General features: G+C 38.5%; 3 protein-coding genes across 3 annotated transcripts; 2 read left to right on the top strand and 1 right to left on the bottom strand.

The window, feature by feature from the left end:
* Nucleotides 1-34,432: 34,432 nt before the first annotated feature.
* Nucleotides 34,433-38,177, top strand: LOC145042612 (putative serine/threonine-protein kinase At1g54610). Its single transcript, XM_078991064.1, has 7 exons — nucleotides 34,433-35,059; nucleotides 35,202-35,486; nucleotides 35,589-35,906; nucleotides 36,035-36,262; nucleotides 36,352-36,452; nucleotides 36,557-36,680; nucleotides 37,725-38,177. Exons 1-7 carry the CDS (start codon nucleotides 34,718-34,720, stop codon nucleotides 38,061-38,063), a joined length of 1,737 nt encoding a protein of 578 aa, XP_078847190.1. The 5' UTR covers nucleotides 34,433-34,717; the 3' UTR covers nucleotides 38,064-38,177.
* Nucleotides 38,178-42,558: 4,381 nt separating this feature from the next.
* TIM8 (translocase inner membrane subunit 8) lies at nucleotides 42,559-43,383 on the top strand. Its single transcript, XM_078987011.1, has 2 exons — nucleotides 42,559-42,714; nucleotides 43,018-43,383. Exons 1-2 carry the CDS (start codon nucleotides 42,667-42,669, stop codon nucleotides 43,204-43,206), a joined length of 237 nt encoding a protein of 78 aa, XP_078843137.1. The 5' UTR covers nucleotides 42,559-42,666; the 3' UTR covers nucleotides 43,207-43,383.
* Nucleotides 43,384-46,145: 2,762 nt separating this feature from the next.
* Nucleotides 46,146-48,359, bottom strand: LOC145042611 (putative protein S-acyltransferase 7). The gene is made up of 5 exons (XM_078991063.1): nucleotides 48,021-48,359; nucleotides 47,473-47,655; nucleotides 47,087-47,383; nucleotides 46,782-47,015; nucleotides 46,146-46,687 (listed from the first exon to the last, which is right to left on the bottom strand). The coding sequence occupies exons 1-5, from the start codon at nucleotides 48,114-48,116 to the stop codon at nucleotides 46,298-46,300; spliced, it is 1,200 nt and encodes a 399-aa protein (XP_078847189.1). The 5' UTR covers nucleotides 48,117-48,359; the 3' UTR covers nucleotides 46,146-46,297.
* Between the last annotated feature and the right edge of the window lie 23,730 nt (nucleotides 48,360-72,089).

Below are 72,089 nucleotides of genomic sequence, written 5' to 3'. Positions count from 1 at the left end.
ATTTGGAGCTGGAGTGCTTGGTTTTGCTGGAGCTTTGTAGAAACAGGTAGTATGCCCCTTTCTGTTGCAGTTGGAGCAATGCATTTCCCGACAAGGTCCAGTGTGGTGGAAGTTGCATTTGTTTCCCTTCGTAATGTTACCCACATAATGTTTTGTTGGGTAGGAGTTAGTAGGAACAACAGTAGGTACAACAACAACATTCACAGTAACTAGCTGTTGTTTCTTTGACGATTCTTGTGAAGACCCCCTTTTCCTTTTGTTCCAGACTTTCCCCCTATTGGTGTTGCTTCCTTTTTCTTGATCAGGTGAGGCAGTTGTTGTGTTCTGGTAGTTCCCGTGGTTGATGATAGATTGTGCTAGTTCTTTGGCACTGTCAAAAGTCGCAGGCCTTGAAGCTAGCACATTTGCTTGTATCTGAGGCGACAGGCCCCAAATAAATCGCTCTATCTTCTTGCCCTCAAGAGCAACCATATTTGGGCAAAGAATTTCCAAAGCATAGAATCTATTAGCATAGGCTGATACATCAGAATCAACCATTTTAAGACCCCAGAGTTCCTGCTCGAGCTTTGAACTTCCCCTCGAGGACAATACTCTCTCATCAGCATGGCTTTCAGGTTCTCCCAGCTTATTGAGTTTGCCATCACCAGGGTTAGTGACTTAACATGGCCATTCCACCAAGTTAAGGCCCTGTCAGAAAAGGTGCAAGTAGCAAACTTGACTTTATTGTTCTCTGGCCAGGCGCAAATTTCAAAGACTGCTTCGTTTTTTTCTATCCACTGCCTCAAAACCATCACCCTGCCTGTTCCATTGAAATTTCGGGGTTTGGAATTTGAAAAATCCTTGTAGTTGCACTCTCTGAGCTGCCCATGACTCTCTCCATGGTTAGAAAGGGGTGTTCCAATTCCTGATCCACTAGGGACAGGAGTATTGATATGTGCCATGGCAGCCGCTACTACCGCAGTGACAGCCACTTGGAACATAGCAGCTTCAAACTAAGAAAGTGGAGGTGGTGGTGGTGGTATTAGTGCTTCCTCACCATTGTTACTCCTGGGATTTCTACGAGGCAGCATGTTTCAACTATAAGTTGAAAAGATAAAAACAATGTTAAGAATTCAATAGTATAGAAAATGAATGTGTCTCATGAACTAAATCGTCATTGTTCAACAACAGGTGCTAGTATGAGTTTTCTGAATAAACTAGATAACATGCCAAAATTACTGGTATTAATGATGTAAATAAGTTTGGGAAAATGACCTAACTGAAGGTCTTACATCATACCATAAGGGAATATATTGGCAGTTTAGTAGTCTAATAAAGTACTTAAAAGACAGGAATATTTTATAGACAAATGCTTCATAGAGCACGGAAAAGAAAGGCTATTCCTTAATCAAAAGAAATGATGTGTTAGACATCTTCTAACGGCAATGGGAATTCCTCAGGCGAACCCTAAGGTCTTCCATCTGACGAACCACTTCTTGGAGGTGTCGTTCATGAGCCCTCTGGCAAACTCGAAGTTCTATGACTTCAGCTCGGGAGGCAGCTAGTTGTTGCTGCAGAGTCTCATTAGTCCTCCTGGTTCTTTCCATTGCTTCTTTGAGATGGCCAATGCGGACCGTGTTGACACCAAAGTTGGCATCAAGCTCCGCTAATCGGCCGATGGCTGCTCGACCTTGTTCAACATTCCGAGCAATCCTGCGGATCATGATTGGTAGGGCTCGGTCAGCCGAGCCACCCTCACTTATGTTGTAAAAGCTTCAGTCCATAGGGAAAGGGTTGATCTTGTTCATCGCTCCAGCGATTCAAGTTTGTTGCCCACAAGGGTGTGGGACCTTGAAACGTGGGTCGGGGGTTGTTATTCGGGACTTGACCTACTTGAGGTAGGTTGTTGACTTCAGGCTCGGAGTCAGATCCATCCGAGAAGCCTTCTTGTAACATACCGGAATAGAAAGAGTAGAGTTGAAGGACTAAAAGTGTAAATTTTGAAGGGCAACTCGGTGAGTCCATTAATGGACTCGGCGAGTAGGGTCGCGACTTTGGTCGAAAGTCAAGTGGCCTACTCGGCGAGTCCAAAGATGGATTCAGCGAGTCGGTGCTGAGTGGAGAAAACCCTAAATCCAGGGAATGAGCCCTATTTAAAGAACATTATATCCTCTCCCCAGCCTTTTTGATCCCCCTGGAAGTCCAGAAACCCTAGAAAGCGTGATTGTGGAAGTTTGGAGTGCATTTGGAGCTTAGGGAGGTGTTTGTTGAAGAAATCTTGAAGGAGAAGAGGCTTGGATCAAATGGCTTTGCTTGGATTCGAGTTTCATTGCAGTTGGGGCATTCTTTTGAGGTAATATCTCGTTCTTGGGCTATTACTCATATGGATTCATCATTTTGGGGTTTATGGGGAGCTTATCTTTGTATGTTTTAGAGTTTGGAGGTTAGATCTAAGGTTGCTACCTCGGATCTGGGATGGGGAAGGCCTAGAGAGCATTAAAGTCCCTGTGTTTGAGTGCTTAGTGAAGCCATCATGTCCCAAACCCTAGCTCTAAAGTGAATAAGGCCTAGATCTCTTTGGATTCATGTAAAGTTTGCCACTTTACGTGATGGATGGATTGTAGGAGGCTAGATCTATGTTTTGGATCAATTGCATGGCCTGGAATGCTTCGATTCAGACCGGTGATACTCGGCGAGTCACATGGGTGGACTCGACGAGTTGCTTGAAGATGAGCTGGAACTCGACGAGTTGGATGAAAAACTCGGCGAGTAGGTTGAAGATGGCCTTAGACTCGGCGAGTCTGTTCTTAGACTCGGCGAGTCTTGTCGAAGAGTCCCAATATTTTCTGGTTAAGTCGAGAATCGGTGAGTCAAGGGATGACTCGGTGAGTTGGGTGCGAGTGGACTCAGAGTTGTTTGACTCGGCGAGTCTCGGGGTGACTCGGCGAGTTAGGTCGCGGATTGAGGGAAGTTTTGAGCATAGGGACTCGGCGAGTCATCAGGTTGACTCGGCGAGTAGAGTCAGTCAGGGGTTGACTTTGACTTTGTCCAAGGTTAAGCAGTTGTCTTCCAGGGGTATTTTGGTAATTAAGGGTATATATTGAGTTGAGTGTTTTGGTGTTCAGTGGAGGAGTTCGTGTCGGAGTTCGGAGCAGCGGGATCTTATCCTTTCAGCTGGCAGTTTCGAGGTGAGTTATCCTCACTATATCAACAGGGTCTAAGGCACCAAGGCCAGCCCTTTTATCGGATTGAGATCCGGGTATCTGTTGTTATGTTATTGCTTTGATATATTTGCATCCTAGTAGTTAGGATGGTATTCGTTAGAGACATGGTTAAGGTCGGTATCCTGGTATGTAGGGTGAGGCTATGCTAGTGACTGGTTAGGTCGGTATCCTGTTAGAGTATGTTGTGATATGTGATCTGCTAGATCGGTTGCCTGAATATGAATTGTTATGTGATTGTTTGTTTATGTGCACATGGTTGTTTGGACTGGAGTTGGGTTGAGGCGGGTCCTGCTTCGTGCTGTAGGCCAAGATACCCAAGGCGGACCGGTTATTCCGAAGGCCCAGCGAGCGGTACGGATAGGCTGTAGGCCCTACGAGGGCGGACCAGACGTGCCGAGGCTCGGAGAGTAGACCAGGCCGAATGAAGGCCCGATGCGGGCGGACCAGTCATACTGTAGACTCAGAGAGTGGACCAGGTGAGTTGAAGGCCCAATGCGGGCGGACCAACCACACTGCAGACTCGAGGAACATGATTGGACACGGAGGGTGGACCAGGTGGATTGAAGGCCCGACAAGGCGGACCAGTCCCACAGTAGACCCGATATGCATGGTTGTTCTGTGATACGTTATGAGATAGCATGTTATGTGTATGGTATATGTGGTTGGTATTTTGGGGGTATCTCACTAAGCTTTCGGGCATACAGTTGTGGTTTAATGTTTTTCAGGTTCCTCAGGAGACTGTGGCAAGGCGAAGGCGTGATCGTACCGCTCCTCATGATTTTGTAGTAATGTGATTCTGGGAATACTCTAAATCATTTGTATTGAAAATCTTTTTGTAATAATTTAATGAAATCGGGTCGTTTTTGAAAAATTTTAATTGGTTGGATTTTTCGGTTGTTACACTTCTGCAAGGTGGTCATCCAAGGGGATTGGATGCTAATCTACGGGCTCTTCATCAATCCATCCAGCATTGCCATGAGGTGGAAAGTACGGATCGCCATGATGATGGAATCCAGCCATGTTATCTACGCGAGAAGTAGGGGTAAGAGAATTAGTTAAAGAGACGAACTAGCAAAGATATTTATGGTAACATGAAATACTCCTATAGTATTTTAAGTTATGATTTATTCTAAGGTTCTCATTGTAGTAGTGTTGGTAAGTTTTTAGACTTGTTGTCACATCACAACCATTCTTGGGTATATGCTAATCACTCCTCAAACCAGCATAGTTGATCAGGCTATGCCACTCCCAGTACTGACCATACATCCCCGAGCTTACTTGTGATATTCAACAATCGTAATACTTTGTATTTGTCATTATGACACTGATTTTAGTATGAATGCAGGTATATATACTTAGTTAAATATTTTATTATTTAAAAGTATAAACTCTTTGTCAGTGTCATAATGACAAATACAAAGCTCTGATACCAATCTGTCACACTCCTATTGTGTTTATAGTTAGTATATCTTTTATGGGTTGATATACTCAATTCACTATAAACAATGCTCTGATACCAATCTGTCACACCCCAAAACCAAGAACGGTGGAAACGTTCTAGGGCGGAGGACGTCATGTATAGTATCACAACACAGTAATAGTAAATGAGCAAACAAACATCATCCATTGCATTGAATATATAATTTTAATACATGTGTGTTCTGTATAAAGTAATAGACACCAAAAATGAATGATAAAAGATGAGTCTTATATGTGCTCCGTCTTCACAAAAACCTGTCATCGGTACCTGTCTACTGATGACCTGAGAATACAAGTTATTTTGAAAGCATAGATCAGCATTTAAGCTGGTGAATTCATAAGTATTTTAATGTCTTTGATTTGTAAAACCGTAAGAAAAGACTTGTAAATGATTGATGATACAATTCGTATTAGTGTGAAAACCCTAGAAACTCCCATATTTCCTACTAGTATAAAAAGTAGTCTTCTACCAAGACCTGACTGTTTTGCATGTATGTTTCTTGTAAAAGTATGTAATTTTCCCATGTGTAACTATTATTATCAAAATATAGTCTACTTCATCATTGATGTGAATGTGTCACAAAGTAAAAGTAAATGGGAAACATTATATAAACATGTAAGTATCATCCTTTGGTACTAGAATAAACACGGCAAAGTAACTTGCCGAATAGTAGTAACTGTAGACATCCGTCGATGTGCATTTTCCCTCTGTAGCTAACAGCTGGCTGTAGAATGGTTAGTCCGGTACTTATATAACAGTATCTACTCATATAATATGTAATAGTAACCCATCATATAGTATGTAATCGTATCTCTTCCTATAGTAAGTAATAGCTTCTCTTCATATAGTATATAATACAATTGTATGGACTCATGAATGAACTGACTCTTGTATGTTCCATTTGTACTAGGAATAGTAAGTAGTATTTCACCAAACTATACCTATTATAGTTTGCTAGTAATGTAGTTTGAAGTGTCCATGTAAGTTTATACACCTTTGCTATACAAGGTGTTGGAGCTGAAAACACAACCATCCTATTCAATTGCATATATATATATATATATATATATATATATATATATATATATATATATATATATATATATATACTTACCACATACCACATAAGTGTATGGATATGGTTTCTTTGAATATATAAGTGAAAAAGAGGTTTTGTAATTCATTTAAAGGGTTTGAAACGAGAAAACAATCATCACTTGATGTTAGTTTGTAAAGCTATTCAAAAGCAGTTTGTTTAATAAAACAATTTGAAAGTATAGTAAATCCATATGTTTTGTAGTAATTAATCACATGTGATTGATATAATAACTATGATAATCAACTTGTATCCCCCCCCCCAATAAAAGTAAGAGCATTTAAAAGGTTGTTTAAGAGGTATGAACTCACCTGAAATGAGTAGTTTGTTCGGGAGTGTCGGAAGTGTTGGACAAGGTGCTAGGTGTCAAGTAAGGACTTGAACACACACAGTGATCCTAGTTAACATATAATAAACATATATGTATCTAATTAGTCAGATAACAACTAATTAACAAAGTTAAGACATCCTAGGACATGTAAAACACCTTTTATAAGTGCTACAAGTCACAAGGGTTGCATCTAAGTGTTGTAGGGCATTGCGATTGGATTTGGGGTTCAAGGAAAGCCCCATAATGGAGTTTACGGTTTTGTGACCATCACCCAATGAGTTGATGGTCATAACCCCATTCCTCTTTGACCATAAAATGTTTTGAGGTTCTACAAGTCCTTAGAAGCATTTCTACTTGATGGTTAGGCCTTTGGAAGAGATTAGGGCACCATTTCCCTCCTTTGAGGAGTTTACGGGCCTAAGACTATTTCCTTTTGGGTTTACTACCATAAACCCATATGGATTATGGTATTTTGTTGTTTTCAAGTCCTAAACATATAAAGGAATGAGTCTAGACTAGTTTCCAAAGCTTTTGAACGACTAGGGCACACTTTGGCACCCTTATTTAGGGTTTACGGTCCATGAACTTCCTGGACCGTAAACACCTTGTTCATGGTGATTCTTGGACGTTTTCTTGGTGTATGGAAGTGTAACAAGCTCTATAACACTCTAGGAAAGAATTACTTAGTAGTTAGAAGCTTGAAAAGGTGCTAAAGGCCCAAGAACACTAGTGTGTGTTCTTGGAGTTTTGAACATCTAAGCAAAATACGAAATTGCATGGATGAAATAATGTATAAACACTAGGTTTTATGTTATAACAACAAATCAAGTCAAGAAACACTTACATTTTCGGGAGATCGGGTGAAAGACAGGATGATAGTTGAGAGAGAATGGAGGGTGTTCTTGAGAATGGAAGTTGGAAATGAAGAGTTTGGGGAGTAAACTCACGCTTAAGGCATGAGTTCGTGGCCTAGGGAGAGTTTACGGCCCAAACCCCAAATGTTTGGCCGTGAACTCTTGGTTAGGGTAGAAAGGGTGGTTTTGCTATTTCACGACCCGAGTCGATACTTCCTTTCTTTCGTTCGTTTAAAGAATAAACACTAAAAACGCTCAAACAGACTTTTGAATTGGCTAACAATTATTTGAAATGTTATTGACCTTTAATTGAAGTGATTGACTTTAGAGTTTGTCCGAATGAAAATTTCAGGTTGTCACAGTCCATGTTTCAAGGATTAAGCTTATTGGACCCAAAACTCAATAAAAATGACAATTAGAAGGTCTATGGAACTACAAGTCAAGTGTTGAGCTTGATTACCAGAAAATGAAGAGAAACTGATGTTGGTCTTGGATATACTCCTTCTCCCTTGATCCTTCTTTCTTCCAACTCTTTCACTAGCTATAAGATGCACCAAAAACTCTCAAAATCACCAAGAAAGCTCAAGCTCACTTATGGGGAATTAGGGTTTCGCGATTAATGCTCTAGAGGTGATGGAGTCTGGACTTGAAGCCCATAATGTTGCTTAAATAGGGTGAAAAACCCCAAATGTTAGGGTCCCCCCCCCCCCAGAGTGGCCAACTCGATGAGTCGAGCGCGGACTCGGCGAGTAGATCACTTAAAACCCGCTTCCAATCCTCTCATTTACCCGACGAGTTAAGGCTGCAACTCGTCGAATTATTCTTATAAAAATGATATAAAATAGATTTAATACGTACCGGGAACGGGGCGTTACAAACTTGGTTAAGATTGTTTATTCTAAATAATCTTCTATAAAAAAAAGTTATTTTTGACGCTTATTGTCTCTAAATTGACTAACCTGAATCTGCGGGTGTTACACATAACGTGAGCCACTCTTTGATCAGCTGCGAGAACTAGAAGCTATCTTTAGTAGGGATGTTCTAGATTTTTAGCATACATGTCGATCACTCATATTTAGAGGAAGACGACCGTTGTTGATTTTCCCATTGTTTGGGAATATCCCGATCTATTTCCTGAGGATTTGGTAGAGTACCTCACGAGAGGCAGGTGGAGTTTCAGATTAACCGGATTTTGGGTGCGGCTCTAATAGCCAAGGCAACCTATCGTTTAGCACCACCAGAGATGCATGAGTTGTCCACACAACTGCAAGAACTGTTAGACAAGTGATTTATTCGGCCGAGTAGTTCGCCATGGGGAGTACTGATCCTATTCATGAAAAAAAAAAGATCTTTCATATAGGATGTGCATTGACTATCGAAAATTGAAAAAGCTAATAGTAAAGAACCATTACCCACTCCCGACGATTAATGATTTGTTCAATCGACTAATCAGTGCATCTTGGTTATCCAAGATAGATTTGCATTCAGGTACCATTATATGTGGGTTTTGGATGAGGACATGAAGAAGACAACCTTTAGGACTCTTTATGGACATTAAGAATTCATGGTGATGTATTTTGGGCTCACCAACGCTCTGATAGTGTTCATGGATCTTATGAATCGCATGTGTAGGCTGATGTTGGATTGATTTATGATTGTATTTACTGAATATATCTTGGTTTATTCTAAGACCAAGTAGCAGTATGAGGAGCACTTTCGAGAGGCTCTAGAGACTCTAAGGAGGGAGAGGCTTTATGCCAAGTTCTCCAAGTGCGATCTCTGGTTGCATGAGGTGCCGTTTCTGGGGCACCTTGTCAACCAGAGGGGAACATTATTCAATTTGGCCAAGATCGAGGTCGTGATGTAGTGGGAGGTTTTAAGGTCTCCATATGAGATTTGGATTTTCCTTGGTTTGGCAGGTTATTATCAGAGGTTTAATGAGAATTTCTCCAGGATCGTAGTCCTATTGACCAGGTTAACGAAGAAGACTATCACCTTGTGTTGGGGGCCTAAGAAACAGGTGACATTTGAAACCTTGAGGCATAAGTTATGCGAGCCTCCGAATTTGATTCTACCCAAGGGTGTGGATGATTATATGGTTTATTATGATGCTTCGATGACGGGTTTGGGTGCAGTGCTTATGCAAAGGGGTCATGTGATTGCTTATGCTTCGAGGAAGTTGAAGCCTCATGAGTAGAATTATCCTACGCATGATCTGGACTTAGGGGTTGTGGTTTTTGTTGGATTTAGTGTCTAAGCCCATAACTATAATTGGTATGTACTTGACCCGAGAGTAGCATAGTCCATTTGGGCTGAATGGCACTAGAACAATTTGTAAGGATGAACTTTTGAGAAGAGGATATTCATGATTTATTAATATATTATAAGTTCTAATATATTAATATGAAATCATATTATTTAATTAGTATTGATCAAGAATTAATTTGGAATTAATTTTGTGATCAAAATAGACTAATTAAATATAAGGGGTTGATTTGGTAAATCATTCATTCTTATGGTGTGGGTCAATGATCCATGATTCCTTATGTTGGGCTAAACCCATGTGACAATCCATGGAGGTTTAAACCCATGGAGCATTAGGAATGTGGAAGGTCATGGACATTAAGGTTTACATGCTGTAACCCTAGTTTTGTCACACTATATATGGAGCCCCTAGGCTATCAAAATTCACACCCTAGTGTTCTTGGAGAGCTATTGCCGAATTTGGTGCAAGACAATCCTTCTCAAGTCCCTCCATTCTTGGTGGTGTTGTGTGAAGCATTTAGGCATCACATTTGGGGTGCTAGGCTCTTAAAGGTCCAAGGAATCAAGCTACAAGCAAAGGCATGTGTTTCAACTAGTTTTTGTTATTCAAGTACCCAAGCTTGTATGCTAGTTAGGGAAATGCTTTGGAAAATCATTTTACATGTATAATTAGAGAAAACATAGATCCAAAGCATTTAGGGTTGTATGTGCACCTTAACGTTGTTAGGATGCTCAAAACCCTTCAGTGGTATCAGAGCCTAGGGTTATTTTCTATTATACTTGATGTTATATTGATTTTCAAAGTGTAAAAAATTGAATTCCTGCCTTCTGCCCAGTGAACTCGCCGACTCCACTAGGTGATTCGCCAAGTCCGTTTGTTAAATGACACAGTCGACGAGTCCAGTTCATGTACTCGCCGAGTTGCTGCTCCAGTGAGCAGATTTTCGACTTTTGGCCAGAAATTGGATTAGGATCATTACCCCAAACTGTTTTTTTGAACCATGAAACCTGTTTTTTCATAAGGTAATGATCATGCTTGTCCAATTAATATATAATTGTCAAAGTTTCAAGATTTCTATTAGTTTACATGATTTCTTGAAAATTGTTGATGTGAATTATCTATGCTTATGAGTTTAACTAGATCATAGATATTAATTGACATTTCTTGTCAGTTTTGTTGCATGATCTAAATGGTTTTAATAGGCTCCATAACTTGTCCTCAAGTTACGAAAAACCAAAAGTCTTTTTCATAAAAGTCATTAAACTTATACGTTAAGAATATGAAAAGTTTTGAATAGTGTCAAAACTTGTCCTCAAGTTTTGGAATTTGTAAAGTCACACTTATGAAACTTTAATTCCAAACCCTAGAATTTTAAAAGTTTAAAATTCAACCCTTATACTTTATAGTATTATAAGTTTTAATTATATATATATACATATATATATATATATATATATATATATGTGTGTGTGTGTGTATAAGAACAAGTCAGTCTTACCGTTATTAGGCCTCATTCACGAAGCCGGTCTATAAGGGGGTATAAGGTTACTGCCTATAAAATGGCAGTTTAATGGGTGTCCACTCTCACCCACCGGTTCCTTAAATGGTGGGGGTCGTTAACCGAATGGGTAGGATAGGATATTAATTCTCATTAAGTATAATGATAATTATAAAGTAACTAAACCTTTTATAAATTCCCAATCTTAGTTACTTTAGGAAAATGTGAAATTGATACTAATCCATGAAAATTGCACTTTGCGCCTTGCCAAGTCGTTAATGGAGCGTGTGTGGTTAACCGACACATTAACTTGGAATAGTAAGGGTGGCAAAGGGTGGCTCAATGTTTATCATAAGATCAATGGAGCGTTTATGGTTAACTGGAACATTGATTGGGTGATAAATGACATCGGGAGTATCAAGCACATTTTGCATGGTTATTCACACTTTGTTTGTGGTCCTCGGTATCCCAGTCACAAACCTAAAGGGCATAATCGAGATTTAAACATGGTATTGAATTGTTCAATGAATCTCAAAGGATCTAGGATTTTTAATCCAATTAAAACTTAATAATCAATTTCGTTTTTCATTGTGGAAATTGGTAAATCGTCATTTACCTACCTTCAAATATTTTTCAAGTTGGATTACGGCATCCCTCTTCTAATTTGTAAAATCTTGTGTTGGGTCCTAGCCTTAATATTTCATTTTGGGTGTTATATTAAGGACCCTTTATCTAATATAAAATTTGTCTTTCTTCCTTTTTAGATGTCTTCCAACACTGCTTCTGGCTCAAACCCTACTGGCTCCTTCTCTCTCATGAACCTTTGTGGGAGAGTCATCATTGATGGGTCCAACTTCAATGATTGGATTAGGAACATTAGAATGGTCACTCGCTATGAGGACAAGGAATATGTCCTTGATAAGGAGCTTAAGTAAATCAATGAGTCTTCTACTACTCCTGAGGAGATTGTTGAGTTTAGGGCACATGAGAAGGATGCCACCAAGGTGTATTCTATCATGTTGACCACCATGACAACTAAACTCTAAAAGTCCTATGAGGACTACTACCCTTTTGAGATGCACCAGGACTTGATAGAAAGATACCATTGGAGTGCTCGTCAAGAGAGGTATGAAATCATCTGCTACATGATTGCAACAAAACTGCAGGATGGTGAACCCATCACGGCCCACTTGCAGAAAATGAAAAGGTTTTGGACCGTTTGCTAAAACTGAATGTGAACCTTCCTGAGGAGTTGACCATAGATATCATTCTACACTCCTTACCTCCATGTTATAATCAGTTCTACATGACCTATCATATGAACAAGGAGCAGGTCACACTTAGCAAACTTCAAGGGCTTTTGAGGACTGCTGAAAGTGGTCTCAAAGGTAAAAATGTTGTTTCTACTCCTACCGCAACTGCTCCTATTCTGGAAATTGAACAAGGGAAAGGGAAGAAGAAGAAGGATCCCTCAAAGAGCGGCAAGGGAAAGTTTCTTGATGGATCCTGTTCAAGTAGGACCAAGGCTGGTTCTACTACTCCCTCTTCCGTTCCTAAGGAAGCAGAGTGTTTCTACTGTCACGAAAAAGGGCACTGGGAGCGAAGCTCCCCCAAATACTTGCAGGATGTCAAGGATGGGAAGGTTAAACCTACCCATGCAGGTATTTGTACTATTCTGTCTAAAAACTCATCACATTCTAACTCTTGGGTTCTTAACACAGGTTGTGTATTTCACATTTGTTCTGATGTGCAGGGCCTAAAAAGAAGTAACGATGTGGAGCACGACAAGATAAACTTGATCATGGGGAATAGGAAGGTTTCACTTGTCACCAAAATTGGAGTTTACTCTTTATTGCTTAGTAGTGGGTTAGAAATAGATTTTAATAATTGTTGCTACTCGTCTGATATGGCAAGAAATATTATTTCCTTTCATGGTTTGTACAAACAAGGCTTTAGTTTTTCATTTGATAATGAAATTGGTGCTATAAATGCTTATTATAATAGTGTTTTTTATTTTAAAGCATTACATTGTAATGGTGTATATCAAATTGTGAATGTTGTATACAACTTAGGAAATAATGTGTTGCATATTGATTCTTCCAATGAATTGGATAAGGCATGCTTGTGGCATTGTCGTCTTGGACATGTCAGCAAGAAGCGCATAGGCCAAATCCAAAAGGCTGGAGTTTTGGAGTCATTCGACTTAAAGTTGGAAGACACTTGCGAATCTTGTTTTCTTGGAAAGATGACTAAATCACCCTTCACTGGTACTTGTGAAACGGGTGAAGGTTTGTTGGATCTCATACACACCGATATGTGTGGGCCCTTCAGAATCGCCACAAAGGATGCTAATCGCTTTTATGTGACTTTTACTGATGATTACAATAGATATGGCTATGTCTACTTAATCAAGTATAAGTCAGAAACCTTTGAGAAATTCAAAGAGTTTAAACAAGAAGTGGAGAATCAGTTGGGCAGGAAGATAAAGATGCTCTAATCCGATCGGGGAGGTAAGTATCTTAGTATCAATTTCTTAGACTATCTTAAGGAGTGTGGAATTGTTTCACAGTTGACGCCACCTAGGAAACCACAGCTTAATGGTGTGGCTAAGAGGCGCAATTAACCCTTGTTGAACATGGTTCGTTCCATGATGAGTCGAGCTTCGTTACCTATCTCATTCTGGGGGTATGCCTTAGAGACTGCCACTCATATCCTTAATCAAGTCCCTACCAAGAAGGTTTCCAAAAAACCTCACGATATGTGGATTGGGAAGGTTCCTACATTAGACCACATCAAGGTTTGGGGTTGCAAGGCTTTCGTGAGACGCGAGACTCACGACAAGCTAGAACCTTGTAGCAAGCCGTGTATTTTCATCGGCTACCCACATAAATCCTTTGGTTATCTCTTCTATAGATTGAGCGATAATGTTGTCTTCATTGCGAGGAGAGGGGTCTTTTGTGAAAAAGAGCTCATAAGCCAAGGAGACAGTAGGAGGCAAACTGACCTTGAAGAACTTCAAGAGTCAAGCAGTGAAGGAACCTTAAACACTAGAGATCAACCTGAGGAGGAAAATCCTGTTGAGCCGATTGATGAGTTTGTACCTCTGATGCGTTCCAATAGAGTTAGAGTTCCACTTGAGTTTTATGGTTTCCATATTACTGCAGAAGGTGATAGATTTATCAGTGATAACACACTGGTAAATTTAGATAAACCTAACAATTATAAGGAAGCCATGGCAGACCCCAAGTCTACTAAATAAAAAAGGCTATTGACAATGAGATTCAGTCCATGTATGACAATCAAGTTTGGAACTTGCTTAACAACGTACCAGGTCGTAAGACAATCGAGTACAAATGGATCTTCAAGAAGAAGAACGACATGGATGGGAAAGTACACACTTATAAGGGCTTTAATCAAAGTCAAGGAGTTGACTATGATGATACCTTCTCACCAATAGCGAAGATTAACTCTATTAGGGTTATGCTAGCCATAGCTTCATTTCATGATTATGAAATGTGTCAAATGGATGTTAAAACCGCTTTCCTTAATGAAAAGTTGGCTGAGGATGTTTACATGAGTTAGCCAAAGGGTTTTGTCAATGCAAAGTACCCTAATAGAGTGTGTAAGCTTAAGAAATACATTTATGGATTGAAGCAAGCATCTCGAAGATGGAATCTTTGTTTCGATGAGAAAGTCAAATAGTTTGGCTTTTTGAGAAATGAGGATGAGTCCTGTGTATATGTTAAGGCTAGTAGGAGCATAGTTAGCTTTCTAGTATTTTATGTGGATGACTACTACTCATAGGATATGACATCCCAACCTTGTAGGAGGTTAAGTCCTGGCTTGGGAAGTGTTTCGCTATGAAGGACCTCGGAGAAGTTGCCTATATTTTTAGGATAAGGATATTGAGAGACAGGAGTAAAAGACTAATTGGACTTAGTCAAAGTACATACTTGGAAAAGGTGTTGAAAATATTTAGCATGCAGGATTCCAAGAAAGGTGACTTACGATCCAAAGCAATGCCAAACTGAGTAAAACTCAGAGTCCGAGTACCGAGGCTGAGATAAATGAGATGAGTCGAATACAATATGCTTCTGCGGTTGGCTCGATCATGTATGCTATGACTTGTACTCGCCCTAATGTGGCCTTTTCTTTGAGCATGGTCAACGAATATCAAGGGAATCCGGGCAAGGCTCACTGGACTGCGGTAAAGAACATTCTCAAGTACTTATGGAGGACTAAGGACTGGGTCCTTACCCTCGGTGGGAGTGATTACTTGAGGGTGGTGGGGTATAGTGACGTCAAATTTCATACCGAAAAAGATAATTTTCACTCTCATTCGGGCTGAGTATTTACCCTAAATGGAGGAGCAATAACTTGGAAAAGTTCCAAGCAGGAGACATTAGCTGATTCAACGTGCAAATCATAGTACATACCAGCAAGCGAGGCGGCGAAGGAGGTGATATGGTTGAAGATCTTCATCGGAGACCTTGGAGTTGTGCCAGCTATAAAGGAGCCTACGGAGATTTTCTGTGACAGCGAGAGTGTGGTTGCCTTAGCCAAGGAACCAAGGGATCATGGAAGATCCAGACACATCGATAGAGAATATTACTTCATAAGACATCGAATAGAAGAAGGAATCCTCCTGGAAAAGTGGGTATCATCGGATGAGAACCCAACAGATTCCTTCACGAAGGGATTGAGTAGGGTTAAGCACTTACAACATGCGAGGCGCATCGGGCTGAAGGATGATATTAGTTTTAATGATTAGATAACTTTCTAAACTTGTAATAATTGAAATGTAATTGACATTTGATACTTAAATAAAAGGTGTTTTTTATTTACTAGTATGGTACTGTCTTGTGTCAATCATTTACTATTTACTAGTAAGGTGTTTTTTAATACGTTGGAAGTAGGTATTGAAGCAAGATTGTCATGAATTTGGTTTGTAGATTTGTCATAATTATATTAGACATAGCAAAGTTTGCTGCAACATTCATGAGTGCTCATAAGGTTTGAGTATTGGGTTAAACCCATGCTCACTTGTATCACTTTATGGAATTTATATCGAGTGATCGTCAGATGATAATATCATATAAGTCTTCAAACCAAGAGATATGAGTTTTTGACTATGAGTTGGTTGTGCATTGATAGTACGAAACCACTTCAGTAACTTAATGCTATAAAACTTGTTGTTTTGTACAATTTGATGAGTAGTTAATACAAGCATATGAGTCAAAATTTATCTGTTCCTTTTAGTCATTGGAGGATTAAAAGCGATATCTTGGGCCCCTCAATCATTTTGTTTTGAACTATGTGTCGGGCCCGATCAGAACTAAATTGATGTGTTCGATTAAGTTCTATGTCAAACAAATCAGAAATCGGGAAACAAACTATTGGACAATAAGTATGACGTTGTTCCATGTATTTGTCTGGCTGATATATTGAGAACAAAGGATTATATGATCACTTATCTAAAATTGAGCGTCTCAGTTCGACAGAGGCTTTTAAGAGCTACGATTGCTAGTTGGTGTTTTAAGTCGTACTTGCAGTTATAGTTAGACTTATCCAAGTGGGAGACTGTTGGATTTAGTGTCTAATACCATAACTATCATTGGTATGTACTTGAACCGAGAGTAGCATGGTCCATTTGGGTTGCATGGCACCAGAACAATTTGTAAGGATGGACTTTTGAGAAGAAGATATTCATGATTTATTAATATATTATAAGTTCTAATATATTAATATGAAATCATATTATTTAATTAGTATTGATCAATAATTAATTTGGAATTAATTTTGTGATCAAAAGAGACTAATTAAATATAAGGGGATGATTTGGTAAATTATTCATTCTTGTGGTGTGGGCCAATGATCTATGATTCCTTATGTTGGGCTAAACCCATGTGACAATCCATGGAGGTTTAAACCCATGGAGCATGAGGAATGTAGAAGGTCATTGCCATTAAGGTTTACATAGTGTAACCTTAGTTTTGCCACACTATATAAGGAGCCCATAGGCTACCAAAATCGGCACCCCAGTGTTCTTGGAGAGCTACAGCCGAATTTGGTGCAAGACAATCCCTCTCAAGTCCCTCCATTGTTGGTGGTATTGTGTGAAGCATTTAAGGCATCACATTTGGGGTGCTAGGCTCTTAAAGGTCTAAGGAATCAAGCTACAATAAAAGGTATGTGTTCCAACTAGTTTTTTTTATTCAAGTACCCAAGTTTGTATGCTAGTTAGGGAAATGCTTTGGAAAATCATTTATATGTATAATTAGAAAAAGCATATATCCAAAGTATTTAGGGTTGTATGTGCACCTTAAGGTTGTTAGGATGCTCAAAACCCTTCAGTTTTCACCCTCAAGATTTTGCAACATTACCTTTATGGGGTTCGTTGTACAATCTACATGGATAAAAAGAGTTTGAAGAATTTAATGGATCAGCCGAATCTGAAGATGGGGTAGGGTAGGTGGCTTGACGTGGTGAAGAACTATGATTGCGAGATTTCGTATCACCCTGGGGAAGGTCAATGTGGTGGCCGATTTTCCGAGTCACAAGGCGACTGGTATATTTTTTTGAGATCTCTTTTTTATGGATGAATGTTGTTACCCTACTGTTGGATCATATTCACGAGGCATTGATTGAGGCTTATAAAGAGGAGCATCAGAAGCGTTAGCAGATTATCGGTCAAACCTCATCTTCTGATTATGAAAGTCGTGGGTTGGTGACCTTCCATAGGAGGATTTGGTTTCCTTATTTGGGAGGTTCACGGCGGGTTTTGATGTAGGAGGCTCACAAAGCAAAGTTGACCCACAATTTGCTAACTCCTCCATCAAAGCAAAGTATTGATGGGGGAGCCTCCTCCATCAATACTCGTCGTGAACCTCCCAAATAAGGAAGCCAAATCCTCCTATGAAAGGTCACCAACCAACGACTTTCATAATTAAAAAATGAGATTTGACCCATAATCCTCTAACTCTTTCGATGCTCCTTTTTCATAGCCTCAACCAATGCCTCGCGAATCAGATTTAACAGTGGGGTAATAATAGTCATCCTAAAAAAGAGATCTCGAATAGGTGTACCAGTCACCTTGTGACTTAGCAAATCGGCCACCACATTGACCTTCCTGGGGTGATACAAAATCTTGTAATCATAGTTCTTCACCACATCAAGCCACCTACCCTGCCTCATCTTCAGATTTGGCTGATCCATCAAATACTTCAAACTCTTTTTATCCATGTGGATGGTAAAATGAACCCCATAAAGCTAATGTTGGCAAATATTAAGGGTGAAAACCATAACCACTAAGTCCAGATCATACGTAGGATAATTCGCCTCACAAGGCTTCAACTTCCACGAAGCATAAACAATCACATGACCCCTTTGCATAAGCACTGCACCCAAACCCATCATCAAAGCATCACAATAAACCATAAAATCATCCACACCCTTGGGTAGAGTCAAATTCGGAGGCTCACATAACTTATGCCTCAAGGTTTCAAATTTCACCTGCTGCCTAGGCCCCCAACACAAGGTGATGGTCTTCTTTGTCATCCTGGTTAATGGGACTACGATCCTGGAGAAATTCTCAATAAACCTCTGATAATTACCTGCCAAACCAAGGAAAATCCAAATCTCAGATGTAGACCTTAAAACCTCCCATTACATCACGGACTCGATCTTGATCGAATTGAATTATATTCCCCTTAGGTTGACAAGGTGCCCCAGAAACTGCACCTCGTGCAACCAGAGCTCGCACTTGGAGAACTTGGCATAAAGCCTCTCCCTCATCAGAGTCTCCGGAGCCTCTCGAAAGCGCTCCTCATACTGCTACTTGGTCTTAGAATAAACCAAGATATCTTAGGTAAATACAATCATAAACCGATCCAACATCGGCCTACACATGTGATTCATAAGATCCATAAACACTGTTAGAGCATTGGTGAGCCCAAAATAGATCACCATGAACTCGTAATGTCCATAAAGATTCCTAAAGGTTGTCTTCTTCATGTCCTCATCCTGAACCCACATATGATGGTACCTGAATACAAATCTATCTTGGACAACCAAGATGCACTGTGCAGCCGATCAAACAAATCATCAATCGTCGGGAGTGGGTAATTTTTCTTTACTGTTAGCTTGTTCAATTCTCGATAGTCAATGCACATCCTATGTGAAACATTATTCTTTTCATGAATAGGATCAGTGCTCCCCTTGGCAAACTACTCGGCCAAATAAATCACTTGTCTAATAGCTCTGGCAGTTGTATGGACAACTCCTACATCTCTAGTAGTGCTAAATGATAGGTTGCCCTGGCTATCGGAGCCGCACCCAAAATCAGGTCAATCCGAAACTCCACCTGCCTCTCGGGTGACACTCGTGGAAAATCCTCAGGAAATACATCGGTATATTCCCAAATAATGGGCGCATCAACAACAGTCATCTTCTTCTCAATCCGAGTGTCCGACACGTAAGCCAAAAATCTAGAACATTCCTGCTAAAGATAGCTTGTAGCTCTCACTGCTGAACATAGCGTTACCCACGTTATTCACCTTTGTTGTGAATAACTAGTTCTCCCCTACTTGGAGTTCAAACTCTCACCAACTGGTGCTCACAATATATTACAACCCCATGAGGACTCAACTAGTACATACCCACAATCATCTTTGTCTCGCATAACGGAATAGGAATGAAGTCGATCGAGTATCTCTCACTGAAAATCTCCAAAATACAACCTCAATGAACCCTCGAAACTCTTATTGAAAGATGATCGACAATCTCAATGTCTAATGGGTAATCTAGCTCATCAGGAGCATCGTTAAACTTCTTGATGAGCGCAAGAGACATAAAAGATCGGGTAGCACCCGAATCGAAAAGAACCAAAGTAGGCAACTCATTCACTAAGAACGTCCCTGTGATCACATCAGGAGTTGCATGTGCCTCCTTGGCTGTTAGTTGAAAAGCCATGATCTTCTCCACAGGGGTCGCCGCCTTTCCCTCACAGCCATCTGTGATCCTCATTGTAGTTGGAGCGGGTGTCACCATCACTCCTCTCATCAACCTTGGACAATTAGCCTTCTTCTGGCCCATTTGATTGCAATGGAAGGAAATCAAATCCACTCCCTAGGGATAATCTTTGATAAAATGACTAGTCTTTCCGCACTTGAAATAACCATCACTCTTCTTCGACAAGTCCCCTCATGAACTCTTCCACATATACCACATTGGCTAAGGCTCGACTGGCCTCGAGATCATGAATCATAAGTCTTAGGTATCTATGTAGGACCCCCTGGTTATATGCACTTGCTCTGCCTTCCTCTTTAGAGGTGCTCCAAGTCAATCTCCTGCTCCTAAGCTATGGCAATCATATCCTATAATGCATGACAATATAAAAAGCTAATAAACTCCCTGATATCAACCCTCAACATGTCGTGATATCAGGTCTTCTTCACTTCCTCCCCCCCGCGACATTCTACAAAACTAATAAATCTTTCTTCCTAAACTTGGCGGTGATCTCCGTCATAGTATCAATTGTCTGGCCTAGGTCCTGGAACACCCTCGTCAACTGTTGCACCTCAATAACCGGTGCAAAATCTAATTGGAATTTGGTCACAAAATCAGGCCAGGTCATAGTCTCAATAGTCGATGCTCCCATAGCATGGCCAACCTCCTCCCACAAGTCAAGAGCTCGATCCTTAAACATCCTTCAATGAACCTCACATTCGACCCCTTAGGGTAGAAGCTCGTTATCTAAGCACACTTAATAGAACTATCCATCGCCTGACGATAATGGGTTCCTTCACATGAAGAACTTTGGTGCACCACATACTCAGAAATCCTTGTACATGAGTGTAGAGGCTCCGTACTGACCGATGAACATCTCCGCTAGAAAGGTCTAAAAGCGCTCCTCCATTATCTCAACAATCCCTTCATTGATCGTCCTAAACATCACAGGGGCTGCATTAAGGATGCCACATATAATCTCCAATGCGATAAACTCACATAGTCCCTCATCAATTGGTTCAACACTAGAGCCTGAACTGGAACCAGATCCTGAACCTCCTTTTTCACTACGTCTCACCACCATATTGAAATACAAAACACAAATAATCAGAATACAAAACACAAATAATCACCACCATATTGAACTACCTTCCATACCTATCCGTACGTTCCTCAAGAATCATCATGAATCCTCTAAATCACTTCTTTAAAAACTCTCGAAAATCCCGCTAAACAACACACTCAAAAAGTTATTATATCTTTCTTAGGCTCTCCTAGGATTCCCTCCCTCGTCTCCGCTATCAACTACACAGGAAACCTCCATCAACGCCTCCTAGATACCTCACAGATACAATCACATACGAAAAATATTAAAAATCCTTTGACTACAAGGTCTTACACTACAATGGGTGGAATCAAACAAGAGTTGTGCAATAGAGCTTAACCTAACATCCTAAGATTGTTTAACCTTGTAGTATGCAATCTGATGTATTAAATTAATGGATAATAAACATCAGTAAAGGTATCCCATGGCACAAAGCAAGCAACATTCAAGCATTGAAATCAACAATCAAGCACCACCTAATCAGGTAGTTCTATCTCAGAAACTCCTGAAGATCTCTAATCACTAGCATGCATTACTACCGGCTCATATAACAGGCATAAAGGAATATCTCCTAAACAAGCATTCTATTATGCAATCCTAAGAAAATCCTTAGCCCTAATATATCATGTAATCCACATATAACACACCAAACACAATACATATAAATAGTATTTTGGGGAATTATTTACTTGAGCTCGGTTGATCGCATGCGTCACACCCCTTTCAATTTATAAAAACCTTTTAGAGAAATTATTTTTCTTTAAACAATTTTTACCAATTCCTCGGTTTGAGTCCAAAAATACTCGAGAGTGTGTCTAAATCCCTCAAACCAAGGTTCTGATAGCAGCTTATAACGTCTCAAAAATTCAAGGTAAAAATTTCATTTTTAAAATAACCAAAAACCAACATCCATTCATTTCAAATAAAAGATGATTATAGTATGATAAGTTATCCTCAAACATCAATGGTAAATCAAAAGATAGTGCATAATAAAACTTTGCGGTGTGCAATGCGATCATGCAAAACTCTTCCCTTTCGAGCCGGAAGTACCTGAAACACACAAAACCGTAAGTACAAAACTTAGTGAGTTTCCCCCCAAAATTGTAACAGCCCGGATTTCCAGGTATCTTTTATTCATATATTTTTGGTGTTTTGTGAGGGGACTCGGCGAGTTGGAGCTCAAACTCGCTGAGTAGGATCGCGGTTCTGGACGCGGGTTTGCGCCTGGACTCGGCGAGTCCAAGGAATGGACTCGGCGAGTCCGTGCTGTTTAATGAAACCCTAATTTCCCGGTCCTAAGCCCTATTTAAAGGACCTTATGGCCCTTCATTGCGGCTACCTTGATCCTTGAGAGCACCAAAGCAGCTAAGGGTTCCTGTGAGTGAGATAAGAGGCCATTGTTCACCAAATTTGTGTGTATTTGCAAGAAAGGAAGGGGAAAGTCAAGCTAGAAGAGTTGGGGAGCTTGGATCTACTTCCATTTCTCCAGGGGAAGCTTCTTGAGGTATCATTCAGAGCTTATTTCCGTATTTTTGTTGATATGGTCAAATCTAGGGTTTCTTCTTGCCTTGTTTGCTTTGTAATTGAAGTGTGAGAGGTCCCATGGGGATATGGTACCTAGATTTGGACCTTAGTAGGTCCAGAAAGTCCCTAATGCTATGCTTTATATCCTTCCTTTTGAGTTGGAGACTAGGGTTGCCATCTTTGAGGTCATTTCTCCAAAAAGAGCCTTGTGGGTGTTGCATGGTAGCCAAGACTGTGACTTTACATGATGAATGAGCTTAGGAGGGCCAGATCTATGAGTGGATGGAGCGGATCTGACCTCAGAAGCAAGATTGAGTTGATGCATGGCATGGACTCACCGAGTCTGAAGAACAGACTCGGCGAGTAGCATGAAGATTGTCCGTAACCACTCAGTGAGTGGTCTTGCCGAGTTATGGTTGACTCAGTGAGTCATGGGGAGTTAGAGAGGGTTGACAGGTGGACTGAGTCGAGCTGGAACTCACCGAGTTGTCCTTGCGACTCGGCGAGTTAAGTCGTGGTGGCCCCGCGATTCATGCCAGGTGGAACTCGTCGAGTCAGAGGAGTACTCGACGTGTCAAAAGAGAATCCTAGAGAGTTGGTGAAAACGTTTAGACTCGCCGAGTCGCTCTAGTGCACTCGCTGAGTTCGTTCAAAGTTGACTGTTGACCAGAGTTGACTAGTGTTGACTTGATAGGTGTAGTCAACCTTAGTGGTAAAGGTAGTAATTAGAGATATATGATGTTATAGGAGGATTATAGATCGGGGGATCGAGCACGAGTGATTTCCAGGATTCACGAGTTATCGAGATATACGAGGTGAGTCTTCTCACTATACTGTACCGGAAGGGTTTGACTGTGTGACCGGAAGGTCGAATATGATATGAGATATATGCATTATGTGTGATAAGTTAATAATTATATGTGCCATGTATGATATGCTTGATATGGGCCGGAAGGCATTATGTTATGGGCCGGAAGGCGAATATGTTATGGGCCGGAAGGCGTTGTTATATGGATCGTAAGGTTGACGTGGGTAGGACCGGAAGGTTTAACCAGTCGGGACGGAAGTCCCCTAAGACACATGGACCGGAAGGTCAGGGCCTGGAAAGGCGTATGTGCGTAGGTTGTATTTTGGGGAACTCACTAAGCAATTATGCTTACAGTTGTTATGTTATGTGTTTCAGGTACTAGCGAGGACCGTGGGAAGGCGCCGGCGTGATCGTACACATTATCGGGGAAAACTATTTTGATGATCTTTGTGATGTATTCGGTTGTGACAATATTGTTTACGTTTGAATTTGAAATATTAATCGATGTTTTGATGTTTGCAAAAATGAAAAATTTGATTTTAAAATTTACGTCGTTACAAGTTGGTATCAGAGCCTTGGTTTGAGAGATTCGGGTACACCTTCGGGCGTAACTGAACTCAAACCGGGGATTTGAGAAATTTTTAATTAATAAATCAATAAAATTTGATAAGTGGTTTTTGAAACAAACAAAGAAGAAGAAGTGTGTACGATCAGCCAGCGCCCGAATGGTAAAATCCCCAAAATACTCTTACAAAATGAGTTATGAGATATGATATGATATGATACGCATGCTAGTAGACTAGGTATTCATATTAGGACTAGAGTTGCCTGATTTGTGATGCCTTAGTCTAGGGAAACATGCTTCTATGAGGTGCTTTGAGAGAGAGTGGGTAGCTAGTGCATGGCAAGAATAGAGTACTCATCATCCGGGGTTTGGGGAGGAGGACTTGGGGTGAATGCTGATGCGGTGTAGTTGGTAGTATTGGGCCCGTACTGCTGAAGACACCGGGTCAGTGGGCAACCCAAGTAAGAATCCCTGGGTATCGGAGACGTAGGGTTGCGTTATCGAGAGCGATTTATGCTCGATAGAGTCTCTGATATTTTTATGTTGTATTTCAGAGACATCATGGTTGGACCACGCCACAGACCTGGTACGACTAGTGTGACTGACGAGGAGCTTCGTCAGATGATTCATGAGGAGGTGGCTGCAGCGATCCGGGCTGAGATTCCGGAGATGTTTTGGTCTATTAAGACCACACTGATGGAGACATTTGATGAGCGGTACGCCGCGTTGACTGAGGCCGCAGCCGCTGCAGCTACCGCAGTTGTGGCCGCTGCCAGACCACAGGGAGGTGACTCGTTGCTGTTCCGGGAGTTCAGCAACACGAAGCCACCTGAGTTTGAAGGGACACATGATCTGATTGCTGCGATGAGATGGATTGCTGATATCGAGGGATGCTTCTACACTTGCTCATGTCCGGAGCATCTGAGGGTACGGTTCGCCTTGAACCAGATCCGCCTGGGAGCAAAGGATTGGTGGAAGTTCGTGATGGCGAACTTCACTCTAGCAGAGGTTTCAGCTGTGACCTGGGAGAGGTTTACTACTATGTTCAGAGACGAGTACGTTCCCCTGGTGGAGAGGGAACGGTTGGTTCAGGAGTTCTTGACCCTCAAGCAGGGTAATGATTTTGTCACGGTGATTAGGCGGAAGTTTCATGAGAGGGCGATGTTCTGCCCCGAGCAGGTGTCCACGGAGCAGGCTCGGATGAGTCGGTATTTAGGTGTGCTGAGGAGGGATATCCGGGAGTTTGTATCGAACTCGTCGTATCAGACTTTTGCTAAGCTTCAGGAGAATGCCAATAAGCGTGAGATCGAGTTGGAGACCCAGGCCAGGGAGGAGGCCGAGTCTCAACGGGTGGATCGGCGGCCGGCTCAGTCTCAGCCGGCAGCCAAGCGGACCAAGTCCGCCGATTCGAGACCGGGAGGTCAGAAGGGCCGCACTTGCGGAAAGTGCGGCAAGGGTCACGAGGGGGCATGTCGATCGGGTGCTTACTACAAGTGTGGCAAGGAGGGGCACATTGCTAGGGATTGCCCCAAGGGATTCATGGTTTGCTTTCATTGCAACCAGACCGGCCATCGGAAGGCCGAGTGCCCCCAATTTCGCCAGGGATCTACGCCTGCTGCCAGGGTTACCGAGACTCGGCCAGTGAAGGCCGAGGCTCCGAAGGCTCGTGGAAGAGCTTTCCATTTGACTGCGGAGGAGGTCTGCGCAGCGCCTGATGTCGTAGCCGGTATGTATTCTTTCATGTATTTACTTTTATGCGAAGATATTTTGCTTATATTATGATATGCGTAGGTACTTTTCTTGTGAATTCTGTACCTGCTTTGGTATTATTTGACTCGAGTGCGAGTCGGTCTTTTGTATCATTGGCTTTTAGCCAGCACATCGGTATTGATCGGGAGGTGATGAGTCGACCCCTGCGAGTTTCTATAGCAGATGAGAAAGCGGTATACGCCACAGATGTGATTCGAGGATGTGTGCTCAAGATTTTTGGGGTCGAGTTCCCTATAGATTTGGTTCCTATAGCTATGGGGGATGTCTGCATCATCGTGGGCATGGACTGGTTGAGTAAGTTTGGGGCAGTCATTGACTGCGAGAGATAGCTGGTGACGATTCGAGACCCTAGTGGGGGAGTGCTTACGGTTTATGGAGAGGGAACCCGGTGCGGGTCGGCGTTTTGTTCGGCTGCCAGGGCAAGGCAAAGTCTGCAGCAGGGCTGCAATGGATTCATAGCCTATGTGATGGATACTCGAGTGGCCGCGGGGAGGCCCAATTCGGTTGATGACGTTCCTGTTGTATTCGAGTTTTCGGATGTGTTCCCTGAAGAGTTACCAGGTGTGCCTCCGGAAAGGCAAGTGGAGTTCCGTATCGATTTGGTTCCGGGAGCGGCGCCCATCGCCAAAGCGCCTTATCGTCTCGCTCCACCGGAAATGCAGGAGTTATCCTCGCAACTTCAGGAGCTGTTGGGAAAGGGGTTTATTCGACCGAGTAGCTCACCTTGGGAGCGCCGATTTTGTTCGTCAAGAAAAAGGATGGTTCACACCGGATGTGTATCGATTACCGGGAGTTGAAAAAGTTGACGGTTAAGAACTGGTACCCGTTACCTAGGATCAACGATCTGTTCGATCAGTTGCAGAGGGCATCTTGGTTCTCCAAGATAGACTTGAGGGCGGGTTATCATCAGATGAGGGTTCGGGATGAAGATATCCAGAAGACTGCTTTCAGAACTCGTTATGGACATTATGAGTTTGTGGTGATGCCTTTTGGGTTCACCAATGCCCCGGCTGCGTTCATGGATCTTATGAACCGGGTGTGCCGGCCGATGCTGGATCGGTCGGTGATCGTATTCATTGATGATATTTTGGTGTATTCGAGGTCCAGGGAGCAGCATGAGGAACATTTGAGGGAAATTCTTGGGGTATTGAGATCGGAGAGGCTGTATGCCAAATTCTCCAAGTGTGATTTCTGGTTACGAGAGGTCCAGTTCCACGGGCATCTTGTTAACCAGAAAGGGATATTGGTCGACCCGACCAAGATTGAGGCGGTGTTGAGGTGGGAGTTGCCGAGATCGCCCACTGAGATCAGGAGTTTTTTGGGTTTGGCTGGATATTATCGCAGGTTTATCAAGGATTTCTCCAAGATTGTCGTGCCACTTACTAGGACGACCCGGAAGGGTGCTGCGTTTTCATGGGGACCGGAGCAGCAGTCATCATTCGAGACGCTTTGTCAGAAATTGTGCGAGGCTCCGGTGCTTGCACTCCCGGAAGGGATGGAGGATTTTATGGTGTACTGTGATGCATCTATATCGGGTTTGGGGGCGGTGCTTATGCAGAGGGGGCATGTGATAGCGTATGCTTCGAGGCAGGTGAAGCCTCATGAGTCGAGATATCCCACCCACAACCTGGAATTGGGGGCTGTGGTGTTTGCCCTCAAGATCTGGCGGCATTATCTTTATGGGGTTTGGTGTACCATCTACACGGACCACAAGAACCTGAAGTACTTGATGGATCAGCCAAATCTGAATATGCGACAGAGGAGATGGTTGGATGTGGTGAAGGATTATGATTGTGAGATCCTGTACCACCCGGGCAAGGCTAATGTGGTAGCCGATGAATTGAGCCGTAGGGCGGAAAGCGCCCCGATCCGAGATATTTGTATGAGGTTGACGATAATGACCCTGATTTTGGATACTATTCGAGGAGCTCAGGCTGAGGCTGCGAAACCAGAAAACCAGAAGAGGGAGCGGGTTGTAGGTCAGGTATCAGGATTCGTCACGGATGGTCGAGGGCTTATGACTTTTCAGGGTCGGATTTAGGTACCGTTTTTGGGCGGTGCGCGTGCTATTTTGATGGAGGAAGCACATCGATCGAAATTCTCGATTCATCCCGGGGCTACGAAAATGTATTTGGATCTAAGGAAGGAGTATTGATGGCCCTGTATGAAAAGGGATGTTGCATGGTTTGTTGAGAGATGCTTGACTTATCGGCAGGTTAAGGCCGAGCACCAGCGACCGCATGGTAAATTGCAGCCGCTAGATATTCCCGAATGGAAGTGGGAACAAATTACCATGGATTTTATCACCAAATTGCCGCGGACTGCGAGGGGAGTCGATGCGATTTGGGTGATCGTGGATAGATTGACGGAGAGCACTCATTTTCTAGCCATCAGCGAGAGCTCTTCTGCGGAGAAGTTGGCAGAATTATACGTGAGGGAGGTGGTATCGCGGCATGGGGTGCCGATCTCGATTGTTTCAAACCGTGATGTGCGTTTCACTTCCAGGTTCTGGAAGAAGTTTCATGAGGAGTTGGGTACTAGACTGCATTTTAGTACCGCATATCATCCCCAGACAGACGGTCAGAGTGAGCGGACGATTCAGACACTTGAGGACATGATCCGGGCATGTGTGTTGGATTCCGGGGGTAGCTGGGATGCATATTTACCCTTGGCAGAGTTTTCCTACAACAACAACCATCATTCGAGCATTGGTATGCCACCCTTTGAGCTGTTGTATGGGAGGAGGTGTCGGACCCCCATTTGTTGGGGAGAGGTTGGACAGAGGGTGATGGGCAGTACAGAGATAGTGCTTCAGATGACAGAGCAGATCCAGTTGGTCAGACAGAGGTTGTTGACCGCTTAGAGCCGACAGAAGAGTTATGCAGACAGACGCCGATCCGAGCTTGAGTTTCAGGTCGGCGACCTTGTACTCCTGAAGGTCTCTCCTTGGAAAGGAGAGATTCGATTCAGGAAGAGGGACAAGTTGGGGCCCCGATATATTGGTCCTTTTCGTGTGATCGCGAGGGTAGACCGGGTAGCCTATCGTTTGGATTTGCCAACAGAGTTGGGGCAGATTCACGACACTTTTCATGTGTCGCAGCTGAGGAAGTGTATAGCCGACGAATCGGCAGTGGTTCCATTAGAGGATATTCAAGTAGATGTGAGCCTGAATTATGTCGAGAGACCAGTGGCCATCAGAGATCGGAAGATCAAGGTTTTGAGGAACAAGGAGGTACCCCTGGTGTTGGTTTAGTGGCAGCATCGGAAGGGATCAGAGATGACCTAGGAGCCGGAGCCTGAGATGCGTGAGCAGCATCCGGAGCTATTTGTAGAGCGAGACTTCGAGGGTGAAGTCTAGTTCTAGTGGGGGAGAATTGTAACAGCCTGGATTTCTAGGTATCTTTTATTCATATATTTTTGGTGTTTTGTGAGGGGACTCGGCGAGTTGGAGCTCAAACTCGCCGAGTAGGATCGCGGTTCTGGATGCGGGTTCGCGCCTGGACTCGGCGAGTCCGCGCTGTTTAATGAAACCCTAATTTCCCGGTCCTAAGCCCTATTTAAAGGACCTTATGGCCCTTCATTGCGGCTACCTTGATCCTTGAGAGCACCAAAGCAGCTAAGGGTTCCTATGAGTGAGATAAGAGGCCATTGTTCACCAAATTTGTGTGTATTTGCAAGAAAGGAAGGGGAAAGTCAAGCTAGAAGAGTTGGGGAGCGTGGATCTACTTCCATTTCGCCAGGGGAAGCTTCTTGAGGTATCATTTAGAGCTTATTTCCGTATTTTTGTTGATATGGTCAAATCTAGGGTTTCTTCTTGCCTTGTTTGCTTTGTAATTGAAGTGTGAGAGGTCCCATGGGGATATGGTACCTAGATCTGGACCTTAGCAGGTCCAGAAAGTCCCTAATGTTATGCTTTATGTCCTTCCTTTTGGGTTGGAGACTAGGGTTGCCATCTTTGAGGTCATTTCTCCAAAAAGAGCCTTGTGGGTGTTGCATGGTAGCCAAGACTGTGACTTTACGTGATGAATGAGCTTAGGAGGGCCATATCTATGAGTGGATGGAGCGGATCTGACCTCAGAAGCAAGATTGAGTTGATACATGGCATGGACTCGCCGAGTCTGAAGAACAGACTCGGCGAGTAGCATGAAGATTGTCTGTAACCACTCAGTGAGTGGTCCTGCCGAGTTATGGTTGACTCAGTGAGTCATGGGGAGTTATAGAGGGTTGACAGGTGGACTAAGTCGAGCTGGAACTCGCCGAGTTGTCCTTGCGACTCGGTGAGTTGAGTCGTGGTGGCCCCGCGATTCATGCCAGGTGAAACTCGTCGAGTCAAGGGAGTACTCGACGTGTCAAAAAAGAATCCTAGAGAGTTGGTGAAAACGTTTAGACTCGCCGAGTCGCTCTAGTGCACTCGCCGAGTCCGGTCAAAGTTGACCGTTGACTAGTGTTGACTTGATAGGGGTAGTCAACCATAGTGGTAAAGGTATTAATTAGAGATATATGATGTTATAGGAGGATTATAGCTCGGGGGATCGAGCACGAGTGATTTCCAGGATTCGCGAGTTGATATTCCGACCCCAGTGGTCATATCAAATTGAGTCCGACTACGATGAGTATGTTACGTGGTTCAGAGAACCAAGTTTGATGTAGCGTCTGACTTAAACCAAATGATTGAAATCAAAGTGATCAATAGAAGTATCGCGCTCGTTGTTAAAGAGGTTGGTAGCTAGAAATGCTACATGTTAAAGTATGATTATATCACATTAGAACATGAAGGAAGGCTTAGTCTATTTTAGAATTTAAGAGACCTGAGTCTAAATGTGCATCACATGATGATAGGTCATAATTTGGAGTCTAATCTGAGGTAGAGAGCAGGTGCACGATCAAGTATTGCTTACAATCAATAAGTCTAAGAGATAGACTTGAAGGAATAAAGAAGTTATAATTATTACCTAGGATGAAGAGATGACGTATGGAGTCATTATACGATCCTTGTTTCGTTTATGATTCCGGGACGTAATCATCCTAAGGGGGAGATAATTGTAACGCCCGCAGATCCGGGCTAGTCAATTTAGAGGCAATAGGGGTCGAAAATGACTTTTCGACAAAGGATTATTTAGAATGAATAATCTTAACCAAGTTTTAAAATATGACACAAGGTTTCCGTACATATAAAGAACGCCGAAATCCGAGTTATAATGAAGAAGTTATGGCCTGTCGAAGTTTCGCGACGGAACCGACACGACACCGGGAAGCGTAAATAGTGAATTTACGATGGAGGACTTTTTAGCCTTAGTGATCTAAACGAAAGTCGTAGAATATGTTAAACCAAGAAAATCCATAAAAAGAACGCCCAAATCTGACTTCGTATGAAGAAGTTATGATTTTTCTAAGATTCGGCTTAGCAGTGTACAGCCCGAAACTCGAATTTTAGTTCGAGCGGTTTTTGGCTTACGTGACCTAAATGAGAGTTGAAGATCTCATTAATAGGAACTCAACGGTAAAAAGACAGACGAAAACGGAGTCCGTATGAAGGAGTTATGAATTCTTCGCGGTCATTTAACAGTCTAAACGCCTCCTACTGTTAAATTTGAGATCGGTCGAGAATTAGCCGACAGAGTCTAAACAAAAGTTGTAGATCTTGATTTTACCTACGCGTGGATATAAAGAAAGTTGAAAACGGAGCTCGTATGCGAAAGTTATGGTTTTTCTAAGTTTGAAGGCTGATACGCGATAGGGGGTGACGTGGCACCACCAGAATTGGACACGTGGCACGACCAGAAGGCCACCACATGGACCAACTAGGCGAGTAGGTCCCCCCTACTCGGCGAGTAGGCCAGTCAGCACCCCTATAAATAGAGGTGTCGGGTTCCATTCATTCTCACACCTTCAAACCCTTCTTTCTCTCTCTAAACTCTCTCTCTAAGCCTCCCTAACCCCCTAAAGCCTAGGGTAACTCCCTAGCACGAGGCGGAAGCCCCGGAGTGCCCGACGGCTCCGAGAAAAGAGCCTTTCGGCTCGGGAACGCTGCTCCAGTGAAGCCCGGTTTTCGAGAAAAACCCGCTGTAAGTGAGTTGTACCTATCCTATCTTTAGTTTAACTTATGTTTTAATATAGGAATGTTATTAGGTCCTTAAAATAATTGTTTGGGCTATTATTATGAGTTATATTGAGTGTTATTTAACGCTTATATAATAATAATAATAGCTATACTATTAATTAGTCGCGGTTATCGTTAGACTAAACCCTAGTGGTGTTGATACTAGGTTTTATCGAAGGAAATTGTGTTGAGAGTATCGAAGCGCTGTCCGAGTGTTGAGTCACCACCTATCAGGTGAGTGCATAGTCCCTTTCATCTTACACATAGATATGAAGTATTTTAATATAAATTACGTGCTATGTGTGCATATTGTTTGAATACTTGTCTACGCTGGATGAATGATTTATACATGTTTTAAATGATTTAAACTGTATAGTTATTTTATATCTACAAATATGATGGGATAAAACATGGGTAGATGAAATAGTTGGTAGGTGATGAAATAAAATAATGAGAGATAGGTGATGATAGGAAGGTGATGATGATAGGTGATTATGAATCGATGATGTAGGATACTACAACCCTGTCCGACAATTTGGAGATGTAGTCATCTACCAGACTATAGATGGCAACCACGGACTATCATAGACAACCCCGTGGAAAAACCAGCAGGCTAGTAACCTGTAGGTGATGAATTACGAGTTCAGGCGATGTTGTAACTACGTATTCATGTGATGATAGTCTAACCCTTATTATGAATTACGAGTCCAGGCGATGTTGTGGCTACGTATTCATGTGATGATAGACTAACCCTTATCATGATTTACAAGTCCAGGCGATGTTGTGGCTGCGTAATCATGCGATGATACCCTAACTCTTGCTAGACACATATTGAGGGAGTAATCCCCGGATTAGTATTGTCTATGCAATGTAGGCGATGATCCTTAGGTAAAGTTCGTAGGAACAATCATATAAGGAAATACGATGTAAGGAGATGAGAAGTAAATATGATATAGGAGATGACCCTTGAGATAATATCTTTAGGGAAGACTAAAAGAAGATAATGGGGATGGGTAATTGGGTTGATTGTTTGATTGTTTAAACATAATAACTATATTATTGTGGGTTGAAAACCCTATGTACTCACCAGGTTTCCCAACCTGACCCACTCAGTTTATCTACATCACAGGTGGCGATATGAAGTGACATTACACTGAGAGATTTAAAGAGATGTAGATCACTAGTGTAAATAATTGTAAGTTCTGTTTATGCTTATGTTTCTGTATTAACGATGACATCCCAAACGTTTTAAGATGAATAAAAATATGTTTCTTCGAAAATGTTTTAATAACGTATTTATTGTGTTTTTCTGGGAACAAATTCCGCAACCTTTTTATTAAATGAAGTACTCTGATTTTTATAAAGCATAAACAAAATCGGTCTTTTCTGGCCGTGATTTTGGGGATGTCACATCAGGTACTAGCGAGGACCGTGGGAAGGCACCGGCGTGATCGTACACATTATCGGGGAAAACTATTTTGATGATCTTTGTGATGTATTCGGTTGTGACAATATTGTTTACGTTTGAATTTGAAATATTAATCGATGTTTTGATGTTTGCAAAAATGAAAATTTTGGTTTTAAAATTTACGTCGTTACAAAAATACCATATACTAAACAAGAATAGGCCTAGGCTATGCATTAGCAGGCCCATCCCATGCTTCTGGCGCAACCCATACAAAACATACATATACATGCAAGAGTCATACAGACAGTCTAACATCCTACAATACAGTGAGAAGACTCACCTTGCAACGCAACTCAACAATCAACAAGCTCTCAAACTCTCGACATAGGTGCTAAACGGCACCTATATAACCACACAAGGAAAACCCTTAGTTTTCCCTTCTAAAACTAGTAAAATTTTCTAAAAGTCCACAATTTAAAAGTCAACCCTCAAAGTCAATGGTAAAAGTCATAGTCAAAATCATTCGACCTCCACGTCGTATCAATCTCCCAAGTATCAACCAAAAAACCGAAATTCTCAATTTGAGACACTGAATGTTTAGCTTTAACCCGAGTGACATAGCCCCACATATTCTTTTCACGAAGAAAGTTTTTCATAACATAGCTCCAATACACGTAATTTTTTTTCCATCTAATCGAGTACTGACTGACTGAAGAGAATCATCGTTTCCAGTCGTGTTTGCAATAGATAGATAACCATAAAAAAGAACAGTACCAACAATAGACAAGCAAACAGAGAACAAGAACAACAACAAACCAACGGAAATGACAAATAGAACAAGCAAACATATATTTGTTTATGGGTTAGAAACAAAATGACCATAAACATGTAAACTAATAAGATATGTACTAATAATATATGAGCTAACAAATATCAAGAGTGATTTTTATTTCTAGCTTGTCCTTTGTACCACTCTACCAATGCTTCCATGTCTTTGTTGCTTTTCAATAATCCATGTATCATAAGAAACGTTTTTATTTTATTTTATTTTATTTGTTGTAATTTTTATCTTTTTTTTTTTTTTTTTTTTTATCTATATACGAACTAACTCTTATATTTTGTTTTAAACAAAGAAGCATTCTTGCAGTTTACTCAAAGATAAAACCAATCGAACTTGTTTTAAACTACCCTAAAAATCAATCAGTTTACTTCATTATTTTACCCGATGATTTATTTTAGCACCCTTAAATTGAAATTGCATATATAATTTTTTAGAAAATAAATGGTTTTCCATTCTAGAAGTCAAAGACTTTAATGAGTTGAACAATGAGATGTTGATTGATTTAGCTACAGTGGTAATAATGTAATTACGTTTATAAAGGAGGGCTGAAAAGTTTCTGATAAAACCAACTCGAATCGAAATCCAAATCTAAAAGACTAAAAAACTGACTCCTTTTTACCCTCTCTCTCTCTCTCTCTCTCTCTCTCTCTCTCTCTGCAATCTGCAAAATTTCCAAAAGAGTTCCAGTGGCTATTTGCATCGTACAAGTCACCGCCAGTGGTTCCACCACCGGAATCACTTCACTCTTCCTGTTAAACTGCCGTAATTTCTCAAAATTTAATGCAGAAAGCGCCGATACTGGTGGCTGTTTTGCAGACAACAGATACCTGGCTTTATAGTTAATGGCGCGGTAGGTTAAGCCATGGGCTGTGTGCTCGGTACGACATCAACTTCAGATCGCCGGTCAAAGTCAAACAACCGCCGCCGGAATGGAGAAGAATCTACAACTACGAATTCTACGCAACCTAGACAAAACATCGAGCAGGTAGCGCCGGATGGGGCCAAGGATGATAAAAAAGTTGGAGCTGTGGAAACGATCCGCCAAACCGACGGCGAAGTTCGACCATCTGACCGGCGTAGGCCGAAGCCGGAATATAGCCTGAAAATTGTTCAAGGATGGCCGTCGTGGCTTTCCGACGTCGCCGGTGATGTCATTAAAGATTGGATACCTCGCCGTGCTAATACTTTTGAGAAACTCGATAAGGTAAATTTTGTAAAACCTGAATCTCATCACTTATATATGAGTAATTTATCTCATTTCGTCGATTCTGAATCGATTTCTCGAGTGACAGGTTATGAGATGTTGACTTTCACTGATATAAATTTCTTCAATAATTGATGATCAGATTGGGCAAGGAACATATAGCAATGTATATAAAGCTAGGGATTTAATAACAGGGAAGATAGTAGCTTTGAAGAAAGTTAGGGTTGATAATTTAGACCCCGAGAATGTGAAGTTCATGGCAAGAGAGATTATCATCTTGAAAAAGCTTAATCATCCAAATATCATTAAGCTTGAAGGATTGGTTACATCTAGAATGTCCTGCAGTCTTTACCTAGTGTTTGAATACATGGAACATGATCTCTCTGGTCTTGCTGCTGTTCAAGGTGTCAAATTTACAGAGCCTCAGGTAATCTTCAAGATCCAAATTCTTTCATACTTTCATTATCCCCAATTAATTGGTGGTTTAGAAGTAAAACTGTTTATGTTGCTCTTGTTCCTATATCTGCAGATCAAATGCTTCATTAAACAGTTACTTTCTGGGCTTGAACATTGCCATAAGAATGGTGTATTACACAGAGATATCAAAGGATCTAATTTGCTGATAGACAATGATGGGATTCTCAAAATAGCAGATTTTGGATTGGCTTCTTTTTATGATCCAAGACATAAACAACCAATGACTAGCCGAGTTGTTACTCTTTGGTATCGACCCCCTGAGCTTCTTTTAGGGGCAACTTATTATGGTGTTGGTGTTGACCTTTGGAGTGCTGGCTGCATTTTAGCTGAACTTCTTGCTGGAAAACCAATAATGCCAGGTCGCACAGAGGTAAAAAATGAAAAAAATGAAAAAAAAAGAACATTTCTTTTAAACAAAATCTAAGCAATTATCTTTTCAAACATAAGTTAGATGCTAAAATAGGTTATAATCTTTGGATTTTTTTTTTCTTTTTGAAGGTTGAACAACTACACAAGATATTCAAGTTATGTGGTTCACCATCAGAGGAATATTGGAAGAGATCCCGATTACCAAATGCCACTCTTTTTAAGCCACAACAACCATACAAAAGATCAACAGTAGAAACTTTTAAAGATTTTCCACCTTCTTCTCTTCCTTTATTAGAAAATCTTCTTGCAATTGATCCCGATAAACGTGGCTCTGCTGTTGCATCTTTGAACAGTGATGTGAGTTTCCAAGATTTTACCTTTTTTGAAGTTTTCAAGATAAACAATTCTGATTTTTGGAGTAATCTCTATGTTCCACATGTATACAGTTTTTTAACACAGAACCTTATGCTTGTGAGCCTTCGGAATTACCAAAGTACCCTCCAAGCAAAGAACTGGATGTCAAATTGAGAGATGAAGAAGCCAGAAGGTTTTTACCATTTTCCCATTTTCCCTTTTTACCTTTTTACCCTTGTCTTGTTTTGTGTTGGGTATATGTTGATGGAGATTGTGTTGTTTTTCTTTTTTTCATAGGCAAAGGGGATTAAGTGGGAAATCTCATGCTGTTGATGGGAATAAAAAAGGAAGAACACGTGATCGGGCAGGTCGGGCAGTTCCAGCTCCAGAAGCCAATGCAGAGATCCAATCAAATTTAGATGTATGTTTTTTCTACTTTCTTGTTCTTGATGATTTTACTCATTGTTTATATAAAATTAATAAAATCAATCTTCCATATGTGATTAAAAAAAATGCACACTAGTATCTTTCTTTTACAATTAATCTAAAGTTTCTTTGAGAAAAAGTAACACTTTTGGATTTATCCTTTTTGCCAAAAAGTATCCATCATTAGATCCAAAAAAGCAACCACCTTTAGTTTTACGCGCTCATATTTTTCTACCAATTCGATTCTTTTCTTTATCAATTTATCATATCATTAGAGCGAATAGGTGTCAAGAAATGAGTAATCAAATTTTTCAATAGTCCTCGCCTCAATAAATGTGTTTGTTACTGATGACCGGACTGGACAAGTTTTCCAGAGCTATTTTTCAATCCCAATCCAATTATGCAGTACAAGATCATCATGTCATGTCATGTCATTCTGTATTCATTTCCACCTTTTTGGGCCAAACAAAAAGTCCCACTCCAATGCATGCCAAATGCAGTACAAAGTAGTCATTGTGTTCTGTTATGTTATGTCTTATCATGTAATTCTGGCATTCTGCATTCATTTTCTCCTTTTTGGGTAGGGTTTTATGCAGAAAAGTTCCATAATTTTGGGAAACTTTTTGATAAAGTATGTTTTTTTTTAATAGAAAAGTCTCAATTATTTAATATTTTGCTCAAATTAACGAAAAAAATCCTTATTTTTATTTTAACAGGAAGTGACAGATTATCTTGTAAAATTAAATAATTTAAAATATTTTGTTTAGGATTTTATCAAAAAATTCCCAAAATTGTAAGATTTTTCTACATAAAAACCCTTTTGGGCAAGAAAAAAAAGTAACATTTTTATCTCACTGACATGCGTCACCTGTCATGTCATGTGATCTTGTATTACTTTTCACCTTTTTAGTGGGACAAAAGCAGTTATTTTTGTCCCACTGACATCAGTCCAATCAGTCATAGTCCCACTACAAGATCGTTGTGTTCTGTTTTGTCTTGTCCTGTGATTCTATTCATTTTTCTTGAATTTGATGTGTAGAGATGGAGAGTTGTAACACAAGGAAACGCGAAAAGCAAGAGCGAGAAATTCCCGCCGCCCCACCGTGATGCAGCGGTCGGACATCCACTTGATCCGTCCCATAATAATAATAACGGTCCAATTTCTTTCAATGGAGGTGATGACGCTTCATTTAGCTCATCAATTTTTGACTCAAAATCTTCAAGATCAGTGAAAGAAGTGGGGACCACTTCAAAGAAAAAACATAGAAGGGGACGATCACATACAATATCTTCTAGTAAATTCATCCGTGCATTCCTTCCAACTTCTATGGATCTAAGATTCAAAACTAAAGAGGCAGTTTTTGGCAACAGAAGGTAGATATAAATAAATGCCTTTTTTTTTTTTAACTTGATTTTTTTTTTTAAAGATGTTTCGACATTTGGTTCATGTTCTATAGTTTCTTGAATGAAATATGATTTGTTTTGGGGTTTATTTTGAGTTTTAAATGTACAATTTACAAAGCAGATTTTTTTTTTTTGTATATAGTATGATCGGATTTCCTAGGTCGTATGTTTATATTTTGGGGATAATATAGAAAAGTCGTATGTATTTTATGGAAAAAACACTTACGTGAACAAGTAGCCACTTAAAAGTGGAAAAATATATTGTTTGTTAAGCTTTGGTGTTGGTGTAGTATAAACGATAAGATTTCTTAGTTTATGTATATTTATTTATAGATAAGATTTATATAGCTTTAGAGTTTGTTGTATTTTTGTACCTATACATAGGTATACTATATTGACATTTATGGTATTAAAGCCACAACTCTAAAATCCTAATTGTTGTCGACTTCTCTCTCCATTAATTTCTTCTCTTTGAGTTCAACTAGATTTTCAACAATGGTTAATCTTGAGTATCCACGTGGGCCAAATTGAAAAGTAGAAAGTTCAGGGACCTTTCTTGCAAAGTGTTGAAAAATTAGATTTAATAATCTCTGAAGTCTAAACCCTCACAATCTTCTTTATTTGATCAATTGGAGTTTGGAGAAAAGGGGGACTTTGTTTAAGACTTTGAATTTGGGACAAGGATTAAATTTCTGAGTCCTAACATCAAAACATTGGTGTAGAACTAAGGGATATAGTTATTCCGTTCCATTAAAATGTCATTTGAGATTTACTTAATTGTGGAACTGTAATTTGAGTTTTGAGTTTATGTTTTTTTAGATTCAATAAGTTTAGTATCGAATGTTGTAATTCTAAATCATTGATGTGCGTTCATCTCCATTACTAAAATTAGCTTATGAAGCTTTGCCCGGGTAAATTTTGAAACCATATCTTCATGAATCATCCATGGATTCATAGGGATCCAATTTTGATCATGATTTAAGCTTGGTAATGTGATTTGGATGTAAGTTTTGCAATTCTAAGGCCAGATTATGGTGATGAATCCACACGTGAAAAGTGAAATTATAGTGTTTTAATTGAGTTTTGAGTCGAAATTTAATGATGTTATTAATATTTAATTATGGTTTGGAATTAGATTTTACCATCCTATGGTCAAATCATGAGTGAAAAGTAACATTCCTTGAGTTTTAAGGTTTTAATTTGAAGATTTATGGGATGATATCTTAGATTAAGGATTTAATTAAGCTAATGATGTTATTAAATTTTGGTTACATGTTTAAGTTGAGTTTTGAATCCATCCTAAATCGTTAAATTTGACCCTTTAGCTGATTTAAGTTGATGAGATTAAGAAATTTGGTAAAAACCACAAAATAATACTTGGTTATGTTCAATTGTGTAATTATGTATGACCTTACGGAATGGTTTGTAAAGTCATAAATGATTTCAAAATGGGTGTCATCTAAGGGTGTTCACGGTCTGGTTTTTTCGGTTTTTAGATCAAACCGAAACCAAACCGTTACTAACGGTTTTTGTCAAGCAAAAACCGAAGCTGAACTGTTGAAAATTTAAAACCGAACCAAACCAAACTGTTTTGGGTTTTTTAGGCCAATGTTAGTCGAGTCCATTAATTTAATTTAGTTAAAAAACTGCATTATTAAAGATATTAAAACAGTTAAAATTCTGTCAAATATTATTAAAAATACTGTAATATTAAAGCTGCCAAAACAACAAAAATTCTGCCTAATATTATTAAAAAAATCGCAATATTAAAATTATCAAAACAACAAAAAAAAACTGCTTAATATTATTAAAAAACTACAATAATTAAATATTGTAGGTTTTAAAGCTTATTATTGGTATATACAAATTAATATATAATACAACAAAATACAATTAAATATAAAAAAATTAATATATATATATATATAATATTATTAAAAAACTACAATAATTAAATATTGTAGGTTTTAAAACTTATTATTGGTATATACAAATTAATATATAATACAACAAAATACAATTAAATATAAAAAAATTAATATATATATATATATATATATATATATATATATATATATATATATATATATATATATATATATATATATATATATATATACAACTCTTACGGTTCGGTCCGGTTTTTATACGGTTTGAAATGTTTAAAACCGCAAGCCAACTGTAAAGAAAAATACAAACCGTAAAACCAAACCGATGACCGGTTTCACGGTTTCAAGCTGAACTGCGAACACCCCTACTGTCATTATGGGCAACGTAAAGTAAAGACCGTTTTGCTCAAGCATGGGAGTTCGATTCGTTAAGACCCCCTCCCCCCACCCCCTCCACCCCCAAGATGAGGTATCGAGCAAACTCAGTGGGATGGTTTGATGATTATTTTGCAGGAGGTTCATTTGACAAGATGCTCCCGACAAACCGGGATGGTTACTAGATATGTTCTTAGTTTTTTTAGGCTCATATGTTTTTAGAGAGAGGTTTACTTCATAATGAGGGGTTGGAGACTCGTTGGAACCATTGAATCCAAATCAAGGTGAATATTATCTTATGGAGGGTGCCCTTGAATAACATTCTGACTAGAGAGAGAGAGGCTTTCATATAGGGGTATTGCCCTTAATTCAATTATGTGCCCGATTTGCTATGCAGTGGAGTCGATTCACCATCATTTTACTAAATGTGCGGGGTTTACTTGTGTGTGTGTGTTTGGGGGGGGGGGGGTGCACTTTCCTAATCCAGTTTCTATTCCATCTCTTCTCATGTGGGCAGACTTCATAAGACTTTCTGGAGGGCAACGTAAAGCTTTGGATGCTATGGTAATGATGGCCTTCTGGTGCATTTGGAATTTTAGAAATTCCACTATTTTTGGAACAAGTATACCTAAAAAAATCTTTTATTTTTATAGTGTTGTTGATCAGTCTTATTTTTGGATTACCAGTAGATATAGAAAAGTTAATATTCATTGGGTTTCTTGGTTGCAAAACCCTACTTTACCTTCTATTTTATTGTAATGGTTCTTTTCTAGCTTCTTGTTAGTTTCTTAATAAAATTCTGCGGTTCCAAAAAAAATGTCTCATCATCACATCATGTGCATGTTTGTAAGACCTTGCAAGACGTCAAAATGGGTGTCATTAGGTGCGGGTTCTTAAGGCTCCCAAATTAGTTTGTAGGGGCATTGTAGATCCATTTGTACGACCTTACAAATGTTTATAAGGCCTTGATTGCTTTTTGTAAGGATTTGCAAACATGACATCATATATTTTGTTTCATAGCTAAAATTACGTTGAGTAGTGATGGTACTTGACTTGATTATGCATGTGTAGACGCTTTAAATTTCGTCAAACATGTAGAAAGGCTTGTTAAAAGATAACTTATGTTTTGAGGTGAGTATTAACCATATAGAACATGTCTTATATTTGACATTATATTTTTAGATTTCCTTTTATGTATTTTATCCCTTGGATTTCAACAATGAACACCCCTAATTAATATGCATACATATTCATTACAGGCCCTACATATTCATATACCTATATAAAATTGTTTTATTTTAGTACTGTGCACTATTGTTTTATTCAAGAATATACGAATATATTTCGAAATTTAATAGGTACGTCAAGGTTACCTTTTCTAGCATTTTCTACCAATGATTTAAGACAAGATTCTTTTATAATCAATTTAATCTATAATTTGCATAAACTTCTAGTAGTGGATCCGCGTTGGCTTGATTTCATAAGAACATGTCATGCACACATACTAGATAATCGAATGTCTACTACTAACCCTAAAAAACAACATTAGCAACAGAAGAATGTCTTATCCGATAATAGAATTAATACCAATGTAATCTATAAACAACCCATAATTCATTTAACTGTTCCTTAAAGTTTTAGCTGCATAACGTGTAATAAAGCAGAAATAATATATCAGTCTTTTCAACTTTTAAAGGGATCAAATTAACAACCAAACTATACCAAAAAGGAAAATTCGTAATTTTGAAAGTCCAATAACCAAAGAAATCAGCTAAATGCAAGGACCAAATTTGCAATTTTGTTAATTACACAAAATCAAATTAGATGAAGAGTATGGGGTCTATCCAAACTTACATTTATAACAAACAAATTAAAAGTGACATACTTTTAGTCAAATTTTATTTCAAAATAAACTCATCTATAAATTTATAATAAAATACTCACCTACAACAGAAATTGGTTTTTAATAATGAGACCCCTTATTTTGATTTTTGAATTTGTAATTTAACTCTTTAAATGTTGACAAATGTTGAATTTTAATACATTAACTACAACGAACAAAAACATTTGTTGTGGTCGAAGAATATTCAATAATCAATATGTTTGGATTTGATCACAACTGTGTAAACCCAATAACTCAAATGGGCATTCAAGCCCAATAACGTAATTGGACTTTCGATTTGGTATCCTCCTTGTTGACTTGTTATCAACGTTTACAACCATTCGCTCCTTTGTTTGTAGGGTTTTAGGGTTTTTCAACTTTCCATCGCTTTTCTGTATCGATCAGCCAAATTGCTCTCAAGCTTCGACTCCATGGACGCTTCAGCATTATCCAACCCTCAGTTACAACAAATGATCAATGTAAGATCTATTCTGAATTTCAATTGATTCCGTATGTGTGTATTCATATTATCTACCAAATTTGGGAATAAATGTTTGAGATCCGCATCGATTTGAGTCTCAGTTGATGCGATTTCTGATCGCTTATAACCTGAACTACTCGTATTGATTTCAATTTGTTTCAGTCTATGTAAGAGTGGATCTACAATCATTGAATTTAGGTTATCAGTTGCTTATATCGTTCTGAATTCGAATATGAAAGAAGAACAGCGATGAAAGTATTTTGTTATTTCTTGTGTTTAACTGAATTTGGGATTGATGCAGCAAGAAAAAGAAAGGGCAATGGCGAATGAGATGATAGCAAAGCTAACAAGTGCATGTTGGGATAAGTGCATCACGGGTACTCCTGGAAGCAAGTTCAGTTCAAGTGAATCGAGTTGCCTTTCAAACTGTGCTCAACGTTACATGGACATGAGCATCATGATTGTCAAACGCTTTCAATCAATGCACTAATGTTATAAGGTTAGGACACAAATATAATGCGATCATTGAATTTTTCATATAAGTAGCAAGTAACTTTCATCCATAATTCATACATGATGTGATGATGTTTTCTCCTTTTTCGTTGATGTGAACAATTAGTTGAAAATATGTATTGCACTTCAATTTGTTATGATTTTGTTTTCATTAGTCCTCTTGTTGATTAAAATTTGGAGTGAATTTTCATATATTTATGTGCGAAATCTTGTGGAATGCAAAATATGGTAAAGAGAAAGGTTTGAAGCTCAATATATCGTAAATTTGCATAAAAGAAAAAGAACATGCTAACTTTTGTGAATTGGGCTCAATCATTAACTAAATATCAACTAGTTAGTCATTTTTATTTTTGATTGAAAAAAAGGGATTCATGGGAGTGCTTTTAAAGTTTTTGAGGGATGTACTTTTTTTTTCTAGGGGTCTAGAAGTTGGAGATAGACATTTACTTTGCATAAAGTGAGAAGGATCTTGTGCCCTTCCAAATTCAAAAAAATTAGAATTTTTTAAATTGCATATTAGCTTATGACTAACGATGTGTTTGGGTTAGCTTTTTTTAAGAAAATTGCTTATTAGCTTATGACTTGTAGGAAAAATGGATTTTAAAAAGTGATTGGATAAGAAAAACTGTTTTTTAGGAATAAAATGATTAAAAAGCTAAAAAATTAGGATTTTTCGGTTTTTTGAAAGTTTACTATCTCATATCTAAAATGTTGTTTTAAAAAACATTTTTGAAGTACACAAACATTTTTTTTTTTTTATCTTATTAGCTTTTTGAAAAACTAAAAAGCTAATAAACTATTTTCAAAAACTATTCCAAAAACTCGTTAAATGATACTAAGCCTAACCCAAAACAAGATATGTGTTATGCAATTTTATATATTTGTTTTGTAAAGCTGTTTTTTTCTTCTTTATATATTATTTGCATATTCAATAAGAAGGTATATTTGAGCATGTAAAAACTTTAATAAATGAAAATTTTATCATAATTAATTTCTAATTCTTTTATGAATTCATAAACTAAACAAAAAACAAATTCTGTTCAATGTCAACCAAACACATAATATAGTTTACGTAATTCATATTCCAATTTCTTACCGATCACAGATTCCATTTTTTCTAGAGTATTTTGAGAACCAAATGGCCCCTCGATCCATGTGGGCTGGAATTACATCTCCTTCTATGCCCATTTTGTGCATTGAGAGAGTTAAATTCAAATACTCATATTTTTTGATTATTCTTTTGCTCAAAGCTTATGGTTGAAGTTCTAGCAATGGTGAATTACATATTTGCCTCCTTGATATGGCTTCTATAGAGTATTGATGCATAGAAATGATACAAGTTTTCAAAGAGGGTTGAATACATTTAGAATTTCTTTTTGACCCGGAAACCAGTTTTGCTTGGCTTACGATTCGAAAAATTTAAAAGTTTTTAGTTGAATTGGCTCAAAGAAGTGAAGAACCAAATTCAATTCATTGTTCGAAAATGGAGATTACTGCATAAATGAACTTACATTTGTACCCTCGATGAAATTCGTGTGGTTATATCTTTTGTCCATAAAAGAAACTCCGTTAGAATAATGCGCAAATATTTATAAATATTATTATTTCAAGGCACATTTGACCCTAAACAAAATCAATCAATCAATCAATATCTATTTAATACATATCGTGTTGTTTGAGATTGCTTATTGCTTATCGAAGACGTTTATTGTTTGAGATTGCTTATTGCTTATCGAAGACGCTTATTAACTTTCTCATTTTAGTACCTCTAGTAAACATTTTCAAGTCTTTGAATGAAATAAAATAAGTGATTGTTAACTCAAATAATTTTTTTTAATAAGATTTTCATTCTAACTTATATGAATATGCTTATAACTTATATGAAAATATTTAATACATATGAAAACCAATGTAAAAATGACACAAATTCCTTACAAATTTTTTAGGGTTTGCCCGTTGAATCCCTAAAACTTTTGTTGGCCTTTATGGGTCCCTAAATCAGGATATGACTTGCTCTTTTGGTCTCTATCAACCTGGAATAGTCGGTTCAGTGACCTTTTAGACAAAAAAAAAAAAAACCTCATATTATGCCCCTATAAAGCTAAAAAAATAAGTTTGAGGATCAATATAAATTAATTGGGAATCGACTTTACAAGAATATGAGAGTTTTTTTTTGGTATGAATTGATCCCCAAACATATTTTTTGGCTTTATAAGGACACAATGTGATTTTTTATGGTCTAAAATGTCACTAAACCAGCTATTACAGGTTGACAGAGACTAAAAGAGTAGATCATATCCTAATTTAGGGACCCATAAAGCACGACAAAAAAACTTTAGGAATTCAACGGATAAACCTTAAAAAGTTAAAAAGTTTGCAGAATAATTTCCCAAAACCAATTTATCAATTTACACATGTATTAACCCTAAAAAACCGTAGTCTTTTTTAAAAAAAAAAAATACCAATTAACCTGTTTGCCTAGTCTTTTTTTGGTTATCTTGTATGTATAAGAAAAATCTATTAAATACTAAACGACAACTTATCAACTCACTAGACTTTTGACACCACATAAACTAATACAAATTTGTTAAACTCCATTTTGATACAAGATTTTAAAAAATAAAAAATAAACTTTTTTAAATAAGAAAACAACCCCATAGTTTGGTAGGGTTAGTCACCACCTGGTCATTAATACAAGTTGTTGGCTTGTTATATCATGGACCCAAGTACCCACCCAACCATGTCATTCCATAAGGGAACCAAACAGCTGTACGATTTAATTCGATCTCATTTTACCAATTAAATAAATTCATGAATTGTACAAGTTACCATTTAATTTTGTAACATTTAACATGCTCACACACAAAGTAAATATATAAATAAAACACAAATTATATATAAAAAAAAAACAAAACAAAACAGAAAACTATGTACACACTATTATTATATATAATTCATAAGCCAGAAATGAGAAATGGGTTTTTCTTATATTCCCCATTCTATACACCCAAAAAAATCCAACTATTAAACATTACCACTGCACAAGGAGTCAAAGTCAACGACTTATATCATTGCCTATTTTGACTAGTCAACGCACCACCACCCAAACTCCCACTACTTCCACCCATTATCCGATTCGACTCCCCATAACCCGACCCAAATGACCCGATATCACTCGCTAAATCCCAGCTTCCACTTCTCCTCCTATCAAATCTCTCCATAGGCTTCCTATTATTCCCCATTTCTACATCACTCGGGGTCTTCTCTACATTTGAATTTACGAAACTACCCCTGGGTGTCCTACCCAACATCTCAGCCTCCCTCTCCACCACCGCCCTAAAATCATTCTTGGACGGGGGTATACTAGTCCAAAACACCTCCTTAAAATTCTCAAAAACCCCTCGGTTATACGGGTTTTCAGTTCGATCGTATCTGTAACGGAAGTTCTCATACGTCGACTACAAAAAGGGTAATATCGTAATTACACATGTCAGAAGGAAATTTAAATGGGAGGTGAATAATAGTTAAAAGATTAGTTGTGTGTTTGTTTACCTGGTTTGTGCTGATGAGATAAAGATGGAAAACAGTAAGTCCACCAACAAACCAAACGCATATGAAGGTGTAGATTATGAGAACAATGGAAGCAGGAGTCTTGATTAATGCCTTCCATATAGACACATCTTCACTCTTCATAATCTTGATTGCATATACCCAACAAAAGGAGAAAACATAAACACAAAGAAGAGTAGCTGAGGAGACAAACATGAAAAAGAATCTGTAGTTTCTCTGCAATTACAACCAACAACTTTAATTATAAATCATGAAAAGAAGCTGTAAAAATGTTTCTTGATTCTTACCAATCCAATACATTGGCCAACCCAAGGGCAATGATGATCAAATCGTTGAACACAGTTGTCACATATAGAACAGTGAGAACAGCGTGGAGGTCGATAAAGCATGCAAGTGTCGCAGTATTTGACTTTTACAGTCATTCCGTTGACTATTACTTCTTTGAATCGAGGTAAACGTAACTGTGGAGTTTGGCTGGATCCGATTTCTAGGGATTGATCCATTGTTTCGGGTTCTGGTGGGTGTGTGTTGCGGGGGATTATACCAGGGTCTCTTCCGGAGGTTATTACAAGGAGGGATACAGACTGTAGGATTAGATTCATGAACATTTAATGTTTGAGTGTGGATAGAATTTAGAAAGATGATGATGAAATTGGAAGATGAGAGAACTTACGTAGATTGTGAAAGCAATTAGTATCGCCATTATTAATATTCCGAGGTGATGGGGGAAATGATCAAGCAACTTTCGGCCGACGAATGCACAGAAGACTGCAACTGGAGCTATGATTAGGAACATTGATAGAAACACTGATTTGAAATCTGGTCCGAATATGAATCTTCCTCCAAGGAAAAATATCTAGAAAAATTGAGATAAAAAATGCACAAAATCATGAAACTGCTAATGAATAATGATCTCGATTTCGATATGTACATATTTTTTATAATTCAGGCCTAAATCAAAATTCGGTGTTCATCAATTAGTTCAGAGTGTTCAAATTCATGTATCCAATTGACCTCTGTTTTGAAATAAGCTAGAACCTAATCGACTAAACAGAGTCAGAAGCCGATGAAAACGAAAGCAGCCAATCGGATCGCGTTAAATAATAATTACTCTACTCGAAATTAACGATCTGAAACAGATTGAATCCTAAACAGAATCAGAATTAGAATCATATCCTAAAAAACAAACCCTAAGTTACAAAGCAAAATCAGTGAACTTACGTTGCTGCCTTTCCAAGTCTGGTACGTTCGGATAACCTCCGTCTTTCCACCGGCGACGACCTCATCGGATTTCTTTGGCGGATGTACTCCATACATGATCTCTCCCTCTTTCTCTCTCTGTTTGGCTGTCAGTTTTCTCTCTCTAAAAATAATAAAGCTTGTAGAGAGAATTAGAAGATGTCAAAGGGTGGATGTAGAGAGAGAGAGAGAGAGAGAGAGAGAGAGAGAGAGGGAGGGAGAGAGGTTTGACTATTTGTTTTGGTGAGTTTCCATTGAAGGGTAGAGGGAAAGCGTCAGAAGAAACCAGCGCACGCAAATTGAAAAACAGAAACTTCACCAAACACAACCGAACTTGTGCTAAAGTAAACGTGTAGCAGTCAATTCTTATTTGAATATTAATAAAACAGTTAAGTTAAGATATTATTGTTTCATTATGATATTTTAAACGATTATTATAAAATAAATTTTAGGATAATATTCAAGAAAATTCAGTGTATCATTTTTTATTTTTAGAAATTGTCAATGTTATTTTTTGTATGTATTAAGCTTGTCATTTATTTTTACTTTTGGTTAAACTCAAGTTTAACAACTAGATAATCGTAGAAAACTGTTTGTAAAGTTTAATTGAAATTAAAAGGTTAATTTGAAATTATTAATTTCAAGAAACTACAACTTATATTGCAGAAAAAATGTTGTAGTTTAGTAAGAAATTATAATTGTTATTCAACATAAGCTTTGACATATAATCTTTTTAAATCTACATAGGCTATGCATTTTTTTTTTGGATTATCAGGTTAGAAACATTAATATAACCAAAATAAGAAAACATAATTGATAATCCTTTAAAAGATACAAAAACAACATAATGGTTTTCTGTAATGGATAATACATTGATTTGTTTAGTATTGCCATAGATTTTACAAAACAAGTTACTAGCAAAATTGTTTTATAATTTTTTTTACTTGATTCTTCGAAAAAAGAAACATACTTTCATAATTTTTTAGAAATTTTGTGGCTGACATTAGTCACTTATAAAGTAACTTCCTATTTCTCTTTGTGATATCCATGTAAACAAAATCCATTTTGTTTATTAATCAACCAATATTTTTAAATAGTAATGAGACGGTTTTTGCAGAAAATAACTCTTCTGTTTTTTTTTTTATTGAGATAATAATTGAAAAGTGGGTGGAAACCACATGGAAGAATAAATGTTGGATTATTTAAGGAATTTTGGTAAACATTTGTGGTCATATTTATTGAAAATCCACATGCTTGCCAGTTGCCAATTGCCAATTGCCTCCTCCTCAACATAAAATTGGCCGAATCGGGTTGGATCGGGATGGATACACCTAGTCTCCGCAGGCCTCGTTTTTAATGCTATATACCCTTGAACTATTTAATATATACGTTATTATTATTTTTTTTTTTATAGTTTATATATTTTATATTTTCATTAATATATGCTACAATTTGACACGTTTAGAAGAAAGTTTCTTTGGGGTAAAGTAATCCAAAAGAATAGTCTTAGTGTTAGGGAGCTTAAAATCTTTGAATTTGGCCTTCTTGCACTAGTGTAAAATCTTTCCTACAACCTCCACTTCCGTTTTCTTCCATTCTTGATGAAACTCATGGTGCACACAAAAGCAAAGGTCTAATCGATTGTAAATTAATGGACTACATCACCTTTGCTACATTGTGGTTTATTTGGAAATCTAGGAACACGACAAGATGTATCTTCATTAAACGTCCAATCTTAGTTGCAAATGTATTAATGAGGTAAGAGCAAATACCTTGGTATGCGTCAAACACATTGTGAAAAGACGATATCTAGATTGGTCTCTCTAGTGTGATTTCGAGTGAGTGTTGGTGTGAAAGTAAAGTACTTGGTGTTGTATCACTCTTGGTTGTATCATAAAACATGTGTATGCTTTTGTGCCATTCATTTCTCTAATAAATTCAAACACGTATTGATTACAAATTAGTAAAAGTTAGAGAAACATATTTGAAAGATTGACAATTTTCAAAGGGATGCTTAGTGTAGAAGATGAGTTCATGATTATTGTTATGATGTTCCAACTTATGAATGATTACATATATTGAGAATTTAAGTGGTGCTCTGTGGAATTCAATAATGGAGAAACTGGAATGACAATTCTCCATTCTTCAATGTATCGTACAAAATATCTAAAGAGAAATAAATTTCCCCTACTTCCAAGTAAGATTTAGGAAATACGGGATACCAATTATGTCATGTTGGCAAAGTTACTATCATTACATGTAGATATAAAAACACAAAACAATTATCACAAAATGGTTCTAAGCCCACATATTAATGTAATATTCCAACATTGAAACACTTTCCCGAAATGACTATTTATAGAGGCAGGCCAAAGGTTTTTTTATGCCTGGGGTGATTTTTTATTTTTTTTTATTTTTATTTTTATTATGCCCATTGGCCAATATTTGTACCATACAAGTTAACCAAATTAATATACGATATAAATTTCTAAAGCAAAACACTTCATGGTGGCGTTTGGTTGAATTCGTAGGAATTGGAATAGTATTTCTTTTTAGGTCTGACAATCGTATCGTGTTTGGGTTGGCGGATCAAAATATACCAATCCGAACACGTCTCATTTAACTATACAGGTCACGAGTTGGTGGGTTTGAAAAATAAACCCATATATGACCCATCAACCCACTTATTTATACGAGTTCACAGATTGGCGACTTCGTGGGTCAGATTTGGGTTCGTGTGTCTATTAGTTGGATCGCAACAAATCGTTTGCCTACTGCAGTGTGCGTTTATCGTTCACGTTCAGGCGTCGACGTCGTTCGATAATGATTCAATCATTCATGCCACCGTTCTTCATGAGTTTGTTCTATCGTTCATCACAGGCGAGAGAGGGCTTACTCGATTTTATTTGTAAGATACTGAGATTATTTAGAGCAAACGCCAAATGTCAAATGGTCAATGGTATCATGTATTATATCCTAGTATAAAGTATAAAGAATATAGTGTATAATACTTAATACATTTAAAAAAAATATTTTTTTTATAAAAATTCTAAACGGGTTGGCCGGCGAGCGCGCATATTTTTTGAAAAACCCATATATTAATTGTTTAATAAACGGGTTGACGGGTTGAAAAACTCAACCCAAATCCATTTATTTCGTATCGTATCGCGGGTTATGTCGATAATTGCCAAGCCTAATTCCATTAAATGAACTGAATTTCATTTTTTTTATCTATAAATGCTAAAAATACCCTTATAAATTCTCTCTCTCTCTCTCTCTCTCTCTCTATATATATATATATATATATATATATATATATATATATATATATATATATATATATATATATTCTCTTAAGCTCTTTCATTCAACCTGCTCATCTTCTGCAGCCGACTATTTACTGTTTAGACCAATGATTATTTATTTATTTTGATTTGGACCAATTATGGAGTCATGTTATGTATTAAAAGATTTTCTTACTATTTAACCAAACATGATCATAATGTTAATTTCTTTAAACTCTAAATAGATTGAAATCCAATCTTTTTGATGAATATCAAGTCCATTCAAAATATTCCCTGAACCAAACTCCCTCTCAAACTTCTTTTAAAAAACCTATAATTATACAAATTCACTAAATTCATTTCAGATCGGTTACTTGATCGATTCTTTAAATTTTTGCCTAAAACATATCTATTTAAATCCCTGTAGGGATTAAACAAAGCTTGACCACAGAAGGAAAAAACTAAAAGAAGTAACCATTTCCTTCTTATTTTCCGATCTTCAATAAGTTATCGATTCCTTTTTGTTTGCTCATTCAAATTGTTGACTCAACAATGAACTCATGGCGGTTAGTTCTATCTAAGTTCAAACCCATCATAAAGTAAGAAAATATCAGTACAAGACAACACTTTATAACGAAAGATGATCATATGCAACAAACAATAACTAACTATTACCAAACTATATCTAGCTATATCTTTAACTTGAATATCTATAAAACTTTACACCTATACATACCCATCCCGATCGATCCTCACAAATCCTAGTCCATGATTATCAGGGAGAATTATCTCACCTAGTGAATCGTTTAAAGCAAGGGTTTGACTACACAACTAGGGGCTTCGTTGGCCGGTGTAAGTCATAAAGGCACTCAAGCCATGGGAGTATTTGATGAATATGGTATCCCATTTCATCCACGTCTGTGGATTATGAACCAACACTAGCAACGCAATTCTCAAAACCATCTAGAATAATCAAGTGTTGTCATCTTACTATGGGATATGCCAAGACATACTGTTACACACAACAAAAAAAGGTATATGTGACTGAAATATCAGAGACACTAATTGATTAGTAATAAATCAGTTGCAGCAATTTAGGTATGGAGGGAAACACATTAGGGACTAAATTTCAGTCTCGAATAGGCTAGCATCAATTTTCGACTTTGTAGGGAAGTGTGTTAGGGACTAATTTTCATTAATAGGCAAGACTTCAAGGCTTATAATTTACCTTCAAATACCAACTCTGTTTAGGCAACACTATCTTAATTGAGTGTATATATATATATATATATATATATATATATATATATATATATATATATATATATATATATATATATATATATATCTAACACTGAGCATTTAGGTATTAATATACCGTTATCTTTCTTAATAATAATACATATTATTATTATTATTATCATGTAGTAATATATATATATATATATATATATATATATATATATATATATATATATATATATATATATGGTTCACACATCGTATATCATCAAAGATATTTCTAACACATATTCTAAGCAATAAGCATATAGGTCACATATAAACTTTTCTATAAATATTTAATACTTTAAATAATACTTATATTAAAATCATGTTTATGAAAGAGACTATGCACTCACTTGTTAAAAGTGGACGACTGGTGTTTTTGGCAACGCTTCGCCTTACAGCTTGACTTTTCCTTCGATATGACCTAAGTACGAATATCACTAAGTCTTAGCCTTACATATCCTGCGACTGTAATGACGATAGTCTAGATTCCTCAATAATCGCAATATCAACATGAAGATCTATCAAGTAAGGAACAAACAGGTAACATCATATCGGAAGTAGGGTCCATTTGGTGTGTAGAGTATACTGTTTGGACATCCCACTTTAAACACCTCACTAAATCTAACCTAACCATCATTCTCGTAAGTAGATCAATCAGTATTTTGACTTGAAATTACTGATAAATCTTATTTATAAATTTATAATAATGACTATGAATATAAATTTAAGCTACACTTGAAGTATAGTAAGTGCGGCTTAACTTACATGAATTTTAGCGAAAACCAAGAAATTGCATAGGAAGAACTCCAGATCGAAAGCTTCTAATTGCCAGGCTTCCTAGTGCCCTAGAGCTTCACTAAGATACCATAACTACTAAGAATTTTTGGACTCATATCCCAACGAAATGTAGAGAGAAAGATTGGAATGTTGTGTGGAAGTGAGGAGCTTGGAGCATCTATTTATAGCCAAAATTCTGACCAAGTGTGTCGCACCCTCCAGCCACACCGTTCCTCTTGTCTTTTGACATGTGTCAAAACAACTGGTTGATCACGCCCCTACCTTCTAGAAGCGCACACCGAACAACCTTTCTGGGTGTGGTGTTTCTTGAAAAACTTTAGAAAATCGTTTCTTTCTCATACGAACTTCGCTTTTATCGTTTTTTTATATCAACACATAGCTATCAGCGAGTAATACAACTTCCATTTAGACTTTGATGGCTAATTCTCACTTTATATTTAAATTTATATTTTTAACAGTTTTAGACTGTTAAAGTTCATATAAGAATCATAACTCTCTCATACGACCTCCATTCTCAACTGTATTTATATTGATAGATTCCCATTCACGAGATTTTCATTTTCGTTTAGATTGTTTTGCCTAACAGTAGAAAAATTTTAATTTTGGTTTTGTGTCGTACAATGCTACACTGAAACTTTGGAAGATCATAACTTCCTCATACAAAGTCAGATTTAGGCGTTCTTTACATGCACGTTATCGGTTTTATGATTACTACGTGTAACACTTGGCTTCAGATTGCTTCATTATTTTGGGCTGTGGCCCAATCATCAGTTATCAGGCTTAGAGCCTTATAGAAGAAAGGTTTGGCCCTCTTTGGATGTGGGTGCCATAGTTTAAGTGATCCGAGTGTTCGATGGTGTTCCGGAGCCCAATGGTATAATCGTAATCTGTCGTTCTAGGGGTATGGGCTGCTACAAGTGTGGCAAGGTTGGTCATGTCAATATGAATTTCCCTCATGGGGCAAGCTCGTTATGTTTTCACTGCAATAAAGTGGACCACAAGAAGGCCAACTGTCCGATGTTGAGGGGAGGGGCAGTGAGTGCATCTGCTTCAGTTACTTTGAGGATCAATGATGGTCGTGAGGGTAGGGTAGGATCCCCAACAAAGAGGAGCCAAGAATTGCAGTGTCAGACAGGGAGGCCAGGACTCCAGCATGTAATGTTGCATGTATGTTATCTTTTGCTTTCTTATTGGTTGTTATTAGTATTTATGATGTTTGGAATCTTGCATCGATTCGAGTAAGCGTTATCTTTGGTTTAATTCTCTGTTTATTTCTGGGTTATATTTTCAAGAATTGTTATATTCCATTTACACGCCATGAACAGTTAGTGGGTTGGTGAGGGGTTGCATCTCATGTAGCGGGTTCCAAAGTGTTCAGTTGTTATTCTGGTTTTTGATCAAGATCGATTCAGGGGTATTGTATGGAAGGGCTATGGTCAGGATTCACCGGGTTAGTTTTCCAGTATCGTCAGGATTCAATTGTTTTAACAATTATGCTTGGTTGGCTCTTGGGGGTGCCAAGGGAAGTAATCTATTGCTGAGGTTTTGGTCTGAGCATTTGCTAAGAGGGCTCCAAGATTTGAGTATTGTATCATTAAAAGCTTTTGGGGTTATCGGTTTTGCTAGGATTTCAGGGAGTGTTCATCTGGTCTTCAAGGGTTGTGTGGTGTTTTAGGTTTGGATAATAATGGATCACTAGCATTAGTAAGCGCAGGCTGAAAACAGTTCGATCATTAGAGGGTAAGAGGGATTGGGAATCCTTCAAATCTTGTGTGTTGTAAGAGCTTAGTCAAATCAAAGTGGGGGAGAACCGTTCATGTATTAGGGAACAAAAGCAGACATGAAAGTACGATGAGTTTTACATCCTCTTCAGGGAGGAAGGCGGCGCAAGTGACCATCTGGATTGAGGAATGTGCAAGTTGGGAGTTTGGGAAACTTCCCAAAAGCTGTTTAGTGCCTTCTTGGTGATGTATAGCAGGATTTTGGTGGACCCAGGTTGGGGTTCCATTCATGAATCGAGTTCAGTTTGGGTGCTTGGTCAAGTGCGTGTTTGACTCTAGGCGTGTTCAGATTGATAGATAAGTGGTAAGACCATGGATGGTGGTTATGGAAAAGTGGAAGTGTTGTAAGACTGCGGGGTGGCCCATAGCATTCACTAGTTAGCAGATAGTATAGAAGTGTGGTAAGACTGCAGGGGTGACCTGTAGCATTCACTAATAGACAGTTAGTGTGGGAGTATTGTAAGACTGTGGGGTGGCTCGTAGCATTCACTGATCCCTGTGTAACGGTGAGAGTGTGGTAAATCTATGATTTGGTCATGGATTTCTTCAGATGGTTTAGACTAGGGTGGGTCAGTTCACAATGTTGTGGGAGGGCCGCAACATGTTTGGAATCAGGAAATGGTAGGTCGTTGGAGACCTGGCATGATATGATACTACAGCTGGTCATGTAGCATTCATTTTATCATTGGATTTGGCAGCGAGATGGCTTAGGTAGTAATCACCAGATAAGGTTTCTCTTGGGAGTTGCATGAGGCGACGGTGTATGTGTGTCTTTCGACTCAGCAACCAGGCAGGAATCCGGTGTTTCAGATAGTTGGCAGACAAGTTGAGACCATGGAGGTATCAGATGCTTTTGGAAAGCAGCTAGAGGGTAATAAGAGGAGTCACGACAGTCTCAATGATTTGGGAGTTGTGTGGGGAGCCGCTTGTTATTCGGGGAATATGCTAAGTCTCTTGCTGTGGATTAAATAATCCCAGAGTGGTTGATTTGACCCTGTTGCCTAACTCTCGTTTGAGTCTAATCGTTGCAGGGATGAATCTTCTACTCGAAGGATTATCTGAGCCTTCTGTCGAGCGTAAGTATTCTGCAACTGTATATGGTTAGTGATTTTGTTCCTTTGGAAGCATCAAGATAATCGGGGTTGGAAGTGTTCTGTTTAGTTTGGTATTTAATGTGAAAACCGTGGGCGGTCTATAAGGGAGTCAGACCAAATTGAGACTTCAGGTTTCGAAAAGGTAGAAGTGGTTTTATGCATGGGTTTATGGATTCGCCTTCGTCGGGCCGAAGAGCTTTGCTAGGGTTGGGTTTTGTTGCTTTGGAAAGGCCATTGTATGCTTAGGTTTTTGGTTGCATGCTTGGTATAATCTGAGTGTTATCAAGAAGCGATTTCGAGGATGAAATCTAATTTAAGTGGGTGAGAGTTGTAACACTCGATTTCAGATTGCTTTACTATTTGAGGCTATGGTCCGATCATTAGTTATCATCAGGCTTAGGTCTTTGGGGAAGAAATGATTTCGCCCTCTTTGGATGTGGGCGCTATAGTTTAAGTGATTCGAGTGTTCGATGGCGTTTCACATCCCATGGGTATAACCATAATTTGTTAGTTTGGGCCTTTATGAATTTTGGGCTCTTGTTCGGGAAGTTTTATGGAAATGGTGAGTTTTTAGAAACATAGGGCTTCTCGTCACCTTTTCGTGGATATAAAATTCGTTGGAAACAAACCTGGGACAAAGGAGTTATGGATGAACGAAGTTTGAGTGTTTTGGAGGGCGATCTAGTATGCGGGGCGTACTAGATGTGTACGCTGGGCGTATCGAGTAGAGAACTCGCAGTTGGTCTTCGAGTACGCCGAGCATACCAAGGGGTACGCGGGGCGTACTCCCTTCAACCATGAAACCCTAATTTGTGACCCTTGACCCTATTTAAACCTCATTTCTTGCATAAGCCTCATCTTTTATCAACCTCTAAGCCTCCTAAACCCTAATAGTCGACCCTTATCCTTTATCTTGGATCTTTTAAGCCATTGTGAAGGATTTAGGAGTATTTTGTGCACTTTGAAGAACTTGGAGCTTGTTGAAGAATCACCACCTGGAAAGGAGCTTGTAGATCCAGAGGTTTTCCATATTTTGCAATCTATTGAAGGTAAAAAGCTTTGATCTTGTCATCTTCTTGGTTAGATATTTTTTTGGGTTTGATTATGGTCATTTTAGGGCCTTTGGTTGGTCCTTGTGAGCTAAGGTTGTTTCAGAGGCTTGATCTTGTAGATTTGGACGTTTTAGGTGTCCCAAAGGCATTAAAATGTGATCTTTATGGTTTATTTGAACTCATGCATATGTTAAGACCCTTCATTAAGCTCTTTTGATCTTTAGAGCCCCATTAAGTCATGCATGCAAGTAAAGTTACTAACTTTACGTGATAAGTCATCCATGGGAACCAGATATGAGAGTTTAGAGCAAAGGCTTAAGTGATTAAGTGCTTTTTGGAATGGTTGGGGTTCAGAGAAGTACACTAAGTGTACCCATCTGGTACGCTGCACGTACTGGCTCCAAAGTGTGTACGTTGGCATACCAGCTGAGTACGCGGTACATACTCGGCCAAGTTGAGTTCTCTTGAATTGTTGACCTTTTGAACATTTGACCATTGACCAGGAGTTGACTAGGGTTGACCATTCGATAATTTGGGCCTTTTTGGATATTGGACCTTCTTGGGATAGGTCCATGATGGTTTTGGGCCCAATTTGGATAATTAGGCCTTAGTGGACCTTATGGTGTCATTTCGGGTTTAGGCTATCATTTGGGATTAGATTGCTTAGGACTTTGTTGGGCCATCTGTACACAAGTGTTTGGATTGGGGAAAAGTTAATGGGATTTAGGGTAAGGCCCATGTAATGGTTTGGGCCTAATTTTCTAAGGCCCATATGAGGGTTTGGGCCCAATTTGGAAAATTGGTCCAGAAGTGGGCTTTGGATGATTATTTGGTTGGTGGGCCTTTATGATTGTGAGTTTGAGCCTTAGTCTTGGAACAAACTAGGTGAGGGGTAAAATGGTCTTTTTACCCCATATATGGATTATTGGATTTGATTTGGAACCCAATTGCTAATTGGGTGATTTTGTATGATAGCGTGTGGATCAACGGTCAGAGATTATTTGTGTGTTCAGTTTTCGAGGTGAGTCTACTCATTGTTCTATGGGTCGAAGGTACCAATGCCGACCCATTTGGTTTGTGTATTATAGGAAGACCAGGGGGTTGCCCTTGGCATTTTGTATGAAAGACCAGGAGGTGGCTCCTGGCAATTTGTATACAAGACCAGATTCTGATCTCTGGAAGTTAATTAGTTAAGTAGTTGTAGATTGTATGCTAGTTATCTTTGTGATGCTTGCACGGAAGACCAAGAGGTGGCTCCTGGCACTTGTCTCTAAGACCCAGGGTTTTGACCCCCGGCATGGCAAGGAAAGACCATGATACGACTCGTGGCATAATAGCAAGACTATGGTTGACACATAGCACCTCCTATTGTATGTTTGATATGTATGGCTCGTATGCTATGTATGGTCTGTGGTATTTGGGGAACTCACTAAGCTATGTGCTTACAGTTTGTGGTTTATGGTTAGTACTTCTAGTTCGAAAGGGAAGGGCCCGACTTGATCGCAACGCATACACCTGTGTTTTCTGCAATTCTTGATTTTGGGATTTTACTGTGATAATTGTTTTACTCTAGAATACTTTTAAATGTTGGAATAAAGATAAACGAATATTGGAATATATATATTAAAAATGAAAATTTTACCTTCGTATTTTGAGGATGTTACACTATGAATTTTGTTTAGATTACTTAAGTTAATAAGCAACATATCTTCGACTCACTTTTTATGACACAAGTAGTTGTGTCGGTTTGATCGTGAAACTTCAAAGAAGCATAACTTCTTCATACAAAGTTGGATTTAAGCGCTCCTTATATCTACGAGATAGTCATAATGACTACTACGTTAGCTAATATTATATGTTATATCTTAAATATCTAGTCTGAATCTGCGAGCATTACACTATATCACGTATTCCATTATATATTCTTTGCATGGTAGGATAGAGGTACGGTTAGAGTACCAGTATGCTAGTTGTCTATGATAAATCCTTGCAATGCATGTGCATTTTAGGAAACTTGGTGTCTTGGTATGTTAGACCAGTAGGGTTTTTCCTGTTGATCATATGATACCGTTAAGGGTTATGTTTGGTTAGGGTAACTAGGGAAGGCCGGTTATCAGGATTATGTATGATTAACAAACGAAGGACTTAAGTGAGAAGTGATCAATGCCATGGTAATTAGGGAAGGTTAGTTTCCAAGGTATGTACTATGATAATACCTATTATGTGTTTATGATACATGATTAGGTGGTAATGATAGCATTGGTTCTATATAGTTTAAGTTGGATACTCTGAGAACTCTTGGTCTAATACCTTATTGCGATGTTCTTGTCTGATTGTTCTCTCTTGGGTGGATCATCTGTTCGATGGTCTATCTGATCGCTGACTACATATGACTTTATGAATTGTATGAAAGACCAAGATTCGGTCCATGAAAATTGTATGAAAGACCAGGATATGGAACCTAGCAATTGTATGAAAAACCAGGATCTGGCCCTTGTAAATTGTATGAAAGACCAGGATCTGGCCCATGACAATTGTATATAAGATCACGGTTTGAACCCTATCAATGGCAAGGAAATACCATGATTTGGACCATGGGAAGATGTGACAGTAAGACAATGATTTGACCTATAACATTCACTTGGGGTTGGAGTAGACCCGTTATTTTATATATGATTGTTATGTATGTTGATAAAAGATTTGGCAGGTCGACGCTGGATCCAAAAACTTTGTGTGGATGTATTGTATATATGATGGAATATGTGGTATACTAGGGAAATTATTAAGCTTTATGCTTAAAATTGTGGATTAAATGTTTTTCAAGTTGTTCGTGAGAAGAGCTCGGTGGAACTGTACACACACATCAACGGTAATGATTTTCGCTTTCCTTTAACTCAACTCTGATAACACTATAACATCCTAAAATTCAAGACCAAAAATTTCATTTTTGATTTAATAATTACAAAACCAATTGTCCGAAAACATCCATAGCATCAACTCATATCAAAACCAATGTATCAATAGTCAAAACATGTCATGATAAAACAACGTCAGAGTATAACTCCCAAAGATCTCATGTGCAGAAATCATGGTGTGATGCGCTGCAATCATGTTGACTCGTTTCCTTTCGAAGAAGAAGTACTTGAAACCAAAACTGAAAACCGTAAGCACAAAGCTTAGTAATTTACCCATCATACCACATACCATACAATAAACATATTGTCAGGCATATCTGGGTGACCGGCCTACCTTACTGAGCATACCTAGGTGCTCAACCTACCCATGTCAGGCATACCGGGATCCCCGACCTACCCCTATTAGGCATATCTAGGTGCCTGACCTACCCTGCCAGGCATATCTGGGTGCCGGACGTACCCTCCGGTTTATCTCAACTGGTTATGGGGTCTATTTCACCCATACCACTACCACATAATAACATATCATAATCATACTGTCAGGCATATCTGGGTGCCCGACCTACCCTCCGATTTATCTCATCTGGTTACATGGTCTAATCCACCTCTCCTACCACTATCACATAATATCATAGCATACTAGCATGTAAAGCATAACAAATAGTGGCATACCGGTCAATTATCACAAAGACAATCGTCTCTACTATAATAAGCTATTAGTGGGCCGACATTGGTGCCTTCGAACCACTTCTACTAGAATGTAACTCACCTCGAATATCGGAAAGTAGCTGAAAATCTCTGGCTCCGACAATCAACCAAACTCAAGCTCCTATACATAAAAGATTTCCTTAATTACCATTTCATACTCATGACCCCCTTAAGGGTCAACTTTGGTCAAAGTCAAAGTCAACATCCTGGTCAAACACAACATTTTGAGTTGACTCAACTAGCCTAGTTGGCCCTTCAACTCGCTGAGTCCATAAATCATAAAACCTTGAAATCGTGATCCAACTAGTCGAGTTCTTTCATGAACTCATCGAGTTCCTCCTATCAACAAAATCGAGACTTTCCAAATCAACTCGTCGAGTCCGTCCTTGAACTCATCGAGTCCTTCCTCTAACAGAATCGGGACACTTTGACTCAACTCGCCGATTTCCTCTATGAAATCGTCGAGTTCTTCAGTACGTTAAGCCTTCTTAATGCATTGAGCCGTTATTCTTCGAATCTAAGTCCCATATTCTAGATCTGGGTCGAATACACAGCTAGGAGGGTAAAGTTTTCAACTTTACCCAATAAGATCTATCCTAAAAGAAATAAACTCTAATACTAACTCACAATGGCTTAGATCCAACTTTAAAATCCATCAAAACTTCAAGATAGGCAATGAGGTCATAGATTTGGACTCTAGGGACGGTTTGGTCACATAAAGTTCCTATCTTTACTTGCATGCATGACCTACTTGGCTCAAAAGACCAAAAAGATGCTCTAAAAGTTGCATGGGACTTCCATGGCCATAAATTTGGCACCTTTATGCCATGAAGTCCCCTCAAGACCCTAGGTCTAAAGGGTTTGGCCACATAGGACGTCCAAATCCCAGAAACCAACATACTTGGACCAAAACATGAAGAAAACATCCTAAAACTAGATCTAAGCATGTTATAGACAAGGTAAGAGATTTATACCTCAGATGAACCAGAAATGAAGCCCAACTTGTGTATCTACTCTCCTCCTACACGCCCTTGCTCCTTCTTCAAGTACGTTCTTCCTCAAAATCACCAAGAATACAAAAAGTTGGCTCAAAACTCTCAAAAGTGAATTAGGGTTTCGAGGCTAGGGTTTGGGACAACGAGGGATGGAAATGAGGCCAACTTATGGGGGTTAAGGTGTTTAAATAGGGTGCAAAACTGTTTGGATGCCAAACCAAAAAATAATGGGATAAAATAATAACAATAAAACTCAAATCACTGCTACTTCATACACTAAAGATAATATATAGTAAGCAGGGTCGGTCCACAGGAATACGAGACTTCTTATTTAACCATATTCTCAAACATTATAAAAACAATATTAAAATGGGGGGGGGGGGGGGGTTATGTTTGAACTAAAATTAGAATTCATAAAGAAATAAGATTGAAAACAAAATTCAGTAAAAGAAATACATTTCTGATTCCGATTCCTACATATGTATTATGTTAAAAGATGTAATATAGTTATGACTCATGTTTTATCTAGGTTGGTAATTTAGATATTAATAAACTCTAATATCTAAGTTGACAAATGTCTTTTATTCAAAACATGCTCTTCAAATAAAAATTCCTTTAATTGATTCAATTCAAATAAGTTCTTGCATCAAATCATTGAAGGACATTGAGTTCTTGCAACAATTACCAATAATGTTCAACATTCCTCTTAATCTTGGGATTATGAACATTTAATCTTTGATTACACTTATTTTGATTAAAATTCAACCAATCAAGTGTATGTTACTAACATCAAATCATAAAATGTATACGAATTTTATAATTTGATTAACTAGAATGAATAGAACCCTAATTCATTGATCAAGTGAAAAAGAGAATCAATCAAACACATAATTAAGATCAAATCAAAGATTACTAGATATTAAACATAAGTCAAATGTAAATTACAACCTAATAACACATACTTAAGAATTCAGAATCAGAAATGAAATAGAAATCAGCCACACATGTCTAAGTTAAACTACAATTCAACAAGTTTAATCCGCAATTCGACTTACAAAGTGCAAATTAAAGTGTTTCCAAATGTTAATCCACTTCCCAAATCTCCCCAAAATCCTTTTCTTCTGCCGAAATACGACTTAACTTCTCTTGGAACTAGCTATCTCCCCTTTACAAATGATACAACTGCTTAAAAACTGGCGACACGTTTACACGGCTAATTTAAATTATAATTGACCATTTACACGGCCGTGTAAATACAAAAAGTAAATTGTTCACGAGTATGCGTTTACACAGCCTGTGTAAATTTAAGGCTTTCATTTACATGGTCGTGTAAATCTCTGTAAAGTCAAAATCTTCATTTTCTTCTTAACTTCCTCCTTGATGCTCCAATGGTCCCGAAACTTCGTCCACATCTTTTATTCATCACCTCAACTAAGATTCCTCCTTCAAAAGTCCCTGAAATATCACAAAAGTGTGTGAATGGAATTGCATCATTAAAAATCCCAAAAAATATGCAAAATGCATGAGTTTAAACCAAATGCAATGCTCTTTTATGGATTAAAACTACAAAATGGATGCATGAAATGCACCTAACAAATCTCCCAAAGCTTGAACCTTTCTTGTCCTCAAGAAAGAACAAGAAAAATTTAAACCAGAGAAAATAAAATGAAAGAAGAAAAGAATATCAAAATCAAATCTTTTTGAAATTTTATGCATGAAACTAAAACAAACATGATAAAGATTTTTCCAACCCAATTAACCTTGTTTTGTACCATAGTTGAGAATGTACCGGTCGTGCTTTGAGTCAACTTAGCTTTAGTCTCAAAATATTATATAACAATAGAAATAAGACTTTAGCCACTCCTTAATGCAACTCAACAGAATCAAAGATTACCACACTTGTTCCCTCTCAATATCAACAAGTCAATTAATGGAACAAATTATGGTCTTACTCTCATGAAATTGTATGTGACAAAACATGCTCAATTATCTTTGTGTCATAAAATACATCAATGCCCGATTCCAACTATTTGTTGGTCAACACCAATGTTTTTCTGAAAAATTCCCTAATATTTACCCAGATTGGTTACAAATTTCAAACCACTTACTCCAATCAAAATAATTAACATTCAGTCCCAATGTCATAAGTTCAAATTTAAGTCCAATGGAATCTTTTGGCAGCCAAATATTTTTCCTAGATATATTATTCAATAAAGATATAAACACAAATATATACAAACTTCCTAATTACATTTTCCTACAAATACATCTCATGACTTTCTTTGAAATCCGTGTAACGGGCTTCCAACCAACACATCTATATCAAATGACCTTAGTGTGCTAGATTTAAAAAGATCCCTCGCGTTTACTTACCCGAACATCAAAGGCCACAAATTAGCTTTATTTGGATATTAAGTTCATGCCTTTCTATGGAACCCGTGTAGCGAAATTTCAACCTAATCCGTCCCAAACAAATTTGCTTTAGGCGATTAGATGTGGCACACCCCTCGGAGTTTACTTGTTCGAGTCCCAAAGGTCACAGATTAACTTAATAACATTTTATTATTATTATTATTATTATTATTATTATTATTATTATTATTATTTGTTTTCATTTTTTTATATATTTTTATTATTTTATTATTATTTTATTATTATTTTTTTTATTTTTGTTAGATAACACATAACACTCTTATTAATTTATTTGTTTGGCCTATTTCTTTATATTTTCATCCTTGATCTTTTTCTATGGTGGGACATCTCACAGTCTATTACCGTGAGGGGCTTCTAGACATTTTTCGGGGACTGAAGTTAACATTTAAAGACCCGTAGGTATAGTCTGAAACTGTGTCCCCAAGCAAGGTATATAAAAGGGAATGAGCGAAAATGACTTTTAGAGCGCTGGAAGGCTCGGGACATCGAGATTTTATATTCTTTTTATGAATTTTTGAATTTGGCATTTTAAGTTCAGTTGAGCATTACTACTCCTAAGACTAGTCATATATCCCAAAGAATTAACTCATACCTGCTGTTTTGCTCAAATGTTGACAATCTTCTCACCTTCTGTTTTGCACAAGTAGCTTTGAGAGGTATGTTTGTGTGCGAATAACTTGATTTGAGATTTTCAATAAAAAGAGCAAGCCAATCTAAAGGCACATGACTCACTTACCAGCTCAACTGTTTTGAAAAGATTCGGTTGCTTGGGATTGGATCGGTTTTTTTTTTTTGTTTTTATATTTTTTTTAATTGCAAAGAATGTAATGCAAAAATTTAGATGCAAACAAAATGCGAAGAAAATAATAAAAAATTAGAATAGAAAAGAAAAAAAATTTGCTTTTGAAAAAAAAATTTCTATGCAGAAACAATGAACAAGAAAATAAAAATTAATGCAATATGTACAAAATTACATGCAACCTACATGCAACGGGATTTATGCATGGATGGATGCCCCTCCCTTAGCTTAAAATAAGCATCAACCTTGATGCTTGGAGAGAGGCATAGCCGGTCTATTTAGGACCGGACGGTGGAAGATATGGTGGGAATGTGAAGGGTAATCAGTAGAATAAATTGGAGGCCACTAGGGTTGGGATGATGATGACTGCTACTGCTGGGTAGGAAGCACAAGTACTCAGTCGATATTGTGTTGGAATAGTGTCTAAGGCTGCAACTATATTATGCAAGTATTTGACCCGGTTGTGCATGGTCCTTTTGGGTTGCCTTTACCATAGCAACTTGATGGGATGATTTGTTAAGAGAGAATAAATATTATAAGGAATAATATATAGTTATTTGATTAATATAAGTCATAGATTAATTAGTATTAATTTGGTGACTTAAGGAGATTAATTAAATAAGAGGGTATAAACTATCAATTGTTTGATAGTTAAACTTAAGACTGTAAATCCATACAGATATGGATTGGACGAATTCTAGGAGCTAAAGGATAGCTCAAAATCATCCATGATGTTATCTAGGAATGGATTTGGATAGCCTTAAGAGAAGATTATCCAATTAGGGTTTAGACTGTAACCCTTAAGGAGTCTGCAAGTATAAATAGACCCTATGGGTAAGGGAAATCGGCATCTCATCTAAAGTAAGAGAACTTTGGCCGATTTCCTCCCCTCTCCTCTCTTCTAAATCATCTTTCTTGCTATTGGTGTTTGTAAGCCATTAGAGGAGTGACATTTGTGACTCTAGAAGCTCCAAGACAACAAGATCAACCAGGAATCCAAAGGTATGGTTCTAGATCTATTTCAATGTTGTTATTTAACCTAATTAGGCATTAGAAGTCTTGGATTCAAAGCATGTTTAATTAGAAAGCCTAGATCCGAGCATTAGGGTTTTGCATGCGTACATAGGAAAGTTCTTATGGCTAAAACCCATCAGTGGTATCAGAGCCTAGCTTGGTTTTCTTTAAATTGTTGCTTGATTAATTGAAACAAACCTAAAAAATTCGATTTTTTGGGTTCTGAGTCATGGACTCGGTGAGTTCCAAAGTGGACTCGGCGAGTAGGCCTGACTCAGCGAGTCCCTTTGTGTACTCGGCGAGTCCGAGCGTCAGGATTAGCCAAAACCGGGATTTTTTCATGTTTATCTTATGAAAACTTACCTTAATCATATTAGATCAACCTTAATCCGATTTTTTGATATATATGACTATAATCTTGATCTAATTAAAGATATTTATCATCTAATAAAATATTTAATTTCCTTATATGATAATTAATTAATTATTTTGATAATTATCTTAAAAGAAATCTTGGATAAATCAAATATAGATAATTAGGATATTAGTTGTTAATTGGAATTATTTGTTATTTGATCCTCCATGTTATAAATGTTTAAAACTTGCCCTCACGTTTTGAAATTTATATTTGTGATTAAAAGTTTTAATTTAGACAACTTAAATTTCAAACCCTATGTTTTAAAAGGTTTAAAACACAACCCTATACTAATATGATATTACTAGAATAATATATATATGTATAACTAAATGCTAGTCTTACCGTTAGTAGGCCTCATTCACGAAGCCGATCTATAAGGTGGGTAAAAGGTTGCGGCCTATAAAATGGCGCTTAATGGGTGTACACTCACACCCACCGCTTGCTTGATTGGTGGAGGGACGTTAGCCGAACGGGTAGGATAGGGCAACCTCATCCTCTCATTATAAGTATAATAAGTAATACAAAGTAACTACACGTTTTTAAAATTTCCCAATCTTAGTTACTTTAGGAAAAGTGAATTGATGCAATCCCATGAAATTACACTTTGCACCCTTGCTAAGAAGTTAGTGGAGCGTGTGTGGTTTACCGGCACACTAATTGGTTCTAAGCAAAGGTGGCAAAGGGTGATTCATTGTTTATCATAGTTCGATGGAGCGTGTGTGGTTTACCGGCACATCGAATAGGTGATCGTTACAATGAAGGAACCATGTGAATTTGCATGGTAATTCACACCCGCTTTGTGATCCTCGGTATCCCAGTCACAAACAAGAGGGGATTATCGAGATTTAAACATGCCATTGAATAGTTTCAATGAATCTCATTCGAACCTAGGAATTCTCAATACACTTAGGACTAATAGTTTAGGTTTTGTGATGGAGAATTAGTGAATCTTCATTCACTTACCTTCAATTTATTTGCATGTTAGATTACGGCATCCCTTTTCTAGTATGTAAATGTTATTGTTGGATCCTAACCCTAATTTTTCTTATTGGGTGATAATTAGGGATTCTTATTCTAATCTATCTTTGTCCTTTCTATAGATGTCGAACGCAAACAACGCTGCTGCTAGTTCTTTCACGTTGATGAGCCTTTGCCAAAAGGTCACCTTCCATGGAACGAACTTTAGCGAATGGATAAGATACATTCGCACCATTGCTCGCTATGAGGATAATGAGTATGTCCTCGATGAAAAGCTTGAGAAGATCAACCCCGTAATCGCTACTCCGGCCGAAATCACCGCTTTTGAGACTCATGAGCGAAATGAAACAAAGGTACATTGCATCATGATTGCCACCATGAACTCCGTATTCCAAAAGTCCTACGAGGACATGTACCCATACGAGATGCATCAAGACTTGTTAGAGAGATACCACCAAAACGCAAGACAAGAGCGTTATGAGATTTTCACTAACATGATTTCCGCTAAGATGGGTCATGGAGAATCTCTTACTGTGCACCTGCAAAAGATGCAAAGGTATGTCGACCGCCTTCGCAAGTTAAATATTGACTTTGGGGAAGACTTGGCGATCGACATGGTGCTTCACTCTTTGCCTCCGATGTACAACCAATTTAGGATGACCTACCACATGAACAAAGAGGAGGTCACCCTAAGCAAACTCCAAGGTCTCTTGAGGGTCGCTGAGAGCAACTTCAAAGACAAGTCTGTTGCACCTACTCCCAATCCGCCTGCTGCTCCTATCTTGGCAATTGGTCAAGGAAAGGGAAAGAAGAGGAAGGCTTCATCGAAGAACTATCACAAGGTTAAAGCCCGAGATGGTGCCTCTTCTAGTGGGACCAAAGTTGATCCCACTAAGCCCTGTCCTAACCCGAAGGAGGCAGAGTGCCACCACTGCCACAAGATAGGACATTGGAAGAAAAGCTGCTTAGAATCCTGCAAGCAATCAAAGAAGGAAAGATCAAGCCATCTTTCGCAGGTATATACACAATTAAATCTAACGATTCTAATCATGCTATTTCTTGGGTTCTTGACACCGGTTGTGGTTATCACATTTGTTCTAATGTGCAGGGACTAAGAAGAAGTAGGGATGTGGAGCAAGGAAGGATCAATCTAATCATGGGGAACAGAAGATCGTCGCCTGTGACCAAAATTGGAGTGTATTCTGTAGTGCTTAGGAATAATTTATGTTTAGATTTGAACAATTGTTGCTATTCGCCAGAAATGGCTAGAAACATCATTTCATTTCATGGTTTATATAGAAAAGGATTTAGATTTTCTTTTAATAATGAGAATGGTTCTATTTTGGCTTATCTAAATAGTGTCTTTTACTTTGAAGCTATACCATGTAATGGAATATATGAAACTGTTATGATTGTTGACAACTTAGGAAATGATGTTTTGAATATTGATTCTTCCACTAGTATGGATAAAGCATCCTTGTGGCATTGTCGTCTTGGACATGTCAACAAGAAACGCATAGCCCAACTCCAAAAGGATGGAGTGTTGGAGTCATTCGACCTTAGGGAAGATGACACATGTGAGTCTTGTTTACTTGGAAAGATGACTAAGTCACCCTTCACGAGTACTTGTGAAAGGGGTGAGGGGCTATTGGACCTAATACATACCGATGTATATGGACCCTTTAGATCAACCACGAAGGATGGGAACCGCTTCTATGTGACTTTTACCGATGATTATAGTAGATATGGGTATATCTATTTAATCAAGCAAAAGTCAGAAACCTTTGAAAAGCTCAAAGAGTTCAAGAATGAAGTGGAGAATCAATTGGGCAGGAAAATCAAGATGCGTCGATCCGATCGAGGAGGAGAGTACCTAAGTCTTGAATTCCACGATTATCTCAAGGAGTGTGGAATAGTTTCACAATTGACGCCTCCTAGGACACCGCAGTTGAATGGTGTGGCAGAAAGGCGTAATCGAACCTTATTGGATATGGTTCTCTCTATGATGAGTCGTGCTTCACTACCTATCTTCTTTTGGGGGTATGCCTTAGAGACTGCCGCCCATATCCTTAACCGAGTCCCTACTAAGAAGGTTGCCAAAACACCTCACGAGATGTGGACAGGGAAAGCTCCCTCGTTGGCACACATCAAGGTTTGGGGTTGCGAGGCTTTCGTAAGACGAGATACTCACGACAAGCTTGAACCTCGAAGTGAGCGATGTATTTTCATCGGCTACCCGCAGACATCCTTTGGATATCTCTTCTATAGACCGAAGGACAACGTTGTCTTTGTTGCGAGGAGAGGAGTTTTCCGAGAGCGAGAACTCATAAGCCAAGGAGATAGTGGGAGGCAAATCGAACTTGAAGAGATTCAAGAGTCGATAGATGAAGGAACCTCTACCGCTGGCACTCAACCCGAGGAGGAAACTACGGTTGAACCGATTGACGAGTCCTTACCTCTTAGACATTCCGATAGAGTTAGAGTTCATCCCCAGTTTTATGGTTTTCATATTACTATCGAAGGGGACACGTACATTAGTGATGGTACACTAGTAAATCTTGATGAACCTAATAGCTATAAGGAAGCCATGGCAGGCCCGGAGTCTGCAAAATGGAAAGAGGAAATGGATAGCGAGATCCAATCCATGTACGATAACCAAGTTTGGAATTTGGTTGATTATGTGCCTGGACGTAAGACCGTTGGGTGCAAATGGATCTTCAAGAAGAAGACCGATGTGGATGGGAACGTACACACGTATAAAGCGCGATTGGTTGCGAAGGGCTTTACTCAAACTCCAGGAGTTGACTATGATGAGACCTTCTCACCAGTTGCGAAGATTAAATCTATTAGAGTGATGCTAGCAATTGCCGCATTTCATGACTATGAAATTTGGCAAATGGATGTTAAGACCGCCTTCCTTAACGGAAAGTTGGCTGAGGATGTTTACATGGCTCAGCCAGAGGGTTTTGTGGATCCGAAGCATCCAAATAGAGTGTGTAAGCTTGAGAAGTCCATTTATGGACTTAAGCAAGCGTCTCGCAGATGGAATCTTTGCTTCGATGAGAAAGTCAAAGAGTTTGGATTTGTACGAAGCGAAGACGAATCTTGTGTATATGTCAAAGCGAGTGGGAGTGTAGCAAGCTTCCTTGTTCTATAAGTCGATGACATATTACTCATAGGAAACGACATCCCGACTCTGCAGGAGGTCAAGTCCTGGCTCGGGAAGTGTTTCGCTATGAAGGACCTCGGAGAGGCTTCTTACATTTTGGGAATAAGGATAGTAAGAGAAAGAAGTAAGAGACTAATTGGACTTAGTCAGAATACTTACTTAGAGAAGGTACTAAAACGTTTTAGTATGGAAAACTCAAAGAAGGGAGAACTGCCGATACAAGATAATGCCAAGTTGAGTAAGACTCAACGTCCGAGTACCGAAGCTGAAATACCAGAAATGAGCCGAGTACCATACGCTTCTGCAGTTGGCTCAATCATGTACGCTACGACTTGTACTCGCCCTGATGTAGCCTTCGCTTTGAGCATGGTTAGCAGATATCAAGGGAACCCTGGCAAAGCACATTGGATTGTGGTGAAGAACATCCTTAAGTACCTTCGGAGGACGAAGGAATGGTTCTTAGTATTTGGAGGGAGTGATGACTTGAAGGTGCAAGGGTATAGTGACGCCAGTTTTCAGACCGACAGGGACAACTACCGTTCGCAGTCGGGCTGGGTCTTTACCCTAAATGGAGGAGCAATAACTTGGAAGAGTTCCAAGCAGGAAACCGTAGCTGATTCAATGTGCGAATCAGAGTACATTGTAGTGAACGAAGCGTCGAAGGAGGCAATATGGCTAAAGAACTTCATCGGTGATCTTGGAGTTGTGCCTGCCATAAAGGAGCCCATGGAAATTTTCTGTGATAACGAAGGTGCGGTTGCCTTGACCAAGGAACCGAGGGATCATGGTAGATCAAGACATATCGACAGAAAATATCACTTCGTTAGACATCGTGTAGAAGAAGGACAACTCATAGTTAAGAGGATATCATCAGATGATAACGCAGCAGATCCGCTTACGAAGGGACTGAGTAGGGTTAAGCACTTGCAGCATGCTAGGAGTATTGGGCTGAAGGATGATATTAGTATAGATTAGATAGTATTAGAAACGTGTAATAGATAAATGTAATTAACATTTGGCGATTAAATAAAGGAGTTTTATTTATGAGTAATGTTACTGTCTTATGTTAATCGTTTAACTATTGTTTCACTTTGCATGTTTTGATTTCCAGAATAATTGAATTTATTAGGAATAATCGAATTGTTCAAATTGTCCACAATCGTTCATATGTTGGAAGTAGATATGAATGAAGATTGTCATGAATTGGTGTGTAGATTGTCTAAATGGTGTTAGACATAGCAAAGGGTTGCTGCAACGTTCATGAGTGCTTATAAACTGGTTTTGAGCATTGGAATAAACCCGCGCTTGCTGGCATCACTTTAT

The sequence above is a fragment of the Lactuca saligna genome, chromosome 4 (assembly GCF_052625555.1).
Source record: "Lactuca saligna cultivar CGN05327 chromosome 4, ASM5262555v1, whole genome shotgun sequence".
Lineage (NCBI taxonomy): Eukaryota > Viridiplantae > Streptophyta > Magnoliopsida > Asterales > Asteraceae > Lactuca > Lactuca saligna.
The sequence above is the reverse complement of the archived record's forward strand: the minus strand, read 5'-3'. Positions and strand labels throughout refer to the sequence as shown.

Excerpts from the sequence above, each read along its gene's own strand:
- LOC145042612 (XM_078991064.1), top strand. The coding sequence starts at position 34,718 with ATGGGCTGTGTGCTCGGTACGACATCAACTTCAGATCGCCGGTCAAAG. Across the intron at positions 35,060-35,201 it reads CTTTTGAGAAACTCGATAAG|ATTGGGCAAGGAACATATAG; the intron begins GTAAATTTTGTA and ends ATTGATGATCAG. Across the intron at positions 36,681-37,724 it reads AGATCCAATCAAATTTAGAT|AGATGGAGAGTTGTAACACA; the intron begins GTATGTTTTTTC and ends TTTGATGTGTAG.
- TIM8 (XM_078987011.1), top strand. The coding sequence starts at position 42,667 with ATGGACGCTTCAGCATTATCCAACCCTCAGTTACAACAAATGATCAAT. Across the intron at positions 42,715-43,017 it reads AGTTACAACAAATGATCAAT|CAAGAAAAAGAAAGGGCAAT; the intron begins GTAAGATCTATT and ends GGATTGATGCAG.
- LOC145042611 (XM_078991063.1), bottom strand. The coding sequence starts at position 48,116 with ATGTATGGAGTACATCCGCCAAAGAAATCCGATGAGGTCGTCGCCGGT. Across the intron at positions 47,384-47,472 it reads TAATTGCTTTCACAATCTAC|TCTGTATCCCTCCTTGTAAT; the intron begins GTAAGTTCTCTC and ends CTAATCCTACAG. Across the intron at positions 46,688-46,781 it reads ATCTCATCAGCACAAACCAG|TCGACGTATGAGAACTTCCG; the intron begins GTAAACAAACAC and ends CCCTTTTTGTAG.